Genomic DNA, 71,495 nt, shown 5'->3' with positions numbered 1-71,495 from the left:
GTCTATCTGCTGACCGCAGACTGGGGGGCACAGCATGTAGTGATTTTCATGTAGTGATGATTTACTACACACCGTGCCCCCCAATAGTGCCATGTGAGAGTTGGGTTGGCCACACCGAAGATTATGGATATACTGACAAGATGTCTCTCTGCCCAAACAAGGGGAGTCGTTGTCGACAAAGCGGCACTGAGGGTTCTCTAGCTCCCGCCTACCCTTTCTTTGGATTGGTGGATACTTCTTATTATTGTAATCTATTTTTTAAAAATATATTCTATGAGGGTTGTTGACGTCAACCGCCTGTATTCAATGGAGATAGATGCTAATTTACTAGCATGAATATGCATAGCGATCTGGAGACAACTCCTATAGTGTTTTATTAGAACACACTGTTCTATACAGTCCACCTGGTAGAGGTTCGTATCTGACAGAGATGAACACACCGTTCTATACAGTCCACATGGTAGAGGTGGCTAGAGAGAGCTACTAGCATTAATATCCATAGCAATCTGGAGACAACTCCTATAGTGTTTTTATCAAAGTTGTCGGTATGTCACGTGTCCACATAACAACTTAAGCACTACGAAACTTCTGTTGGATCAAGTAAACCTCACTCAGCAAATAAGCTGTTCATTTTGATGTTGACAAAATTCGACTCTTTGATTATTGTTTCCACTTGGATACAACCTACTGTTGGCATGACCTAGAGAGTTACAACCTACTGTAACCTACTGGCATTACCTAGAGAGATAAAACCACTTGGATACAACCTACTGGCTTGACCTACAGAGATCAAACCTACTGTATACTGCTGGCATGACCTAGAGAGTTACAACCTACTGTAGCCTACTGGCATGACCTAGAGAGATACAACCACTTGGATACAACCTACTGGCTTGACCTACAGAGATCAAACCTACTGCGGCCTACTGGCATGACCTTGAGAGATACAACGTACTGTAGCCTACTGGCATGACCTAGAGAGATAAAAACCTACTGTAGGCTACTGGCATGACCTAGAGAGTTACAACCTACTGTAACCTACTGGCATGACCTAGAGAGATAAAATCACTTGGATACAACCTACTGGCTTGACCTACAGAGATCAAACCTACTGTGGCCTACTGGCATGACCTAGAGAGTTACAACCTACTGTAGCCTACTGGCATGACCTAGAAAGATAAAAACCTACTGTAGGCTACTGGCATGACCTAGATAGATCCAACCTACTGTAGCCTACTGGCATGACCTTGAGAGTTACAACCTACTGTAGCCTAATAGCATGGCCTAGAGCGATACAACATACTATAACCTACTGGCATGACCTAGAGAGTTACAACCTACTGCAGCCTACTGGCATGACCTAGAGAGATATAACCACTTGGATACAACCTACTGGACCTACTGGCATGTCCTACAGAGATACAACCACTGGTATGCAAGCATTTCTAATCTTTTTTCTCACTTTTATGGGGGATTGTGATGTCATTATGGGGTATTGTAATGTCAGATTGAGCACTTTTTAAAATGTCATCTGTAAGGCTGTAAGGCTGTAACGTAAAAAAAATTGTAAAAAAGGGAAGGGGTCTGAATGCATATATGTTGTATGTTCTAGGGCTGTCCCAGCTGACAGTATGTTTCAGTGTTTCATCACAGTTGCTGCCGACAGTATTTTCAGTGTTTTAATCCAGTTGCAGCTGACAGTATGTTTTAGTGATTCGTCACAGTTGTAGCCGACAGTATTTTTCAGTGTTTTAATGCAGTTACAGCTGACAGTATGTTTCAGTGTTTTAATGCAGTTGCAGCTGACAGTATTTTTCAGTGTTTTAATGCAGTTGCAGCTGACAGTATGTTTCAGTGTTTTAAATCAGTTGCAGCTGACAGTATTTTTCTGTGTTTCATCACAGTTGCAGCTGACAGTATGTTTCAGTGTCTTAAAAAAGATGCAGCTGACAGTATGTTTCAGTGATTATCACAGTTGCAGCTGAGAGTATGTTTTAGTGTTTTTATACAGTTTCAGCAGACAGTATCTTTCAGTGTTTCATTACAGTTGCAACCTACAGTATTTTTCAGTGTTTTAATGCAGTTGCAGCTGACAGTATGATTCAGTGTTTCATCACAGTTGCCGCCGACAGTATTTTCAGTGTTTTAATCCAGTTGCAGCTGACAGTATGTTTTAGTGATTTAATACAGTTGCAGTTGACAGTATGTTTCAGTGATTCGTCACAGTTGTAGCCGACAGTATTTTTCAGTGTTTTAATGCAGTTGCAGCTGACAGTATGTTTCAGTAATTCATCACAGTTGCAGCCGACAGTATTTTTCAGTGTTTTAATGCAGTTGCAGCTGACAGTATGTTTCAGTGATTCATCATAGTTGCAGCCTACAGTATTTTTCAGTGTTTTAATGCAGTTGCAGCTGACAGTATGTTTCAGTGATTTATCACAGTTGCAGCCGACAGTTTGTTTTAGTGATTTAATACAGTTGCAGTTGACAGTATGTTTCAGTGATTCATCACAGTTGCAGCCGACAGTATTTTTCAGTGTTTTAATGCAGTTGCAGCTGACAGTATGTTTCAGTGTTTCATCACAGTTGCCACCGACAGTATTTTCAGTGTTTTAATGCAGTTGCAGCTGACCATATATTTCAGTGATTCATCACAGTTGCAGCCGACAGTATTTTTCAGTGTTTTAATGCAGTTGCAGCTGACAGTATGTTTCAGTAATTCATCACAGTTGCAGCCGACAGTATTTTTCAGTGTTTTAATGCAGTTGCAGCTGACAGTATGTTTCAGTGTTTTAATACAGTTCCAGCTGACAGTATGTTTCAGTGTCTTAATACAGATGCAGATGACAGTATGTTTCCGTGTTTCATCACAGTTGCAGCTGACAGTTTGTTTCAGTGATTATCACAGTTGCAGCTGACAGTATGTTTCAGTGTATTAATGCAGTTGCAGCTGACAGTATGATTCAGTGTTTCATCACAGTTGCCGCCGACAGTATTTTCAGTGTTTTAATCCAGTTGCAGCTGACAGTATGTTTTAGTGATTTAATACAATTGCAGTTGACAGTATGTTTCAGTGATTCATCACAGTTGCAGCCGCCAGTATTTTTCAGTGTTTTAATGCAGTTGCAGCTGACAGTATGATTCAGTGTTTCATCACAGTTGCCGCCAACAGTATTTTCAGTGTTTTAATCCAGTTGCAGCTGACAGTATGTTTTAGTGATTTAATACAGTTGCAGTTGACAGTATGTTTCAGTGATTCGTCACAGTTGTAGCCGACAGTATTTTTCAGTGTTTTAATGCAGTTGCAGCTGACAGTATGTTTCAGTGTTTTAAATCAGTTGCAGCTGACAGTATTTTTCTGTGTTTCATAACAGTTGCAGCTGACTGTGTGTTTCAGTGTCTTAAAACAGATGCAGCTGACAGTATGTTTCCGTGTTTCTTCACAGTTGCAGCTGACAGTATGTTTCAGTGATTATCACAGTTGCAGCTGAGAGTATGTTTTAGTGTTTTAATGCAGTTGCAGCTGACAGTATGTTTCAGTGTTTTAAATCAGTTGCAGCTGACAGTATTTTTCTGTGTTTCATAACAGTTGCAGCTGACTGTGTGTTTCAGTGTCTTAAAACAGATGCAGCTGACAATATGTTTCCGTGTTTCTTCACAGTTGCAGCTGACAGTATGTTTCAGTGTTTCATCACAGTTGCCGCCGACAGTATTCTTCAGTGTTTAATGCAGTTGCAGCTGACAGTATGTTTCAGTGTTTCATCACAGTTGCCGCCTACAGTATTTTTCAGTGTTTTAATGCAGTTGCAGCTGACAGTATGTTTCAGTAATTCATCACAGTTGCAGCCGACAGTATTTTTCAGTGTTTTAATCCAGTTGCAGCTGACAGTATGTTTCAGTGAGTTAATGCAGTTGCAGCTGACAGTATGTTTCAGTAATTCATCACAGTTGCAGCCGACAGTATTTTTCAGTGTTTTAATGCAGTTGCAGCTGACAGTATGTTTCAGTGTTTTAATACAGTTGCAGCTGACAGTATGTTTCAGTGTCTTAATACAGATGCAGCTGACACTATGTTTCCGTGTTTCATCACAGTTGCAGCTGACAGTCTGTTTCAGTGATTATCACAGTTGCAGCTTACAGTATGTTTCTGTGTATTAATGCAGTTGCAGCTGACAGTATGTTTCAGTGTTTCATTACAGTTGCAGTCTACAGTATTTTTCAGTGTTTTAATGCAGTTGCAGCTGACAGTATGTTTCAGTAATTCATCACAGTTGCAGCCGACAGTATTTTTCAGTGTTTTAATGCAGTTGCAGCTGACAGTATGATTCAGTGTTTCGTCACAGTTGCTGCCGACAGTATTTTCAGTGTTTTAATCCAGTTGCAGCTGACAGTATGTTTTAGTGATTTAATACAGTTGCAGTTGACAGTATGTTTCAGTGATTCGTCACAGTTGTAGCCGACAGTATTTTTCAGTGTTTTAATGCAGTTACAGCTGACAGTATGTTTCAGTGTTTTAATGCAGTTGCAGCTGACAGTATTTTTCAGTGTTTTAATGCAGTTGCAGCTGACAGTATGTTTCAGTGTTTTAAATCAGTTGCAGCTGACAGTATTTTTCTGTGTTTCATCACAGTTGCAGCTGACAGTATGTTTCAGTGTCTTAAAAAAGATGCAGCTGACAGTATGTTTCAGTGATTATCACAGTTGCAGCTGAGAGTATGTTTTAGTGTTTTTATACAGTTTCAGCAGACAGTATCTTTCAGTGTTTCATTACAGTTGCAACCTACAGTATTTTTCAGTGTTTTAATGCAGTTGCAGCTGACAGTATGATTCAGTGTTTCATCACAGTTGCCGCCGACAGTATTTTCAGTGTTTTAATCCAGTTGCAGCTGACAGTATGTTTTAGTGATTTAATACAGTTGCAGTTGACAGTATGTTTCAGTGATTCGTCACAGTTGTAGCCGACAGTATTTTTCAGTGTTTTAATGCAGTTGCAGCTGACAGTATGTTTCAGTGATTCATCACAGTTGCAGCTGACAATATGTTTCAGTGTTTCATCACATTTGCAGCCGACAGTATTTTTCAGTGTTTTAATGCAGTTGCAGCTGACAGTATGTTTCAGTGTTTTAATGCAGTTGCAGCTGACAGTATGTTTCAGTGATTCATCACAGTTGCAGCCGACAGTGTTTTTCAGTGTTTTAATGCAGTTGCAGCTGACAGTATGTTTCAGTGTTTTAATGCAGTTGCAGCTGACAGTATGTTTCAGTGATTCATCACAGTTGCAGCCGACAGTATTTTTCAGTGTTTTAATGCAGTTGCAGCTGACAGTATGTTTCAGTGTTTCTTCACAGTTGCAGCTGATAGTACGTTTCAGTGATTATCACAGTTGCAGCTGAGAGTATGTTTTAGTGTTTTAATGCAGTTGCAGCTGACAGTATTTTTCAGTGTTTCATCACAGTTGCAGCTGACAGTATGTTTCAGTTTTTCATCACATTTGCAGCCGACAGTATTTTTCAGTGTTTTAATGCAGTTGCAGCTGACAGTATGTTTCAGTGTTTTAAATCAGTTGCAGCTGACAGTATTTTTCTGTGTTTCATCACAGTTGCAGCTGACAGTATGTTTCAGTGTCTTAAAAAAGATGCAGCTGACAGTATGTTTCAGTGATTATCACAGTTGCAGCTGAGAGTATGTTTTAGTGTTTTTATACAGTTTCAGCAGACAGTATCTTTCAGTGTTTCATTACAGTTGCAACCTACAGTATTTTTCAGTGTTTTAATGCAGTTGCAGCTGACAGTATGATTCAGTGTTTCATCACAGTTGCCGCCGACAGTATTTTCAGTGTTTTAATCCAGTTGCAGCTGACAGTATGTTTTAGTGATTTAATACAGTTGCAGTTGACAGTATGTTTCAGTGATTCGTCACAGTTGTAGCCGACAGTATTTTTCAGTGTTTTAATGCAGTTGCAGCTGACAGTATGTTTCAGTGATTCATCACAGTTGCAGCTGACAATATGTTTTAGTGATTATCACAGTTGCAGCTGAGAGTATGTTTTAGTGTTTTAATACAGTTGCAGCAGACAGTATCTTTCAGTGATTCATCACAGTTGCAGCCGACAGTATTTTTCAGTGTTTTAATGCATTTGCAGCTGACAGTATTTGTCAGTGTTTCATCACAGTTGCAGCTGACAGTAGGTTTCAGTGTTTCATCACATTTGCAGCCGACAGTATTTTTCAGTGTTTTAATGCAGTTGCAGCTGACAGTATGTTTCAGTGTTTTAATGCAGTTGCAGCTGACAGTATGTTTCAGTGATTCATCACAGTTGCAGCCGACAGTGTTTTTCAGTGTTTTTATGCAGTTGCAGCTGACAGTATGTTTCAGTGATTCATCACAGTTGCAGCCGACAGTATTTTTCAGTGTTTTAATGCAGTTGCAGCTGACAGTATGTTTCAGTGTTTCTTCACAGTTGCAGCTGATAGTACGTTTCAGTGATTATCACAGTTGCAGCTGAGAGTATGTTTTAGTGTTTTAATGCAGTTGCAGCTGACAGTATTTTTCAGTGTTTCATCACAGTTGCAGCTGACAGTATGTTTCAGTGTTTCATCACATTTGCAGCCGACAGTATTTTTCAGTGTTTTAATGCAGTTGCAGCTGACAGTATGTTTCAGTGTTTTAAATCAGTTGCAGCTGACAGTATATTTCCATGTTTCATAACAGTTGCAGCTGACAGTGTGTTTCAGTGTCTTAAAACAGATGCAGCTGACAGTATGTTTCCGTGTTTCTTCACAGTTGCAGTTGACAGTATGTTTCAGTGATTCATCACAGTTGCAGCCGACAATATTTGTCAGTGTTTTAATGCAGTTGCAGCTAACAGTATGTTTCAGTGTTTCATTACAGTTGCAGCCTACAGTATTTTCAGTGTTTTAATCCAGTTGCAGCTGACAGTATGTTTTAGTGATTTAATACAGTTGCAGTTGACAGTATGTTTCAGTGATTTATCACAGTTGCAGCCGACAGTATTCTTCAGTGTTTTAATGCAGTTGCAGCTGACAGTATGTTTCAGTGATTCATCTCAGTTGCAGCCGACAGTATTTTTCAGTGTTTTAATGCAGTTGCAGCTGACAGTATGTTTCAGTGATTCATCACAGTTGCAGCTGACAGTATGTTTTAGTGTCTTAATACAGATGCAGCTGACAGTCTGTTTCCGTGTTTCTTCACAGTTGCAGCTGACAGTATTTTTCCGTGTTTCATAACAGTTGCAGCTGACAGTGTGTTTCAGTGTCTTAAAACAGATGCAGCTGACAGTATGTTTCCGTGTTTCTTCACAGTTGCAGCTGACAGTATGTTTCAGTGATTATCACAGTTGCAGCTGACAGTATGTTTCAGTGTTTCATCACATTTGCAGCCGACAGTATTTTTCAGTGTTTTAATGCAGTTGCAGCTGACAGTATGTTTCCGTGTTTCTTCACAGTTGCAGCTGACAGTATGTTTCAGTGATTATCTCAGTTGCAGCTGAGAGTATGTTTTAGTGTTTTAATACAATTGCAGCCGACAGTATTTTTCAGTGTTTTAATGCAGTTGCAGCTGACAGTATGTTTCAGTGTTTCATCACATTTGCAGCCGACAGTATTTTTCAGTGTTTTAATGCAGTTGCAGCTGACAGTATGATTCAGTGTTTTAAATCAGTTGCAGCTGACAGTATTTTTCCGTGTTTCATAATTTCATAACAGTTGCAGCTGACTGTGTGTTTCAGTGTCTTAAAACAGATGCAGCTGACAGTATGTTTCCGTGTTTCTTCACAGTTGCAGCTGACAGTATGTTTCAGTGATTATCACAGTTGCAGCTGAGAGTATGTTTTAGTGTTTTAATACAGTTTCAGCAGACAGTATGTTTCAGTGTTTCATTACAGTTGCAGCCTACAGTATTTTTCAGTGTTTTAATGCAGTTGCAGCTGACAGTATGATTCAGTGTTTCATCACAGTTGCCGCCGACAGTATTTTTCAGTGTTTTAATCCAGTTGCAGCTGACAGTATGTTTTACTGATTTAATACAGTTGCAGTTGACAGTATGTTTTAGTGATTCGTCACAGTTGCAGCTGACAGTATTTTTCAGTGTTTCATCACAGTTGCAGCTGACAGTATGTTTCAGTGTTTCATCACAGTTGCAGCCGATAGTATTTTTCAGTGTTTTAATGCAGTTGCAGCTGACAGTATGTTTCAGTGTCTTAATACAGATGCAGCTGACAGTATGTGTCCGTGTTTCATCACAGTTGCAGCTGACAGTATTTTTGAGTGTTTACATACAGTTGCAGCCGACAGTATGTTTCAGTGTCTTAATACAGATGCAGCTGACAGTATGTTTCAGTGATTATCACAGTTGCAGCTGACAGTATGTTTCAGTGTTTTAATACAGTTGCAGCCGACAGTATGTTTCAGTGATTCGTCACAGTTGCAGCCGACTGTATTTTTTATTTACGACACATTTCTGGAGGCCTTCTTCCATTCCATGCCGGTGTTCAGAGCATGTTAGAGACCTATTTAGCACAGTTGAACCCCACTGTGTTCCATGGAACATGGAGATATGCCTGAGTGGGAACACAACTTTAACCCTATAAAGGTGTGTATCATTTTAACCTTTAGTTTAAAAAAATTGTTTCTGGCTGATATGAAAGATTAGGTCCTTATGCTTCCAAAACCGTACCGCAAGCGCTGTGCGTAAATGTTCAGACAGAGCGTAGGGGCTCTAACCACCCCCCCCCCCCCGTACGCCTTTGTCTAATGACTCTTCTCTGTATTGTATTGGAACTGAGAGGCCTGATAGGGGTCTGCTCTGCCATACTGTGTGAGAGTGGCATTACATCATACTTCCAGCCAGGGTCCCCTGACCTTTTTGAATTGCTTGGCAATTAGTCTGTCATCAAATTAGTGAAAACTTGGTCATTTAAGATATACAATCAGGTCCAGTCTTTAAATACTATATTTTATAGTCAGGTCCAGTATTATTGGCACCCTTGATAAGTGTAAACACTATATAGTCTTTAAATACTATATTTTATATTCAGGTCCAGTATTATTGGCACCCTTGATAAATGTAAACACTATATAGCCTTTAAATATAACAACCAGCCGAGCCTCTGCCTGTTCAGCCTGCTACCATCCAGAAGGCAAGGTCAGTACAGGTGCATCAAAGCAGGGACCGAGAGACTGAAAAACAGCTTCTATCTGAAGGCCGTCAGACTGCTAAACAGCCATCACTAACTCAGAGAGGCTTCTGCCTACAGAGAGACTCACTAGTCACTTTAAACAATGCCAATTTAATAATAATGTTTACATATCTTACATTACTCATCTCATATGTATACACTGTATCTTTTACCATCTATTGCACCTTGCTTATGCCGCTCGACAATTGCTCATCCATATATTTATATGTACATATTCTTATTCCATCCATTTAGATTTGTGTGTATTAGGTAGTTGTGGAATTGTTAGATTACTTGTTAGATATTGCTGCACTGTCGGAACTAGAAGCACAAGCATTTCACTACAATAACATCTGCTAACCATGTGTATGTGACCAATAATATTTGATTTGATTTGATTACTACCTCTCAATACCTCACCTTGCGATGATGACAGCACTGAACTTTTTCCTAAAATGTTTTATGAGATTGGAGAACACCGTGGGAAGGATCTTAGACCATTCCTCGATACAGAATCTGTCCAGATGTTTGATGAGTTCTAGAAAACATAGTGATCTTATACCATTCTCCATACAGAATCCTACAAGGTCCTTATGGACTGCCCTCTTCAATTCAAACCACAGATTTCCAAATGGGGTTAAAGTGTGGGGCCTGAGATGGCCCTGCGTTCTCATTCTGACACCAAACCACAGGTTTCCAAATGGGCTTAAAGTCCGGGGCCTGAGATGGCCCTGCGTTCTCATTCTGACACCAAACCCACCACTGGTGGGCGTGGCTAAACACCTCTATTTCCCAGTAATCTGACTACAGCACGGCTTTCAATCCAATTACCAATGTTGTTTAGCCTTTTATTGTCTCCAGTCATTTACATGTGTTGGATGACATGAACATAGAGCTCCTTGGTAACACCAGTGGGTTTAGAGTCTAAATTAGAATGCAGAACAGAACCCTGCACCTACTGTCAAATATGGTGCTGGATCTTTGGGCTTCAACTGGTCCTGGAACACTTCAGGCCTCAGCCTATAAACATGATATATATTATAGAGCTCTGTTCAGTCAATAAACATGATATACACTGCTCAAAAAAATAAAGGGAACACTTAAACAACACAATGTAACTCCAAGTCAATCACACTTCTGTGAAATCAAACTGTCCACTTAGGAAGCAACACTGATTGACAATTCTTTACATAGTTGAATGTGCTGACAACAAAATCACACAAAAATGATCAATGGAAATCAAATGTATCAACCCATGGAGGTCTAGATTTGGAGTCACACTCAAAATTAAAGTGGAAAACCACAATACAGGCTGATCCAACTTTGATGTAATGTCCTTAAAACAAGTCAACATGAGGCTCAGTAGTGTGTGTGGCCTCCATGTGCCTGTATGACCTCCCTACAACGCCTGGGCATGCTCCTGATGAGGTGGCGGATGGTCTCCTGAGGGATCTCCTCCCAGACCTGGACTAAAGCATCTGCCAACTCCTGGACAGTCTGTGGTGCAACGTGGCCTTGGTGGATGGAGCGAGACATGATGTCCCAGATGTGCTCAATTGGATTCAGGTCTGGGGAATGGGCGGGCCGGTCCATAGCATCAATGCCTTCCTCTTGCAGGAACTGCTGACACACTCCAGCCACATGAGGTCTAGCATTGTCTTGCATTAGGAGGAACCCTGGGCCAACCGCACCAGCATATGGTCTCACAAGGGGTCTGAGGATCTCATCTCGGTACCTAATGGCAGTCAGGCTACCTCTGGCGAGCACATGGAGGGCTGTGCGGCCCCCCAAAGAAATGCCACCCCACACCATGACTGACCCACCGCCAAACCGGTCATGCTGGAGGATGTTGCAGGCAGCAGAACGTTCTCCACGGCGTCTCCAGACTGTTACGTCTGTCACATGTGCTCAATGTGAACCTGCTTTCATCTGTGAAGAGCACAGGGCGCCAGTGGCGAATTGGCCAATCTTGGTGTTCTCTGGCAAATGCCAAACGTCCTGCACAGTGTTGGGCTGTAAGCACAACTCCCACCTGTGGACGTCGGGCCCTCAGACCACCCTCATGGAGTCTGTTTCTGACCGTTTGAGCAGACACATGCACATTTGTGGCCTGCTGGAGGTCATTTTGCAGGGCTCTGGGAGTGCTCTTCCTGCTCCTCCTTGCACAAAGGCGGAGGTAGCGGTCCTGCTGCTGGGTTGTTGCCCTCCTACGGCCTCCTCCACATCTCCTGATGTACTGGCCTGTCTCCTGGTAGCGCCTCCATGCTCTGGACACTACGCTGACAGACACAGCAAACCTTCTTGCCTCAGCTCGCATTGATGTGCCATCCTGGATGAGCTGCACTACCAGAGCCACTTGTGTGGGTTGTAGACTTCGTCTCATGCTACCACTAGAGTGAAAGCACCGCCAGCATTCAAAAGTGACCAAAACATCAGCCAGGAAGCATAGGAACTGAGAAGTGGTCTGTGGTCACCCCCTATAGAACCACTCCTTTATTGGGGGTGTCTTGCTAATTGCCTATAATTTCCACCTGTTGTCTATTCCATATGCACAACAGCATGTGAAATGTATTGTCAATCAGTGTTGCTTCCTAAGTGGACAGTTTGATATCACAGAAGTGTGATTGACTTGGAGTTACATAGTGTTGTTTAAGTGTTCCCTTTATTTTTTTGAGCAGTGTATTATAGAGCTCTGATCAGCCTATAAACATTATGTATTATAGAGGTCTGTTCTACTTCAACTGGTCCTGGAACACTTCAGGCCTCAGCCTATAAACATTATATATATTTTAGAGCTCTGTTCAGCCTATAAACATTATATATTATAGAGCTCTGATCAGCCTATAAACATTATATATTATATAGCTCTGTTCTACTTCAACTGGTCCTAGGACACTTAAGACCTCAGCCTATACACATGACATTATCTAATATTATAGAGCTCTGTTTAGCCTATAAACATGACATTATCTATTATTATAGAGCTCTGCTCAGCCTATAAACATGACATTATCTATTATTATAGAACTCTGTTCAGCTAAATACATGACATTATATATTATTATAGAGCTCTGTTCAGCTAAATACATGACATTATCTATTATTCTAGAGCTCTGTTCAGCTAAATACATCACATTATTTATTATTATAGAGCTCTGTTCAGCTAAATACATGACATTATCTATTATTATAGAGCTCTGCTCAGCCTATAAACATGACATTATCTATTATTATAGAGCTCTGTTCAGTCTATAAACATGACATTACCTATTATTATAGAGCTCTGCTCAGCCTATAAACATGACATTATCTATTATTATAGAGCTCTGTTCAGCTAAATACATGACATTATCTATTATTGTAGAGCTCTGTTCAGCTAAATACAGTGCCTTGCGAAAGTGTTCGGCCCCCTTGAACTTTGCGACCTTTTGCCACATTTCAGGCTTCAAACATAAAGATATAAAACTGTATTTTTTTGTGAAGAATCAACAACAAGTGGGACACAATCATGAAGTGGAATGACATTTATTGGATATTTCAAACTTTTTTAACAAATCAAAAACTGAAAAATTTGGCGTGCAAAATTATTCAGCCCCCTTAAGTTAATACTTTGTAGCGCCACCTTTTGCAGCGATTACAGCTGTAAGTCGCTTGGGGTATGTCTCTATCAGTTTTGCACATCGAGAGGCTGAATTTTTTTCCCATTCCTCCTTGCAAAACAGCTCGAGCTCAGTGAGGTTGGATGGAGAGCATTTGTGAACAGCAGTTTTCAGTTCTTTCCACAGATTCTCGATTGGATTCAGGTCTGGACTTTGACTTGGCCATTCTAACACCTGGATATGTTTATTTTTGAACCATTCCATTGTAGATTTTGCTTTGTTTTGGATCATTGTCTTGTTGGAAGACAAATCTCCGTCCCAGTCTCAGGTCTTTCTTCCAGAATGGTCCTGTATTTGGCTCCATCCATCTTCCCATCAATTTTAACCATCTTCCCTGTCCCTGCTGAAGAAAAGCAGGCCCAAACCATGATGCTGCCACCACCATGTTTGACAGTGGGGATGGTGTGTTCAGCTGTGTTGCTTTTACGCCAAACATAACGTTTTGCATTGTTGCCAAAAAGTTCCATTTTGGTTTCATCTGACCAGAGCACCTTCTTCCACATGTTTGGTGTGTCTCCCAGGTGGCGTGTGGCAAACTTTAAACGACACTTTTTATGGATATCTTTAAGAAATGGCTTTCTTCTTGCCACTCTTCCATAACTGCCAGATTTGTGCAATATACGACTGATTGTTGTCCTATGGACAGAGTCTCCCACCTCAGCTGTAGATCTCTGCAGTTCATCCAGAGTGATCATGGGCCTCTTGGCTGCATCTCTGATCAGTCTTCTCCTTGTATGAGTTGAAAGTTTAGAGGGACGGCCAGGTCTTGGTAGATTTGCAGTGGTCTGATACTCCTTCCATTTCAATATTAGCGCTTGCACAGTGCTCTTTGGGATGTTTAAAGCTTGGGAAATCTTTTTGTATCCAAATCCGGCTTTAAACTTCTTCACAACAGTATCTCGGACCTGCCTTGTGTGTTCCTTGTTCTTCATGATGCTCTCTGCGCTTTTAACGGACCTCTGAGACTATCACAGGGCAGGTGCATTTATACGGAGACTTGATTACACACAGGTGGATTGTATTTATCATCATTAGTCATTTAGGTCAACATTGGATCATTCAGAGATCCTCACTGAACTTCTGGAGAGAGTTTGCTGCACTGAAAGTAAAGGGGCTGAGTAATTTTGCATGCCCAATTTTTCAGTTTTTGATTTGTTAAAAAAGTTTTAAATATCCAATAAATGTCGTTCCACTTCATGATTGTGTCCCACTTGTTGTTGATTCTTCACAAAAAAATACAGTTTTATATCTTTATGTTTGAAGCCTGAAATGTGGCAAAAGGTCGCAAAGTTCAAGGGGGCCGAATACTTTCGCAAGGCACTGTACATGACAGTATCTATTATTATAGAGCTCTGTTCAGCTAAATACATGACATTATCTATTATTATAGAGCTCTGCTCAGCCTATAAACATGACATTATCTATTATTATATAGCTCTGTTCAGCCTATAAACATGACATTACCTATTATTATAGAGCTCTATTCAGCCTATAAACATGACATTATCTATTATAGAGCTCTGCTCAGCCTATAAACATGACATGATCTATTATTATAGAGCTCTGTTCAGCCTATACATGACATTATCTAATATTACCCTCTTTCCCTATTATAGAGCTCTGATATAAACATGAGCGCAATATTAGAATTTATGTTCTACATTATTATTATGGTTTTTATTCAATTATGGAATGTTCTGAAAACTGACTTCTGTTTTTTGAGGAATCTAGCCTCACAGGAAGACAGTTTTATTTTATGGAGGTTTAATTCAGTTTTCTGTTTAGTATTTAACTAGATACTCTGTTTGTCTTTGGTAGGAGAGGGACCAGACTCTCACTCTGACAGTGGGGAGAGTCCTTCAAGGGAACCAGACCCAGAGACACCCAAACCAGCAAGACAACACCTCTGTTCCCAGTGTGGAAAGAGTTTTAAGGGGTTAAGGAACCTGAAAGTACATGAGAGACCGCATACAGGAGAAAACCCTTACGATTGCTCCCACTGTGGAAAGAGTTTTACCAAGTTAGGGAACCTAAAAGAGCATGAGAGGACACACACAAGAATGTTCCCAGTGTGGAAAGAGGTTTACCCAGTTACGGTACCTGAAACAACATGAAGAAATACACACAGAAGATAGGAAGACCTACCACTGCTCTCAGTGTGGAAAGATATTTACTGGGTTAGGGAACCTGAAAATACATATGAGAATACACTCTGGAGAGAAGCCTTACCACTGTTCCCACTGTGTAGAGAGTTTTACTCAGTTAGGGAGCCTGAAAACACATGCGAGGGGACACACGGGAGAGAAGCCTTATCACTCTTCCCACTGTGGAAGGAATTTTAGGTGGTATGTGAGCCTGAATGAGCATGAGAGAATACACACAGGAGAAAAGCCTTACCACTGTTCCAATTGTGAAAAGAGTTTTACCCATCAAGGGAGCCTGAAAGCGCATGAGAGAGTACACTCAGAAGAAAAACCTTACCAATGTTCCCTGTGTGAAAAGAGTTTTAGCCGGTTAGGGAGCTTGAAAAGGCCTGAGAGAATACACACGGGAGAAAAGCTTTTCCAACATACTAAGACACAGGAGGAGAAGACATACCACTGCTCTCATTGTGAAAATACATTTCCCCAGTCAGAGGACCTGAAATCACACGAGAGAATAGAGAGGCTATGTTCTGACTTATGTTTTTGATTGAGAAATTGTGTTTTTGTTCATGCTACATTAAATCATATTGTATGAATGAAAACATACTGAAAAATAGATCTACATTTTTTGGGGTTTCAGCTCAAGACATGATCATGTCGAAAATCAGATTCAAATAGTTTAAAAAATATATGATGTTTTGATTATGAATTTAAGATTGATTGAATGCAAGTGTAAACCCCTACATGTTGTTCACTATATAATTGTGATATTTCAAACATGTTCATTATTAAATAAATTGATATTAGTATTTCTCTATTCAGATTGTCATTGTAAATGTGAATTGGTTCTCAGTCGACATATCTGATTAAATAAAGGTGAAATAAAGTAAATGCCATATTATTTTTGGGAAGTCTATTTGATTCTAAATTGGGACTATAAGAATATTTTGAAAAATACACAAGGCAGAGTACGAGAGAGACAGAGGACGAGAGGTCAATACAGTACTAACAATCAATGGAAATAGTGTTTTTTCCTGTAATAGGGAATTATTGATCAATGGAAATAGTGTTTTTCCTGTAAAAAGGAATTATTGATCAATGGTTCAGCGACATGGGAGGATGTAGATGTACACTACCGTTCAACAGGTTGGGGTCACATAGAAATGACTTTGTTTTTAAAAGAATACAATTTTTTGTCCATTAAAATAACATCAAATTGATCAGAGATACAGTGTAGACATTGTTAATGTCTACTGTAAATGACTATTGTAGCTGGAAACGGCAGATTTTTTTATGGACTATCTACATAGGCGTACAGAGGCCCATTATCAGCAACCATCACTCCAATGGCACGTTGTGTTAGCTAATCCAAGTTTATCATTTTAAAAGGCTAGTTGATCATTAGAAAACCCTTTTGCAATTATGTTAGCACGTCTGAAAACTGTTATTCTGATTAAAGAAGCATTAAAACTGGTTTTCTTTAGACTAGTTGAGTATCTGGAGCAATGTAACCTCTCAAATTCATAGACAGGTGTTGTGTTTTTTTTGGCAAAGTAGTTTTTTAACCCGAGACTGTAGTGCCAATTTCTCAAAATTATAAAAAAAAATGCTGTAGGGGGAGGGGTCTGGTGTTTTACCAGGAGACCGGGGCCGATCTCAATGCTTTGCCTACGCACACTCTGCATGTGTTGCTACCTTGCTGAAAACCCTCACAATTGTTGGCCAACAGATTTTGTCATGGAGTTTTCATTCAGTATGGTTTAGAGTACATGTCATCTTAAGCCATTTAAATACGGTTGAATACCTTTTAATTAGAATGTTGTCAACATACTCTATAGAATACATGGAGAGAACAGAATCTAGTTCTAGAATCTAATCTATCAATTAAATGGAGAGAACAGAATCTAGTTCTAGAATCTAATCTATTGATTAAAGGAAGTCATCATTCGTCTCCAACTGGTAGATTTAAAAATACTCTGATCTTGTAGATTATTTAGGTACATTTTAGGGTTAGGAAAGTATGTATGAATCATAAAAAACAATTATCCTATAAGTCTACCCTAGTTCTTACTAATCATGGAAGTGTGATGACAACGGCCCAATCGTACATTTACATAAATGTTCAGACCCTTTACTCAGTACTTTGTTGAAACACCTTTGGCAGCGATTACAGCCTCAAGTCTTCTTGGGAATGACACTACAAGCTTGGCACACCTGTATTTGGGGAGTTTCTCCCATTCTTCTCTGGAGATCCTCTCAAGCTCTGTTAGTTTGGATGAGGAACGTCACTGCACAGCTAGTTTCATGTCTCTCCAGAGATGTTTGATCGGGTTCAAGTCTGGGCTCTGGCTGGGACACTCAAGGACAACAGTGCAGTAATATCGAACAACTTCACAACAATACACACATCTAAAGGAATGGAATTAAAAATATATACAAATTTAGGGGAGTAATGTCAGAGCGGCATAGACTAAGATACAGTAGAATAGGATAGAATACAGTATATACATATGAGATGAGTAATGCAAAATATGTAAACATTATTAAAGTGACTAGTGTTCCATTTTTAAAATGGCCAGTGATTCCAAGTCTATGTATATAGGCAGCAGCCTCTAATGTGCTACTGATGGCTATTAAACAGTATTTAACAGTCTGACGGCCTTGAGATAGAAGCTGTTTTTCAGTCTCTCTGTCCCAGCTTTGATGTACCGGCACTGACCTTGTCTTCTGGATGATAACGGGGTGAACAGGCAGTGGCTCGGGTGGTTGTTGTCCTTGATGATCTTTTTGGCCTTCCTGTGACATCGGCTGCTGAAGATGTCCTGGAGGGCAGGTAGTTTGCCCCCGGTGATGTGTTGGGCAGACCGCATCACCGGGGGGGGTGCAGTTGCCGGCGGTGCAGTTGCCGTACCAGGCGGTGGTACAGCCTGACAGGGTGCTCTCAATTGTGCACCTGTAAAAGTTTGTGAGGGTTTTAGGTGCCTAGCTAAATTTATTCAGCTTCCTGCGGTTGAAGAGTCGCTGTTGTGCATTCTACACCACACTGTCTTTTTGGTGGACCATTTCAGTTTGTCAGTGATGTGTACGCCGAGGAACCTGAAGTTTTCCACCTTCTCCACTGCGGTCCCATCGATGTGGATGGGGGGTACTCCCTCTGCTGTTTCCTGAAGTCCACAATCATCTCCTTAGTTTTGTTGATGTTTGGTGAGAGGTTATTTTTATGGCACCACACTCCCAGGGCCCTCACTTCCGCCCTGTAGACTGTCTCATAATTGCTGGTAATCAGGCCTACTACTGTTGTGTCATCTGCAAACTTGATGATTGAGGCTTGCGTGGCCACGCAGCCATAGGTGAACAGGAAGTACAGGAGGGGGCTGAGCACCCTTCCTTGTGGGTATCAGCGAAGTGGAGGTGTTTTGTTCCTACCTTCACCACCTGGGGGTGGCCCGTCAGGAAGTCCAGGATGAAGTTACACAGGGTTGGGTTCAGACCCAGGGCCTCCAGCTTAATAAAGAGCTTGGAGGGGACTATGGTGTTGAATTCTGAACTATAGTCAATGAACAGCATTCTTACATAAGTATTCCTCTTGTCCAGATGGGATAGGGCAGTGTGATGGCGCTTGCATCTTCTGTGGATCTAATGGGGCGGTAATCAAATTGAAATGGGTCTAGGGTGACAGGTAAGGTGGAGGTGATATGATCCTTGACTAGTCTCTCAAAGCACTTCATGATGACGGAAGTGAGTTCTACATGGCGATAGTCATTTAGTTCAGTTACCTTTGCTTTATGGGCTCCCGAGTGGCACAACGGTCTAAGGCACTGCATCTCAGTGCAAGAGGCATCACTACAGTCCCTGGTTCAAAAACTGAATCACATCTGGCTGTGATTGGGAGTGTGATTAGGGCGGCTAACAATTGGCTCAGCATCGTCCAGGTTTGGCCGGGGTAGGCCGTCATTGTAAATAAGAATTTGTTCTCAACTGACTTGCCTAGTTAAATGAAGGTTAAATAAAAATATATATTGGGTACAGGAACAATGGTGGACATATTGAAGCATGTGGGAACAGTAGACTGGGATAGGGAGAGATTGAATATGTCTGTATAATGCTTCATAGCAAAGGGTCTGAATATTTATGTAAATAAGGTATTTCTGTTTTTTATTTGTATTAATTTTCAGATCATTTCGAAAAACCTGCTTTCACTTTGTCATTATGTTTTGTGTAGATTGATAAGGAACATTTTCTATTTAATCCATTTTAGAACAAGGCTGTAATTAATCCAACAAAATGTGGAAAAAGTCAAGGGGTCTGAATACTTTCCGAATGCGCTGTAAACTAAAGTAAAAAAAAAAAAAGTAAATTAAAACCATTTAAAATAATCTTAGTGTGAAAATAAAATAGTTATCTCAACTGCGTTTCCCCTCCAGTCAGCAGACGGCGATGTGTGTCTTTCAGGCGACGCTACCGGCGTGACGTATAATCTAGTGGACGGTTCTTCAGAAACAGTTCGTCAACCACCTCGGTAGCTTGCTGGCCAAAATAGCCGAAAGATTCAAGCTAATTATACGCTTTCGGTGTATATTAGCTACTGTGTTTTAGACACACCTCTGTCGTATCTACTTGTTAACCTATTTATTTTCATATTACATTATTTTGTATTAGTCAGCTATAGTAGCTGGCTGATTAAGTTAGCACTAGCCTAGTTGCTACTGCTAGCTAGCTAACATCCCCGAACATGAGCTCCCTAAACTACTCCCCTCCTGTTAAAGAAGAGGGGGTCCGCTGGACGGAGAAAGAAGCTCTGGGACTGAACATTGTCGTGAAAGAGGAGAAGGAAGAGGAGGATGTCACAGTAAAACAAGAAGTCGAGGCTGAGGCTGTTACAGTGAAAGAAGAGAAATATGTTTCAGTGAAAGAAGAGGAAGACTCGTTCAGAGTGAAAGAGGAAGAGGATGTCACAGTAAAAGAAGAGGAGGAAGAGAAAGAGGATGCAGTTTTTGGAGTGAAGAAGGAAGGGGAGATTACTGTCACATTGAAAGACGAAGAGGTGGAGATAGGAGATCTGATTAACACCAGTAAGTACCGCATTCAATTTGTTGCCACCCCTTGTTTTCTCCTTTCGGTTTCCAAAAAATGACTTAACATATATATTTGAGAAGGGTCTATCTGCTGACCGCAGACTGGGGGGCACGGCATGTAGTGATTTTCGTGTAGTGAAGATTTACTACACACCGTGCCCCCCAATAGGTCCATGCGAGAGTTGGGTTGGCTACACCAAAGATGATGGATATACTGACAAGATGTGTCTCTGCCCTAACAAGGGGAGACGTTGTCCACAAAACGGCACTGCGGGTTGTCTATCTCCCGCTACCCTGTCTTTGGATTGGTGGATACTTCTTATTATTGTCATCTATTGTTTATATTCTATGAGGGTTGTTGACGTCAACCGCCTGTATTCAATGGAGAGAGATGCTAAGCTGCTTGCATGAATATGCATAGCAATCTGGAGACAACTCCTATAGTGTTTTTATCAAAGTTGTTGGTATGTCACGTGTCCACATAACAACTTAAGCATTACGAAACTTCTGTTGGATCAAGTAAACCTCACGTAGAAAATAAGCCATTAATTTTGTTGTTGACCAAATTCGACACTTTCCACATTGTGTTGATAATTGTTTCCACTTGAATACAACCTACTGAAGAATGTGCAAAGTAGAAATAAAAATAATGGGATGCAAAGGAGCAAAATAAATAAATACAGTAGTGAACGAGGTAGTTGTTTGGGCTAAATTATAGGTGGGCTATGTACAGGTGCAGTAATCTGTGAGCTGCAACATCTCCTCCCCGCTGATCCTCAACACTGGGGCCCCACAAGGGTGCGTTCTGAGCCCTCTCCTGTACTCCCTGTTCACCCACGACTGCGTGGCCACGCACACCTCCAACTCAATCATCAAGTTTGCGGACGACACAACAGTGGTAGGCTTGATTACCAACAACGACGAGACTGCCTACAGGGAGGAGGTGAGGGCCCTCGGAGTGTGGTGTCAGGAAAATAACCTCACACTCAACGTCAACAAAACTAAGGAGATGATTGTGGACTTCAGGAAACAGCAGAGGGAACACCCCCCTATCCACATCGATGGAACAGTAGTGGAGAGGGTAGCAAGTTTTAAGTTCCTCGGCATACACATCACAGACAAACTGAATTGGTCCACTCACACAGACAGCATCGTGAAGAAGGCGCAGCAGCGCCTCTTCAACCTCAGGAGGCTGAAGAAATTCGGCTTGTCACCAAAAGCACTCACAAACTTCTACAGATGCACAGTCGAGAGCATCCTGGCGGGCTGTATCACCGCCTGGTATGGCAACTGCACCGCCCTCAACCGTAAGGCTCTCCAGAGGGTAGTGAGGTCTGCACAACGCATCACCGGGGGCAAACTACCTGCCCTCCAGGACACCTACACCACCCGATGTCACAGGAAGGCCATAAAGATCATCAAGGACATCAACCACCCGAGCCACTGCCTGTTCACCCCGCTATCATCCAGAAGGCGAGGTCAGTACAGGTGCATCAAAGCTGGGACCGAGAGACTGAAAAACAGCTTCTATCTCAAGGCCATCAGACTGTTAAACAGCCACCACTAACACTGAGTGGCTGCTGCCAACACACTGACACTGACTCAACTCCAGCCACTTTAATAATGGGAATTGATGGGAAATGATGTAAATATATCACTAGCCACTTTAAACAATGCTACCTTATATAATGTTACTTACCCTACATTATTCATCTCATATGCATACGTATATACTGTACTCTATATCATCGACTGTATCCTTATGTAATACATGTATCACTAGCCACTTTAAACTATGCCACTTTGTTTACATACTCATCTCATTTGTACATACTGTACTCGATACCATCTACTGTATCTTGCCTATGCTGCTCTGTACCATCACTCATTCATATATCCTTATGTACATATTCTTTATCCCCTTACACTGTGTACAAGACAGTAGTTTTGGAATTGTTAGTTAGATTACTTGTTATTACTGCATTGTTGGAACTAGAAGCACAAGCATTTCGCTACACTCGCATTAACATCTGCTAACCATGTGTATGTGACAAATAAAATTTGATTTGATTTGATTTAGAGTTGTCTCTTAAAACTAGTGAGGGAGATAAGTGTTTCCAGTTTCAGAGATTTTTGTAGTTCGTTCCAGTCATTGGCAGCAGAGAACTGGAAGGAGAGGCGGCCAAAGAAATAATTGGTTTTGGGGTGACCAGAGAGATATACCTGCCTGAGCGCGTGCTACAGGTGGGTGATGCTATGGTGACCAGCGAGCTGAGATAAGGGGGGACTTTACCTAGCAGGGTCTTGTAGATGACATTGAGCCAGTGGGTTTGGCGACGAGTATGAAGCGAGGGCCAGCCAACGAGAGCGTACAGGTCGCAGTGGTGGGTAGTATATGGGGCTTTGGTGACAAAACGGTTTGCACTGTGATAGACTGCATCAAATTTGTTGAGTAGGGTATTGGAGGCAATTTTGTAAATGACATCGCCGAAGTCGAGGATTGGTAGGATGGTCAGTTTTACAAGGATGTGTTTGGCAGCATGAGTGAAGGATGCTTTGTTGCAAAATAGGAAGCCTGGAGGGTTGTTAATACAGTGTCCAAAGAAGGGCCAGAAGTATACACAATGGTATCGTCTGCGTAGAGGTGGATCAGAGACTCACCAGCAGCAAGAGCGACATCATTGATGTATACAGAGAAGAGAGTCGGTCCAAGAATTGAACCCTGTGGCACCCCTATAGAGACTGCCAGAGGTCTGGACAGCAGACCCTCCGATTTGACACACTGAACTCTATCAGAGAAGTAGTTGGCGAACTAGGCGAGGCAATCATTTGAGAAACCAAGGCTGTTGAGTCTGCCGATGAGGATGTGGTGATTGACAGAGTCGGAAGCCTTGGCCAGATCAATGAATACGGCTGCACAGTAATGTTTCTTATCGATGGCGTTTAAGATATCGTTTAGGACCTTGAGCGTGGCTGAGGTGCACCCATGACCAGCTCTGAAACCAGATTGCATAGCAGAGAAGGTATGGTGAGATTCGAAATGGTCGGTAATCTGTTTGTTGACTTGGCTTTCGAAGACCTTAGAAAGGCAGGGTAGGATATATATAGGTCTGTAGCAGTTTGGGTCAAGAGTGTCCCCCCCCCTTTGAAGAGGGGGATGACCGCAGCTGCTTTCCAATCTTTGGGAATCTCAGACGACACGAAAGAGAGGTTGAACAGGCTAGTAATTGGGGTGGCAACAATTTCGGCAGATAATTTTAGAAAGAAGGGGTCCAGATTGTCTAGCCCGGCTGATTTGTAGGGGTCCAGATTTTGCAGCTCTTTCAGAACATCAGCTGACTGGATTTGGGAGGAGAAATGGGGAAGGCTTGGGCGAGTTGCTGTGGGGGGTGCTGTTGACCGGGGTAGGAGTAGCCAGGTGGAAAGCATGGCCAGCCGTAGAAAAATGCTTATTGAAATTCTCAATTCTCAATTATAGTGGATTTATCAGTGGTGACAGTATTTCCTATCTTCAGTGCAGTGGGCAGCTGGGAGGAGGTGTTCTTATTCTCCATGGACTTTACAGTGTCCCAGAACTTTTTTGAGTTAGTGTTGCAGGAAGCAAATTTCTGCTTGAAAAAAAGATACAACCTACTGTAGCCGGCTGGCTTGACCTAGAGAGTTACAACCTACTGTAACCTACTGGCATGACCTGGAGAGTTACAACCTACTGTAACCTACTGGCATGGCCTAGAGAGTTACAACCTACTGTAACCTACTGGCATGACCTAGAGAGGCACAACCTACTATAGCCTACTGGCATGACCTAGAGAGATACAACCTACTGTAGCCTACTGTCATGACCTAGAGAGATACAACCTACTGTACCCTACTGTCATGACCTAGAGTGCTAAAGTTGTAAAATTCCTGGATTTTAAATGAATATTTTCCAGTAATAATAATGATTTATCTTCCTATCCACATGTGGGATCCCTCTCCTTTGTCGTCCACTCTACACCAATAACAGACAACTACTGTGAGACTCCCAATCCCGGCCGAATGTGATACAGCCTGGATTCGAACCAGGGACTGTAGTGACGCCTCTTGCACTGAGATGCAGTGGCTTAGACCGCTACGTCCGTGTGTGTGTTAACTATTAGAATGATGTACTAGAATGCTTAAAAGTCCTCTACATTTTTATATATCGGTATCATTTTTTGGGGCAAGGAAAATATTGGATATCAGTATTGGCCAAAAATGTGATATCGGTGCATCCCTTTATTTTAAAATGTATCGCAATACCCCATAATTACATCACAATGCCCCATAATGACATCACATTACCCCATGATGCCAAAGCAAAAACAGGTTTAGATTTTTTGCAAATGTATTGAAACTATTCCCCAGGATAACTAGTCTCAGAATAATGTAAGTCTCAGATAGTTTTAACCCATTACAGTCTAAGCCCTGTTTGGGGGGGGGTTCTTCTAAGTTATTTGGAATTGTTTTAAGAAGGTTTAAACAACATGAAGGGCTTCCCCTGTATTGTACTGTTTTAAGAAGGTTATACCAAGGACAATTTGACTATTTGATTTTGAACTGTAAGACCCATGGACGTATCAACAAAAAATATTTGGCCATACTGCTATAACCCATATACTAATGCATTGCATAACATTCACTACATGGTACAGCAGTAACCATAGTAACATTGTTTCCGCCAAAACATCTAAAGGAAGTTTGTTCTGAAGTGTCTGTCCTGAATCTAAGAGAGATAGAAAAATGATATCTATATATTTTTTAATGTCTTTAACCCCCTTTTTTTTGTCACTTAAGTCTTTCCACATTTTGTTACGTTTACAGCCTTATTCTACAATGGATTAAAAAAATACAAATCCTCATCAATCTACACACAATACCCCGTAATGAGATAGAGAAAATAGATTTGGAGAAAAAATATCACATTTATTAAAAATAAAAAACAGATACCTTATTTACATACAGTGGGGAGAACAAGTATTTGATACACTGCCGATTTTGCAGGTTTCCCTACTTACAAAGCATGTAGAGGTCTGTCATTTTTTATCATAGATACACTTCAACTGTGAGAGACGGAATCTAAAACAAAAATCCAGAAAATCACTTTGTATGATTTTTAAGTAATTAATTTGCATTTTATTGCATGACATAAGTATTTGATACATCAGAAAAACAGAACTTAATATTTGGTACAGAAACCTTGTTTGCAATTACAGAGATCATACATTTCCTGTAGTTCTTGACCAGGTTTGCACACACTGCAGCAGGGATTTTGGCCCATTACAGACCTTCTCCAGATCCTTCAGATTTCGGGGCTGTCGCTGGGCAATGCGGACTTTCAGCTCCGTCCAAAGATTTTCTATTGGGTTCAGGTCTGGAGACTGGCTAGGCCACTCCAGGACATTGAGATGCTTCTTACGGAGCCACTCCTTAGATTCCCTGGCTGTGTGTTTCGGGTCGTTGTCATGCTGGAAGACCCAGCCACGACCCATCTTCAATGCTCTTACTGAGGAAAGGAGGTTGTTGGCCAAGATCTCGCGATACATGGCCCCATCCATCCTCCCCTCAATACGGTGCAGTCGTCCTGTGCCCTTTGCAGAAAAGCATCCCCAAAGAATGATGTTTCCACCTCCATGCTTCACGGTTGGGATGGTGTTCTTGGGGTTGTACTCATCCTTCTTCTTCCTCCAAACATGGCGAGTGGAGTTTAGACCAAAAAGCTCTATTTTTGTCTCATCAGACCACATGGCCTTCTGCCATTCCGCCTCTGGATCATCCATATGGTCATTGGCAAACTTCAGACGGGCCTGGACATGCGCTGGCTTGAGCAGGGGGACCTTGCGTGCGCTGCAGGATTTTAATCCATGACGTTGTAGTGTGTTAATAATAGTTTTCTTTGAGACTGTGGTCCCAGCTCTCTTCAGGTCATTGACCAGGTCCTGCCGTGTAGTTCTGGGCTGATCCCTCACCTTCCTCATGACATGTATTTTTTTAAACAAGCAGCTTTTTCAACTTGTAGAAAACAGCTAGCTACATTTTGAAGTGTTGCATTTTGATTCAAGTAGGTCACCAACGCAGTAAGTGTAACACAGCTTTTTTTTTGTTAGTCACTTATTGTTCAAGGGTACCCTTTCAATTCAGAGCCTGGATTTTCCCCTGAGGCTAATATCCATATCATGCTGCAATCAATTGAACAGGGCAAACGATAAGGTAGAACATCATTAAAATACTCCTACTACAATGTTAAAACATTCTACATTGTGACATCATTCAAATACTCCTACTACAATGTTAAACATTCAACATTGTGATCACAGCTATAAGGTTTCTCTCATGTGTGTATTCTCTGGTGTGAAGTCAGCTGGCTAGATGAAGGAAAACTCTTCCCACATTGATCACAGCTATAAGGTTTCTCTCCAGTGTAAACTCTCATGTGTCTTTTTAGTGAATCTGATCTTAAGAAACTCTTCCTGCAGTCAGAGCAGCAGTATGGTTTCTCTACTGTGTGTCTTCTCTGGTGTATTTTAAGTTCTGATGAAGATTTGCAACCTTTCCCACAGTCAGGGCAGCAATGAGATTTCTTCCCTGTGAGTCTCTGCTGGTGTTTCTTGAGGTGTTTTGACGTGGAGAGACACTTCTCTGCCTCATCAGCATCATGAGGTTGTTGAGGCCCCCCAGAGGATCCACGATAGTCACGTCTCTCTCCTGTGTGAACAACAGTCAGACAGATGGTTAAAGGCCCAACAGCAAAAATCCACTGTAAAAAGGTGATGCCAACAGCGTAGTCATGATGTTGTACAAACAATGACGTCTGTAATGAATGTTAATTATTTGACATTTGTCTTAATATAGTCAAGTGAATAACAATAGTCATATTTTGTCTTGTTTTCCCATTAGTAGTAACATCGACGATTGTATGCTAGAAATACGTTTTTAAAGTTGTTGAAATCCTAAGCAGTGTGCCAGACAACTTTCGTTACACAAAGCACCTCGTAACCTAGCTGGAAATGGGACAAACAGACCCCTTCTGTGGTAACAGACTGTGACGATTTGTAATCAAATCTAATTCCCAGGAACGGGGTTCATATGACCCACAGACACTGTGTGGGATAATAACATGGCCGTGTCCAACCCTGCTTGTTCCCTCGACTCCGCTACCAATCACCAATCTCCAACAGGGCCCTTTACCTGTATCACTAGACACTTCATAGTGAGCTACAGGTAGGAATCAGCAATGAATCCCAATAATGAGCCAACTATGGGAGGGGTAACCCTTTGTTGACAAATCTCTCAACGTATTACTGCTACCCTGGGGAACATTGAACACCATGGAACACCGGCTCCGACCCTCGTCGGATGTGGCAGAGCTTGCCACATCAGACTACAAAGGGAAGCACAGCCGATAGCTGGCCAGTGACACGAGCCTACAAGACGAGCTAAATAACTTCTATGCTCGCTTCGAGAAAAGTAATACTGAAACATGCATGAGACCATCAGCTGTTCTGGATGACTTTGTGATCACACTCTCCGCAGCCGATGTGAGTAAGACCTTTAAACAGGTTAACATTCACAAGGCCACAGGGCCAGACGGATTACCAGGACATGTACTCCAAGCATGCACTGACCAACTGGCAAGGGTATTCACTGACATTTTCATCCCCTGTCTGAGTCTGAGCAGACCACCATAGTCCCTGTGCCCAAGAACACTAAGGTAACCTGCCTAAATGACTACCGACCCGTAGCATTCGCGTCTGTAGCCATGAAGTGCTTTGAAAGGCTGGACGTGGCTCACATCAACACTATTTTCCCAGAAACCCTAGACCCACTCCCATTTGCATAACCCCCCCCCCCCCCCCCCCCAACAGATGATGCAATCTCTATTGCACTCCACACTGCCCTTTCCGACCTGGACAAAAGGAACACCCATGTGAGAATGCTATTCATCGACTACAGCTCAGCGTTCAACACCATAGTGCCCTCAAAGCTCATGACTAAGCTAAGAAACCTGGGACTAAACTCTGAGCAAACCCCCATTCTCATCAAAGGGGTTGTAGTGGAGCACGTTGAGAGCTTCAAGTTCCTTGGTACCCACATCCTTGGTGTCCACATTATAGGCTTAGTTAACTGGTGAACTGTTGAAATCATGGAAACATAATGACGATTCTAATTCCAGATGTGGAATAGAATGTGCATCACCTTGAATATATTGTTGTTTGACTACCAATTAATAAACCAGGGAGGAATTACTGACAGAGTAGGAGCATGGTGGAGACATCCAAGAGAGTGAAATCAGGAAGGGAAATGACAGCAAGTAGTGCAGACGAAAGGGAGGAAATGTTCGTGAAGCAACAGATGTGCTGGAATGAGAACAATATAGGTGCTACTTTGAGAACACAAACTCTCACATCTTTCACAGCACAGAGCAAGGGAGTCCGGGGGATGACTGGAGGAGCAATGGAGGAAGCATTGAGGGATTATCTTGGCGTGAGTACAGTTGGTGACTGAGTGGACGATGGTGAAGAACAGTGGAGTGAAAAGGTCTAAAGTTGGTAGTTTAGGGTCGGAGTGGGAATCATCAGCAAGGATGTTTTTGTGGGTGACCTGTTAACGGTCTCAAAGATGGTGAAGGATGAATTGGGTAAAGTGGAATCGGTTCGAGTGACCAGGAGCGGTATGATTCTGATTGTGTGTCAACAGCGCAAAAGGAGAAAGCTTTGTGTGGTTTAGGTTAAACATTTCAGGTAGACGCACGTTGATTAAAATGAATGATAGATGGAAGGTTTTACTGTGGTTTGTTGAAGTGGTTCTCCCATCTTATGTAAAACCTGGGTAAGTGAGATATACAGAAGCCGCTGCAGTTTGGACATGTGGCAAGTGTTTGTCGAAGGAATAAATATGTCGTAGTCAGATGATGCATGTTGTAATGGGAATCACGTTCCTGGAGTGCCCAGTACGGATGAAGGCTGTCACAGTAGCTAGGATGATCGGGCCCATCCAGCAGGTGTCCTATATGGAGGCAGTGAAAATAGCTGAAGGAGTAGAGAGGAGATGGTAGTTCATGTCCCACAGTCTGCAGTGAAGCCATGCAGGAGAAGGATCCCAACAAACAAATGGTGAACAAGGTGGACTTTGTTGTGTTTATAGAGCGAATCTGCAGTTCAACCAATAACAAAGCTGTAATTCCACCACTGTTTTGGTAATAAGATGATGGATGGGGCTGGAGAAATTCATAGCCAGACCTATGGATGAAAGGACTGACCATCCATGATATCAACATTATAGTTTTAACCATGTTGAGGCTATACTTTGTTGGTTTACATTGTTTCTAAACATTGGAGTAGAAAAAAGCTTATTTGGGGTTCTGATGGGGTACAACAGTTGAACTAAGCTCATGAGGCATGTGTTATATTCTTCAAGAATCAATGGCTATAAATAAATTATTTAAAAGTCAAAATATGGATGTAGCAATTGCAAATTTCCCCTTTAACACCACATATCAGTTCAACAACCGCAGAGTTTGTGCTTCTGTTTTTAAGACAGTACTTACTAGTGTTAATCAGGGCCCGTGCATCGTTAGAACCATTGGATGCCTTAAGATGAGTTTGTGAAACCGGGCCCAGATATCCAGGTCCCTCCTCTTCTTCATTTTTCGACGTGACAGTCACCTCCCCCTCCTCTTCTTTCACTGAAACATCTTCCTCCTCCTCTTTAACTCTGAACGCATCTTCCTCTTCTTTAACTGAAACGTCTTTCTCTTCTTCTTTCACTGTAACAGCGTCACTCTCTACTTGTTTTTGTATTGTAACAGCCTCCTCTTCCTCCTCCACTTTCACGAGAGCTTCTTTATCCATCCAGCAGACCTCTTCTTCTTCAGCAGGAACGGGGTTCAGTTTGAGACTGGAGCTATGAGGCATGTACTGAAGTCGCTAAGCAGTATAATTGAAAGCAGTGTCACATTATCAGCAGCACGTAATCAATGACGTCTGAAGAATAATTTTGTCGAACACCTGATTGGTTTGGCAGCCGACAGTGCAGGTGGCTGCTGACTGATTAATTTACAAATCACCTTGCATAATATATAGCTACTCATTAGTAGTCATCAATAACAACATCATCAATAACTACATCATATCGAATAGGCTGGTCCTCCATATTACTTCACACCTGAATTTGGCATTCTACTGAATTCTGATTGGTTTTATGTAATAACTCCAAAAATAGAACTGTGAGGTGTTACTTTGCATTGGACATTTTTTTATATTTTATTTGAGATTTTATAAACAATACAAAACATACACATACAAACAACAACATCATACAAACTACATCACACCTGCCCAGACCCACTAGAACACACCTCCATCTCCATTAACTACATCACACCTGCCCAGACCCACTAGAACACAGCCCCATCTCCATTAACTACATCACACCTGCCCAGACCCACTAGAACACACCTCCATCTCCATTAACTATATCACACCTGCCCAGACCACCTAGAACACTGCCCCATCTCCATTAACTACATCACACCTGCCCAGACCCACTAGAACACACCTCCATCTCCATTAACTACATCACACCTGCCCAGACCCACTAGAACACAGCCCCATCTCCATTAACTACATCACACCTGCCCAGACCCACTAGAACACACCTCCATCTCCATTAACTACATCACACCTGCCCAGACCCACTAGAACACACCTCCATCTCCATTAACTACATCACACCTGCCCAGACCCACTAGAACACACCTCCATCTCCATTAACTATATCACACCTGCCCAGACCCACTAGAACACACCTCCATCTCCATTAACTATATCACACCTGTCCAGACCCACTAGAACACACCTCCATCTCCATTAACTATATCACACCTGTCCAGACCCACTAGAACACACCTCCATCTCCATTAACTACATAACACCTGTCCAGACCCACTAGAACACACCTCCATCTCCATTAACTATATCACACCTGTCCAGACCCACTAGAACACACCCCCATCTCCATTAACTACATCACACCTGCCCAGACCCACTAGAACACACCCCCATCTCCATTAACTACATCACACCTGCCCAGACCCACTAGAACACACCTCCATCTCCATTAACTACATCACACCTGCCCAGACCCACTAGAACACACCTCCATCTCCATTAACTACATCACACCTGCCCAGACCCACTAGAACACACCTCCATCTCCATTAACTACATCACACCTGCCCAGACCCACTAGAACACCGCCCCATCTCCATTAATAACTACATCACACCTGCGCAGACCCACTAGAACACCGCCCCATCTCCATTAATAACTACATCACACCTGCCCAGACCCACTAGAACACCGTCCCATCTCCATTAATAACTACATCACACCTGCCCAGACCCACTAGGACACCGCCCCATCTCCATTAATAACTACATCACACCTGCCCAGACCCACTAGGACACCGCCCCATCTCCATTAATAACTACATCACACCTGCCCAGACCCACTAGGACACCGCCCCATCTCCATTAATAACTACATCACACCTGCCCAGACCCACTAGAACACCGCCCCATCTCCATTAATAACTACATCACACCTGCCCAGACCCACTAGGACACCGCCCCATCTCCAGCGCCCGCAACAGCACCATTTTATTTCTCTCCGTCACTTTCAACTTTTAGATAATAAAGCATTTTATCTTTCTATTGAATTAGCAATAGAGGATTGGGTGATTTCCAGGTTTTAATTAAGTAAAATATTTAAGATGATATGCCATATGCCTCATATGCCATGTCTTGAAATATACAGACGGGCAAATTAAGTAATTTTACATTGTATAATTGTACTTCTGACAGCCAACTTTAATCCAGAAGCCATGGATTATTGAGTCATTGTTAGTTTTCCACTGAAGACACTCTGCTGTAGAATTTGTGAATTTGACATGTCAGTTGGAATAATAAAGTGAGCAGCTTCCCTTCCCCCACATCTCAGGCAGTTCTGTTACTCACAACACTTCCCCTGCTTTCCTTAACAATGGAAAAGCCCATTGAGCTAAAGCCTTGACATTTGTACAATTAGGAAATAATATTTCATGTTTTACTCGTACCTCAGCAAGCATTGTGAATGGTTAGGAAATAATTTGTAATGTTTTACTCGTACCTCAGCAAGCATTGTGAATGGTTAGGAAATAATATGTCATGTTTTACTCGTACCTCAGCCAGCATTGTGAATGGTGTCTGAGGCAGTGACAAACTAGACCATGGCAGTAAATCTAATACTTAGGTGTTTTTAGTCATGCATGAAAGGTCTGGGGTGGTTCTGTGGTTATAAGTTACTGACCTTGGAATACATTTCTGACCATTCTGGCAGGGTTTGAATCAAACCTAATGTCCACCTGGCACACTGACAGGGTCTGAATCAAACCCAATGTTAAGAGGGGAAGATTGGTCAAGAGGGTGATCATTATTGTTGTTCTACTGCCTGATTGTTATGCAAAAACACTGTTTACAAATGCTTTGTTAAAGAACAAGTTGTTGTTTCTGTCACACTGCTTTGCTTTATTTTGGCCAGGTCACAGTTGTAAATGAGAACCTGTTCTCAACTGGCCTACCTGGTTAAATAAAGGTTATTTTTTTACATTTATTTTGAATTTTTTTTACAACATTAACAATGTCTACACTGTATTTCTGAACCATTTGATGTTATTTTAGTGGACAAAAAAATGTGCTTTCTTTAAAAAACAAGGACATTTCTAAGTGACCCCAAACTTTTGAACGGTAGCATATGATGTATTGTTACAAAACATAGGAGCAGTATAGACCTAGTCTGTTCATTATATACATCTACATGATGTATTGTTACACCATGTAGGAGCAGTATAGACCTAGTCTGTTCATTATATACATCTACATGATGTATTGTTACAACACGTAGGAGCAGTATAGACCTAGTCTGTTCATTATATACATCTACATGATGTATTGTTACAACACGTAGGAGCAGTATAGACCTAGTCTGTTCATTATATACATCTACATGATGTATTGTTACAACACGTAGGAGCAGTATAGACCTAGTCTGTTCATTATATACATCTACATGATGTATTGTTACAACACGTAGGAGCAGTATAGACCTAGTCTGTTCATTATATACATATACATGATGTATTGTTACAAAACATAGGAGCAGTATAGACCTAGTCTGTTCATTATATACATATACATGATGTATTGTTACAACACGTAGGAGCAGTATAGACCTAGTCTGTTCATTATATACATCTACATGATGTATTGTTACACCACGTAGGAGCAGTATAGACCTAGTCTGTTCATTATATACATCTACATGATGTATTGTTACAACACGTAGGAGCAGTATAGACCTAGTCTGTTCATTATATACATCTACATGATGTATTGTTACAACACGTAGGAGCAGTATAGACCTAGTCTGTTCATTATATACATCTACATGATGTATTGTTACAACACGTAGGAGCAGTATAGACCTAGTCTGTTCATTATATACATCTACATGATGTATTGTTACAACACGTAGGAGCAGTATAGACCTAGTCTGTTCATTATATACATCTACATGATGTATTGTTACAACACGTAGGAGCAGTATAGACCTAGTCTGTTCATTATATACATCTACATGATGTATTGTTACAACACGTAGGAGCAGTATAGACCTAGTCTGTTCATTATATACATCTACATGATGTATTGTTACACCATGTTGGAGCAATATAGACCTAGTCTGTTCATTATATACATGATGTATTGTTACACCATGTAGGAGCAGTATAGACCTAGTCTGTTCATTATATACATCTACATGATGTATTGTTACAACACGTAGGAGCAGTATAGCCCTAGTCTGTTCATTATATACATCTACATGATGTATTGTTACACCATGTAGGAGTAGTATAGACCTAGTATAGACCTAGAGTGTTACAACCTACTGTAACCTACTGGCATGGCCTAGAGAGTTACACCCTACTGTAGCCTACTGGCATGACCTAGAGAGTTACAACCTACTGTATCCTACTGGCTTGACCTAGAGAGTTACAACCTACTGTAGCCTACTGGCTTGACCTAGAGAGTTACAACCTACTGTAGCCTACTGGCACGACCTAGAGTGTTACAACCTACTGTAACCTACTGGCATGACCTAGAGTGTTACAACCTACTGTAGCTTACTGGCATGGCCTAGAAAGTTACACCCTACTGTAGCCTACTGGCATGACCTAGAGAGATACAACCTACTGTAGCCTACTGGCATGACCTAGAGAGTGACAATTAGAGGTCGACCGATTATTCGGAATGGCCGATTTAATTAGGGCCGATTTCAAGTTTTCATATCAATCGGAAATGGGTATTTTTGGGCGCCGATTTGCTGTTTTTTATTTTTTATAAAAAAAAAATTATACCTTTATTTAACTAGGCAAGTCAGTTAAGAACACATTCTTATTTTCAATGACGACCTAGGAACGGTGGGTTAACTGCCTTGTTCAGTTTGCTTTATCTTAGCCAGGTCGCAGTTCTAAATGAGAACTTGTTCTCAACTTGTCTACCTGGTTAAATAAAGGTGAAATAAATAAAAAAGGGGCAGAATGACAGATGTTCACCTTGTCAGCTTGGGGGATTCAATCTTGCAACCTTACAGTTAACTAGTCCAACGATTTAACGACCTGCCTCTCTCTCTCGTTGCACTCCACAAGGAGACTGCCTGTTTCGCGAATGCAGTAAGCCAGGGTAAGTTGCTAGCTAATATTAAACTTATCTTATAAAAAAACAATCAATCATACACATGGTTGATGATATTACTAGATATTATCTAGCGTGTCCTGCGTTGCATATAATCTGACTAAGCATACAAGTATCTAAGTATCTGACAGAGCAGTGGTAGGCAGTATAGCTTCTGTCCATCTCCTCGCTCCTCCCTGGGCTCGAACCAGCAACAGAACGACAACAGCCACCACATCGAAGCTGCGTTACACATGCAGAGCAAGGGAAACAACCACCCCAAGGCTCAGAGCGAGTGAAGTTTGAAGTTTGAAACGCTATTAGCTCGTGCTAACTAGCCAGCCATTTCACTTCATCACCTTTCACACCTCATCTCGGGAGTTGATAGGTTTGAAGTCATAAACAGCACAATGCTTGACGCACAACGAAGAGCTGCTGGCAAAACGCATGAAAGTGCTGTTTGAATTAATGTTTACGCGCCTGCTTCTGCCTACCACCGCTCAGTCAGATACAGTGCCTTGCGAAAGTATTCGGCCCCCTTGAACTTTGCGACCTTTTGCCACATTTCAGGCTTCAAACATAAAGATATAAAACTGTATTTTTTTGTGAAGAATCAACAACAAGTGGGACACAATCAATAAGTGTAACGACATTTATTGGATATTTCAAACTTTTTTAACAAATCAAAAACTGAAAAATTGGGCGTGCAAAATTATTCAGCCCCCTTAAGTTAATACTTTGTAGCGCCACCTTTTGCTGCGATTACAGCTGTAAGTCGCTTGGGGTATGTCTCTATCAGTTTTGCACATCAAGAGACTGACATTTTTTTCCCATTCCTCCTTGCAAAACAGCTCGAGCTCAGTGAGGTTGGATGGAGAGCATTTGTGAACAGCAGTTTTCAGTTCTTTCCACAGATTCTCGATTGGATTCAGGTCTGGACTTTGACTTGGCCATTCTAACACCTGGATATGTTTATTTTTGAACCATTCCATTGTAGATTTTGCTTTATGTTTTGGATCATTGTCTTGTTGGAAGACAAATCTCCGTCCCAGTCTCAGGTCTTTTGCAGACTCCATCAGGTTTTCTACCAGAATGTTCCTGTATTTGGCTCCATCCATCTTCCCATCAATTTTAACCATCTTCCCTGTCCCTGCTGAAGAAAAGCAGGCCCAAACCATGATGCTGCCACCACCATGTTTGACAGTGGGGATGGTGTGTTCAGCTGTGTTGCTTTTACGCCAAACATAACGTTTTGCATTGTTGCCAAAAAGTTCAATTTTGGTTTCATCTGACCAGAGCACCTTCTTCCACATGTTTGGTGTGTCTCCCAGGTGGCTTGTGGCAAACTTTAAATGACACTTTATGGATATCTTTAAGAAATGGCTTTCTTCCTGCCACTCTTCCATAAAGGCCAGATTTGTGCAATATACGACTGATTGTTGTCCTATGGACAGAGTCTCCCACCTCAGCTGTAGATCTCTGCAGTTCATCCAGAGTGATCATGGGCCTCTTGGCTGCATCTCTGATCAGTCTTCTCCTTGTATGAGCTGAAAGTTTAGAGGGACGGCCAGGTCTTGGTAGATTTGCAGTGGTCTGATACTCCTTCCATTTCAATATTATCGCTTGCACAGTGCTCCTTGGGATGTTTAAAGCTTGGGAAATCTTTTTGTATCCAAATCCGGCTTTAAACTTCTTCACAACAGTATCTCGGCCTGGTGTGTTCCTTGTTCTTCATGATGCTCTCTGCGCTTTTAACGGACCTCTGAGACTATCACAGGGCAGGTGCATTTATACGGAGACTTGATTACACACAGGTGGATTGTATTTATCATCATTAGTAATTTAGGTCAACATTGGATCATTCAGAGATCCTCACTGAACTTCTGGAGAGAGTTTGCTGCACTGAAAGTAAAGGGGCTGAATAATTTTGCACGCCCAATTTTTCAGTTTTTGATTTGTTAAAAAAGTTTGAAATATCCAATAAATGTCGTTCCACTTCATGATTGTGTCCCACTTGTTGTTGATTCTTCACAAAAAAATACAGTTTTATATCTTTATGTTTGAAGCCTGAAATGTGGCAAAAGGTCGCAAAGTTCAAGGGGGCCGAATACTTTCGCAAGGCACTGTACTTAGATACTTGTATGCTCAGTCAGATTATATGCAACACAGGACAGGGTAGATAATGTCTTGTAATAACTACACATGGTTGATGATAACTCGTGATTATGATTGATTGTTTTTTATAAGATAAGTTTAATGCTAGCTAGCAACTTACCTTGGCTTACTGCATTTGCGTAACAGGCAGTCTCCTTGTGGAGTGCAACGAGAGAGAGGCAGGTCGTTATTGCGTTGGACTCGTTAACTGCAATGTTGCAAGATTGGATCCCCCGAGCTGACAATGTGAAAACAAGGTGAAATTTCTGCCCCTGAATGAGGCAGTTAACCCACCGTTCCTAGGCCGTCATTGAAAATACGAATGTGTTCTTAACTGACTTGCCTAGTTAAATAAAGGTGTAAAAAAAAAAAAACGTCGCCCAGAAATACCGATTTCCGATTATGAAAACTTGAAATCGGCCCTAATTAATCGGTCAACCTCTAGCTTAGACCGCTGCATCCGTGTGTGTGTTAGCTATTTAACTATACTAGAATACTTAAAAGGCAAAATATTGGATATCGGTATCGGCCAAAAATGTAATAACGGTCTCAGGATATTGCTGAGAGAGAGAGAATCCCTCTAAGCTCACACAGCTCTCCTGCACCTTTATCAGATCCTCAGCGATTCACGTCAGGTGTAATGTGCTGCAATCATCATGGTGTGGAACTGTTGTTTTGAGTGAGGCAATAACAGGCACAGTCTCGTTTCACAGATCTGTTCAATCTGCTTTGAAAGTATCAGAAACCTCTTGTTTTCGGGTCTGAATCGGGTCTACCTCAGTTGAAGTTAAAACTATCTCCGAGCATAGTAGCTTGATGGCCTCGAATGTTAATTTTAGCGCCCCCAGACAAAACCGCACACCCAGGCAAAGTGCTAGTCTCTGGGCTTTCAGCCTCGGGAGAGGGCGGTGATGAAACTGGGTCTTGTAGGCCAGGCTCATCAAACTAATATTTTAAAATATATTTTTACTGCTAAATTCACATACACTTTAAGAATACTGCTGGAGCAAACGGAAAACACATTGGGTTTTTACAGAAATGTTTGATGATTGACTAGGAATGCCTTGGTGACCACTGTTTTTCACACTGGCTATTATTTTAATGAACTCCCCCAAACAAGACCAAATCTGAACCAATCATAGACTTATATGTTTCACAAGTTTGGCCACACAGTACAGCACAGTAGACAACTAAGTAACTAGATACTCTGTTTGTCTTTGACAGGAGAGAGACCAGATTCTCCCTCTGACAGCGGGAAGAGTCCTTCAGGGGAACCAGACCCAGGGAAGAGTCCTTCAGGGGAACCAGACCCAGGGAATAGTCCGTCAGGGGAACCAGACCCAGGGAAGAGTCCTTCAGGGGAACCAGACCCAGGGAAGAGTCCTTCATGGGAATCAGACCCAGAGACGCCCAAAGCAACAGGAGGACATCACTGCTCCCGCTGTGGAAAGAGTTTTACCAAGTTAGGGAGCCTGAAGAAACATGAGAGGACACACACAGGAAAAAAGACTTTCCAATGTTCCCAGTGTGGAAAAGGTTTTCTCTGGTTATATCACCTGAATAGGCATGAGAGGACACACACAGGGGAAAAACCTTTCCAATGCTCCCAGTGTGGAAAGAGTTTTAACGAATTGGGGTACCTATTAATACACAAGAGAATACACTCTGGAGAGAAGCCTTACCAGTGCTCCAAATGTGGAATGACTTTTACCTGGTTAGGGAGCCTGAAAACACACGAGAGAATACACACTGGAGAAAATCCTTTCCAATGTTCCCACTGTGGAAAGAATTTTACTCAGTTAGGGAACCTAAATCGACACAAGAGGACACACACAGGAGAGAAGCCTTACCAATGCTCTCAGTGTGGAAAGAGTTTTAGGGGTTTAGTGAGCCTGAAACAGCATAAGAGAATACACACAGGAGAGAAGCCGTATCACTGTTCCCAGTGTGGAAAGAGTTTTAGATGGTTAGGGACCTTGAAAATGCATGAGAGGACACACACCGGAGAAAAACCGTACCAATGCACCGTGTGTGGAAAGAGATTTACCCAGTTAAAGTCCATGAAATTACATGGGAGAATACATACAGGAGAGAAGCCTTACCACTGCTCCCACTGTGGAATGGCTTTTACCTGGTTGGTAAACATGAAAACTCACGAGAGAATACACACAGGAGAGAAGCCTTATCAATGTTCCCAGTGTGGAAAGAATTTTAGGGGTTTAGTGAACCTGAAACAGCATGAGAGGACACACCCACAAGAAAAGCCTTACCAATGCTCCCTGTGTGGAAAGTGTTTTACCAAGTTAGGGGGTCTGACAAGGCATGAGAGGACACACACAGGAGGGGATAAGACGTACCACTGCTCCCTGTGCGGAAAGACATTTAACAGGTTAAGGCATCTGAATAAGCATGAAAGAATACATACACAGGAGGAGAAGACATACCACTGCTCTCAATGTGAAAAGACATTTTCCCAGTCAGAGGACCTGAAATCACATGAGAGAATAGAGAGGCTGTGTTCTGACTTATGTTTTTGACTTGAGAATTTGTGTTTTTGTTTATGCCGCATTAAATCATATTGTTTATATGAAGTCTTAAACAAAAAAGGTTTACTTTAAAAAAAAAAGTTTTGTATACAAGTGTACAGGTTTCAGAACATCTCATAGTAAAAGGAGTCTATCTCCTGTTTCTGGACAGGACTCTAGTCTATAGAGTACCACAGTATAGTAACAGGAGTCTATCTCCTGTTTCTGTAGTGAGGCAGCTTGATGTACTTCTCCTGGACAAGATGGCTGTCTTAATATTTTACTGCTCCTCTTTAATTATTTGTTACTTTTATTTCTTATTCATATTCATTTTTTGTTGTTGATTAGGGCTTGTAAGTAAGCATTTCACTGTAAGGTGCATGTGTGTGTTCGGTGCATGTGACATAATATTAAGTTGTTATATAGATTAATGGAATTTTGCATTTCTTGATTCCAGCCTTGAAACCTCTTGAATTGGATTTGTTATATGATTTGGATATTGCTAAATTAATTTGATTGGATTCAGTTGCAGATAAACATATTAGTACCATTGTACTTTTTCTTAAACAATTACCTATTTCTTCTAAAATAAGTTGAAATTGATGGTCTCCACACCTTATAGTATTTTCAACATTGCAGAACCAATACATTTTTTGTTAACTTAAGTTTACATTCGGCTAATTCAGCCACACCCATTGCTGACAGGTGTATAAAATCGAGCACACAGCAATGCAATCTCCATAGACAAACATTGGCAGTAGAATGGCCTTACTGAATTTCAACATGGCACCGTCATAGGATGCCACCTTTCCAACAAGTCAGTTTGTCAAATTTCTGCCATGCTTGAGCTGCCCCGGTCAACTGTAAGTGCTGTTATTGTGAAGTGGAAACATCTAGGAGCAACAATGGCTCTGCCAAAAAGTGGTAGGCCACACAAGCTTACAGAACGGGACCGCTGAGTGCTGAAGCGCGTAGCACTTAAAAATCGTCTGTCCTCGGTTGAAACACTCACTACTACCGAGTTCCAAACTGCCTCTGGAAGCAACGTCAGCACAATAACTGTTCGTCAGGAGCTACTTGACTATCCACACATTACGCACACACACACACACACCGCAGCCTAGCCTGAAAATATTTTTGATATCTAGGAATGTTCTGACAAATATTTCCAGGCTCCGCTGGCATGGAATCTCCCAGGACAAACATCCATGCTCTCCTCCCGGAGGTTATAACAACACAACATCAAACACCGTAAATACACAACTTGATGGAACCACATGAAAAGGTTGGGAACATGTTTTCATTGGCCAGTGAGGTTAAGCCCTCGTCACAGCTACAACTTATTTATCAGAATTCCTGCTGTAAAAATAGCTACATTATTTCTGACACCCACAACTAAACTGCACCACGCAAGTTTGATAAGATTTATGTTTAGTTTGTTAAAATAGAATAGAATCTTTAGTCTTGGGTCCCTGCATTTTTAAAACATTTCTTTACTTTTGATATTGAATACTGCATTTTTTTTTAGGAAGAGCTTGCAGGTAACAGGGTGTTTATACTATTGGTAAAACATGTGGATAACCACGCTAGCTTCGCTCTCGTGTGATGCTAGCAAGTATAATAGGTAGTGCTAGGTATCAACAGCCTCCCGAGTGGCACAGCACTGCATCGCACTACAGATCCGGGTTCGATCCCGGGCTGTGTCGCAGCCGGCCACAACCGGGAGACCCATGAGGCGGCACACAATTGACCCAGCGTCGTCTGGGATAGGGGAGGGTTTCGCCGGCTTGGATGTCCTTGTCCCACCGATCATCAGATATAAATGATAGTTTTACAGTCTAAGCCCTGTCGGAGGGGGAGGTTCTTCTAAACTATATGGAATTGTTTTAAGAAGGTTCAAACAACAAGTAGGGCTTCCCCAGTATTGTGCTGTTTTAAGAAGGTTATACCAAGGATCATTTTGAACTGTAAGACTCATTGAAGTATCAACAAAAAATATTAAAAAGTAATTTTATGTAAAAAATTATTTGGCCATACTGTTATAACCATAGTAACACATTGGATAACATTCACAACATGGAACAACAGTACCCATAGTAACACATTGGATAACAGTCACAACATGGAACAACAGTAACCATAGTAACACATTGGATAACATTCACAACATGGAACAACCGTAACCATAATAACATTGTTTCCCCCAGAACATCTAAAGGAAGTTTGTTCTGAAGTGTCTGTCCTGAATCTGAGAGATACATGTCTTTAACCCCTTATTTATGTCACTAAAGTCTTTCCACATTTTGTTACGTTACAGCCTTATTCTACAATGGATTAAAAAAATACAAATCCTCATCAATCTACACACAATACCCCATAATGACATCACAATACCCCATAATGACAAAGAGTAAACAAGTTTGGAGAAATGGTGGTATGGGATGAATTGGACCACAGAGTGAAGGAAAAGCAGCCAACAACTGTTCAGCATATGTGGGAACTCCTTCAAGACTGTTGGAAAAGCATTCCAGGTGAAGCTGGTTGAGAAAATCAAAAATATATTTGTAATTGTTTAACACTTTTTTCGTTACTACATGATTCCATATGTGTTATTTCGTGGTTTTGATGTCTTCACTATTATTCTACAATGTAGAAAATTGTAAAAATAAAGAAAAACCCTTCAATGACTAGATGTGTCCAAAATGTTGACTGATACTGTATATCTCTTGAATGTTTTTGCATTCAGTTACTCTGTGATGACCAGTTCTGCTCTTTTATTGAGGGATCTAGTCTAGTTTTTGGGATAGGGGGCAGCATTTTCACTTTTAGATGAATAGCGTGCCCAGAGTGAACTGCCTCCTACTCTGTCCCAGATGCTAATACACTGCTCAAAAAAATCAAGGGAACACTTAAAAAACAATATGTAACTCCAAGTCAATCACACTTCTGTGAAATCAAACTGTCCACTTAGGAAGCAACACTGATTGACAATAAATTTCACATGCTGTTGTGCAAATGGAATAGACAACAGGTGGAAATTATAGGCAATTAGCAAGACACCCCCAATAAAGGAGTGGTTCTGCAGGTGGTGTCCACAGACCACTTCTCAGTTTCTATGCTTCCTGGCTGGTGTTTTGGTCACTTTTGAATGCTGGCGGTGCTTTCACTCTAGTGGTAGCATGAGACGGAGTCTACAACCCACGCAAGTGACTCAGGTAGTGCAGCTCATCCAGGATGGCATATCAATGCGAGCTGTGGCAAGAAGGTTTGCTGTGTCTGTCAGCTTAGGGTCCAGAGCATGGAGGCGCTACCAGGAGACAGGCCAGTACATCAGGAGACGTGGAGGAGGCCGTAGGAGGGCAACAACCCAGCAGCAGGACCTCTACCTCCGCCTTTGTGCAAGGAGGAGCAGGAGGAGCACTGACATAGCCCTGCAAAATGACCTCCAGCAGGCCACAAATGTGCATGTGTCTGCTCAAACGGTCAGAAACAGACTCCATGAGGGTGGTATGAGGGCCCGACCTCCACAGGTGGGGGTTGTGCTTACAGCCCAACACCATGCAGGACGTTTGGCATTTGCCAGAGAACACCAAGATTGGCCAATTCGCCACTGGTGCCCTGTGCTCTTCACAGATGAAAGCAGGTTCACACTGAGCACATGTGACAGACGTGACAGAGTCTGGAGACGCCGTGGAGAACATTCTGCTACCTGCAACATCCTCCAGCATGACCGGTTTGGCGTTGGGTCAGTCATGGTGTGGGGTGGCATTTCTTTGGGGGGCCGCACAGCCCTTCATGTGCTCGTCAGAGGTAGCCTGACTGCCATTATGTACCGAGATGAGATCCTCAGACCCCTTGTGAGACCATATGCTGGTGCGGTTGGCCCTGGGTTCCTCCTAATTCAAGACAATGCTAGACCTCATGTGGCTGGAGTGTGTCAGCAGTTCCTGCAAGAGGAAAGCATTGATGCTATGGACTGGCCCACCCGTTCCCCAGACCTGAATCCAATTGAGCACATCTGGGACATCATGTCTCGCTCCATCCACCAACACCACGTTGCACCACAGACTGTCCAGGAGTTGGTGGATGCTTTAGTCCAGGTCTGGGAGGAGATCCCTCAGGAGACCATCCGCCACCTAATCAGGAGCATGCCCAGGCGTTGTAGGGTACACAGGCACAGGCACGTGGAGGCCACACACACTACTGAGCCTCATTTTGACTTGTTTTAAGGACATTACATCAAAGTTGGATCAGCCTGTAGTGTGGTTTTCCACTTTAGTTTTGAGTGTGACTCCAAATCCAGTCCTCCATGGGTTGATCAATTTGATTTCCATTGATCATTTTTGTGTGATATTGTTGTCAGCACATTCAACTATGTAAAGAAAAAAGTATTTAATAAGAATATTTCATTCATTCAGATCTAGGATGTGTTATTTTAGTGTTCCCTTTATTTTTTTGAGCAGTGTATGTGCATATTATTATTAGTATTGGATAGAAAACACTCTAAAGTAGAGGTCAACCGATTATGATTTTTAAACGCCGATACCGATTATTGGAGGACCGAAAAAGCCCTATACCGATTAATCGGACGATTTATTTTATTTGCAATAATGACAATTACAACAATACTGAATGAACACTTATTTTAACTTAATATAATACATCAATAAAATCAATTTAGCCTCAAGTAAATAATGAAACATCTTCAATTTGGTTTAAATAATGCAAAAACAAAGTGTTGGAGAAGAAAGTAAATGTGCAATATGTGCTATGTAAGAAAGCTAACGTTTCAGTTCCTTGCTCAGAACATGAGAACATATGAAAGCTGGTGGTTCTTTTTAACATGAATCTTCAATATTCCCAGGTAAGAAGTTTTAGGTTGTAGTTATTATATGAATTATAGGACTATGTCCCTCTATACCATTTGTATTCCATTAACCTTTGACTATTGGATGATCTTATGTACTTTAGTATTGCCAGTGTAACAGTATAGCTTCCGTCCCTCTAGTTAGCGCGCGCTAACTAGCCAGCCATTTTACTTCGGTTACACCAGCCTCATCTCGGGAGTTGATAGGCTTGAAGTCATAAACAGCGCAATGCTTGACGCACAACGAAGAGCTGCTGGCAAAACGCACAAAAGTGCTGTTTGAATGAATGTTTACGCGCCTGCTTCTGCCTACCACCGCTCAGTCAGATGCTTGTATGCTCAGTCCGATTATATGCAATGCTGGACACGCTAGATAATATCTAGTAATATCATCAACCATGTGTAGTTAACTAGTAATTCTGATTGATTGTTTTTCATAAGATAAGTTTAATGCTAGCTAGCAACTTACCTTGGCTTACTGCATTCGCGTAACAGGCAGTCTCCTTGTGGAGTGCAACGAGAGAGAGGCAGGTCGTTATTGCGTTAGACTAGTTAACTGTACGGTTGCAAGATTGGATCCCCCGAGCTGACAAGGTGAAAATCTGTTGTTCTGCCCCTGAACAAGGCAGTTATAACCCACCGTTCCTAGGCCGTCATTGAAAATAATAACGTGTTCTTAACTGACTTGTCTAGTTAAATAAAGGTATAATATATATATATATTATTTTTTTTTTATCTGCAAATCGGCGCCCAAAAATACCGATTTCGGATTGTTATGAAAACTTGAAGTCGGCTCTAATTAATCGGCCATTCCGATTAATCTGTCGACCTCGACTCTGAAGTTTCAAAAACTGTTTGTGTTACGGTGAGTGAATGAGGACCCAAAAGCGAACTAACTTAAACAGAGCTTCTTTAATAACCAAACATAGGTAGGCTCAGATAGACCGGCAGATTCCGACAGGACAGGACAAGGTTACAGCAAACATGACGATAGTCTGGCTCAGGCATGAAACACAACAAACAAGAATCCGACAAGGACAGGAACAAAAACAGAGAGAGATATAGGGGACTAATCAGAGGGAAAAAGGGAACAGGTGGGAAACGGGGTGACGAGGTAGTCAGGAGGAGACAAGGAACAGCTGGGGGAAAGCGGGGGAGAAAAGGTAACCCAATACGACCAGCAGAGGGAGACAGGGTGAAAGGAAAGGACAGAAAGACACAACATGACAATACATGACAGTACCCCCCCACTCACCGAGCGCCTCCTGGCGCACTCGAGGAGGAAACCTGGCGGCAACGGAGGAAATCCTCGATCAGCGCACGGTCCAGCACGTCCCGAGCGGGAACCCAACTCCTCTCCTCAGGACCGTACCCCTCCCAATCAACGAGGTACTGGTGACCACGGCCCCGAGGACGCATGTCCAAAATCCTGCGGACCCTGTAGATGGGTGCGCCCTCGACAAGGATGGGGGGGGGGGGGGGAGACGAGCGGGGGCGCGAAGAACGGGCTTAATACAGGAGACATGGAAGACCGGGTGGACGCGACGAAGGTATCGCGGAAGAAGAAGTCGAACTGCGACAGGATTAATGACCCGAGAAATACGGAACGGACCAATGAACCGCGGGGTCAACTTGCGAGAAGCCGTCTTAAGGGGAAGGTTCTGAGTGGAGAGCCAAACTCTCTGACCGCGACAATATCTAGGACTCTTAGTTCTACGCTTATTAGCAGCCCTCACAGTCTGCGTCCTATAACGGCAAAGTGCAGACCTGACCCTCTTCCAGGTGCGCTCGCAACGTTGGACAAAAGCCTGAGCGGAGGGGACGCTGGACTCGGCGAACTGAGATGAGAACAGCGGAGGCTGGTACCCGAGGCTACTCTGAAAAGGAGATAGCCCGGTCGCAGACGAAGGAAGCGAGTTGTGGGCGTATTCTGCCCAGGGGAGCTGCTCTGACCAAGACGCAGGGTTGCGAAAAGAAAGACTGCGTAAGATGCGACCAATAGTCTGATTGGCCCGTTCTGCTTGACCGTTAGACTGGGGGTGAAAGCCGGAAGAGAGACTGACGGAAGCCCCAATCAAACGGCAAAACTCCCTCCAAAATTGAGACGTGAATTGCGGACCTCTGTCCGAAACGACGTCTGACGGAAGGCCATGAATTCTGAAAACATTCTCGATGATGATTTGTGCCGTCTCTTTAGCAGAAGGAAGCTTAGCAAGGGGAATGAAATGAGCCGCCTTAGAGAACCTATCGACAACCGTAAGAATAACAGTCTTCCCCGCTGACGAAGGCAGTCCGGTGACAAAATCTAAGGCGATGTGAGACCACGGTCGAGAGGGAATGGGAAGCGGCCTGAGACGGCCGGCAGGAGGGGAGTTACCGGACTTAGTCTGCGCGCAGACCGAACAAGCAGCCACGAAACGACGCGTGTCATGCTCCCGGGTGGGCCACCAAAAACGCTGGTGAATGGAAGCAAGCGTACCCCGAACGCCAGGGTGGCCGGCTAACTTGGCAGAGTGAGCCCACTGAAGAACGGCCAGACGAGTAGGAACGGGAACGAAAAGAAGGTTCCTAGGACAAGCGCGCGGCGACGGAGTGTGAGTGAGCGCTTGCTTTACCTGCCTCTCAATTCCCCAGACAGTCAACCCGACAACACGCCCCTCAGGGAGAATCCCCTCGGGGTCAGTGGAGGCTACTGAAGAACTGAAGAGACGAGATAAAGCATCAGGCTTGGTGTTCTTAGAGCCCGGACGATAAGAAATCACGAACTCGGAACGAGCGAAAAACAGCGCCCAACGCGCCTGACGCGCATTAAGTCGTTTGGCAGAACGGATGTACTCAAGGTTCCTATGGTCAGTCCAAACGACAAAAGGAACGGTCGCCCCCTCCAACCACTGTCGCCATTCGCCTAGGGCTAACCGGATGGCGAGCAGTTCGCGGTTTCCCACATCATAGTTACGTTCCGACGGGGACAGGCGATGAGAAAAATACGCGCATGGGTGGACCTTGTCGTCAGAGAGGGAGCGCTGAGAAAGAATGGCTCCCACGCCCACCTCTGACGCGTCAACCTCGACAACGAACTGTCTAGAGACGTCAGGTGTAACAAGGATAGGAGCGGATGTAAAACGATTCTTGAGGAGATCAAAAGCTCCCTGGGCGGAAACGGACCACTTAAAGCACGTCTTGACAGAAGTAAGGGCTGTGAGAGGAGCTGCCACCTGACCGAAATTACGGATGAAACGACGATAGAAGTTCGCGAAGCCGAGAAAGCGCTGCAGCTCGACGCGTGACTTAGGGGCGGGCCAATCAATGACAGCTTGGACCTTAGCGGGATCCATCTTAATGCCTTCAGCGGAAATAACAGAACCGAGAAATGTGACGGAGGAGGCATGAAAAGTGCACTTCTCAGCCTTCACAAAAAGACAATTCTCTAAAAGGCGCTGGAGGACACGTCGAACGTGCTGAAGATGAATCTGGAGTGACGGTGAAAAAATCAGGATATCGTCAAGGTAAACGAAAACAAAGATGTTCAGCATGTCTCTCAGGACATCATTGACTAATGCCTGAAAGACAGCTGGAGCGTTAGCGAGGCCGAAAGGAAGAACCCGGTATTCAAAGTGCCCTAACGGAGTGTTAAACGCCGTCTTCCACTCGTCCCCCTCCCTGATGCGCACGAGATGGTAAGCGTTACGAAGGTCCAACTTAGTGAAAAACCTGGCTCCCTGCAGGATCTCGAAGGCTGAAGACATAAGAGGAAGCGGATAACGATTCTTAACTGTTATGTCATTCAGCCCTCGATAATCTATGCAGGGGCGCAGAGACCCGTCCTTCTTCTTGACAAAAAAAACCCCCGCTCCGGCGGGAGAGGAGGAGGGGACTATGGTACCGGCGTCAAGAGCTACAGACAAATAATCCTCGAGAGCCTTACGTTCGGGAGCCGACAGAGAGTATAGTCTACCCCGGGGGGGAGTGGTTCCCGGAAGGAGATCAATACTACAATCATACGACCGGTGTGGAGGAAGAGAGGTGGCCCTGGACCGACTGAACACCGTGCGCAGATCGTGATATTCCTCCGGCACCCCTGTCAAATCACCAGGCTCCTCCTGTGAAGAAGAGACAGAGGAAACAGGAGGGATAGCAGACATTAAACATTTCACATGACAAGAGACGTTCCAGGAGAGGATAGAATTACTAGACCAATTAATGGAAGGATTATGACAAACTAGCCAGGGATGGCCCAAAACAACAGGTGTAAAAGGTGAACGAAAAATCAAAAAAGAAATGGTTTCGCTATGATTACCAGAAACAGTGAGGGTTAAAGGTAGCGTCTCACGCTAAATCCTGGGGAGAGGACTACCATCCAGGGCGAACAAGGCCGTGGACTCCCTTAACTGTCTGAGAGGAATGTCATGTTCCCGAGCCCAGGTCTCGTCCATAAAACAGCCCTCCGCCCCAGAGTCTATTAAGGCACTGCAGGAAGCTGACGAACCGGTCCAGCGTAGATGGACCGACAAGGTAGTGCAGGATCTTGAAGGAGAGACAGGAGTAGTAGCGCTCACCAGTAGCCCTCCGCTTACTGATGAGCTCTGGCTTTTACTGGACATGAAGTGACAAAATGACCAGCAGAACCGCAATAGAGACAGAGGCGGTTGGTGATTCTCCGTTCCCTCTCCTTAGTCGAGATGCGGATACCTCCCAGCTGCATAGGCTCAGCTCCCGAGCCGGCAGAGGAAGATGGTAGTGATGCGGAGAGGGGGGCAACGGAGAACGCGAGCTCCTTTCCACGAGCTCGGTGACGAAGATCAACCCGTCGCTCAATGCGAATAGCGAGTTCAATCAAGGAATCCACGCTGGAAGGAACCTCCCGGGAGAGAATCTCATCCTTTACCTCTGCGCGGAGACCCTCCAGAAGACGAGCGAGCAAAGCCGGCTCGTTCCAGCCACTGGAGGCAGCAAGAGTGCGAAACTCAATAGAGTAGTCTGTTATGGATCGATTGCCTTGACATAGGGAAGCCAGGGCCCTGGAAGCCTCCTCCCCAAAAACAGATCGATCAAAAACCCGTATCATCTCCTCCTTAAAGTCCTGATACTGGTTAGTACACTCAGCCCTTGCCTCCCAGATTGCCGTGCCCCACTCACGAGCCCGTCCAGTAAGGAGAGATATGACGTAGGCGACACGAGCAGTGCTCCTGGCGTAAGTGTTGGGCTGGAGAGAAAACACAATATCACACTGGGTGAGGAACGAGCGGCATTCAGTGGGCTCCCCAGAGTAACACGGCGGGTTATTGATTCTGGGCTCCGGAGATTCGAAAGCCCTGGAAGTGGCCGGTGGATCGAGGCGGAGATGGTGAACCTGTTCTGTGAGGTTGGAGACTTGGGTGGCCAGGGTCTCAACGGCATGTCGAGCAGCAGACAATTCCTGCTCGTGTCTGCCTAGCATCGCTCCCTGGATCTCGACGGCTGAGTGGAGAGGATCCGAAGTCGCTGGGTCCATTCTTGGTCGGATTCTTCTGTTACGGTGAGTGAATGAGGACCCAAAAGCGAACTAACTTAAACAGAGCTTCTTTAATAACCAAACATAGGTAGGCTCAGATAGACCGGCAGATTCCGACAGGACAGGACAAGGTTACAGCAAACATGACGATAGTCTGGCTCAGGCATGAAACACAACAAACAAGAATCCGACAAGGACAGGAACAAAAACAGAGAGAGATATAGGGGACTAATCAGAGGGAAAAAGGGAACAGGTGGGAAACGGGGTGACGAGGTAGTCAGGAGGAGACAAGGAACAGCTGGGGGAAAGCGGGGGAGAAAAGGTAACCCAATACGACCAGCAGAGGGAGACAGGGTGAAAGGAAAGGACAGAAAGACACAACATGACAATACATGACAGTTTGATGGATTTCTGTAAGTATAACAGAACTCATATGGCAGGCGAAAACCTGAGAAAAATCCAACCAGGAAGTGGGACATCTGAGGTTTGTAGTTTTTCAAAGCTTTGCCTACCGAGTACACATTGAGATATGGATGAGGTTACACTTCCTAGGGCTTCCACTAGATGTCAACTGTCTTTTGAAATTTGAATGAGGATTCTACTATAAAGGAGGGGCTCATGAGTCCTGTTTGAGTCAGTGGTCTGGCATCGTGACTCATGACGCGCGCTCTGAACACAGTTACCTCGCGTTCCAGTGCTTTTTCTGAAGACAAAGGAATTCTCCGGTTGGAAAATTATTGATGTTTTATGTTAAAAACATCCTAACGATTGATTCCATACATCGTTTGACATGATTCTAAAGGACTGTAATGGAACTTTTTTTTGTCTGGATGAAATGCTCGCGCTTCATGAAGATGGATTACTGGGCTTAACACGCTAACAACAAGTGGCTATTTGGACATAAATGATGGAACTTTATGGAGCAAATCAGTCATTTATTGTCGAACTGGGATTCCTGGGTGTGCCTTCTGATAAAGATCATCAAAGGTAAGTGAATATTTATGGTGTTGTTTCTAACATTGTTGATTCCAAAATGGCGGCTATACCTCTGGCTGTTTTGGGTTCTGAGCGCCTTTCTCAGATTATGCTTTTTAGAAATATGACACAGCGGTTGCATTCAGGAAAAGTCTATCTTTAATTCTGTGAATAACACTAGTATGCTTTGTCAATGTTTATTATGAGTATTTCTGCTAAAATCACCGGATGTTTTGGAATCAAAACATTACCGCACGTAAGGCGCCAATGTAAACTGAGATTTTTGGATATAAATATGCACATTATCGAACAAAACATATATTTATTGTGTAACACGGTATCCTATGAATGTCATCTGATGAAGATCATCTGAAGATCATCAAAGGTTAGTGATTAATTTTCTCTATATTTCTGCTTTTTGTGAATCCTATATTTGGCTGGAAAAATGGCTGTGTTTTTTCGACTTGGCGGTGATCTAACATAATCATATGTTGTGCTTTAGCTGTAAAGCATTTTTTAAAGCGGACATGATGGGTAGATTAACAAGATGTGTATCTTTCATTTGCTGTATTGGACTTAATAATGTGTGAAAGTTACATATTTCGGAAAAAAAAATTGAATTTCGCGTGCTGCCTTTTCAGCGGAATGTTGTTGAGGTGTTCCGCTAGCGGAACCCCTGCGCTAGATAGGTTAAACCTCATAGGAAGACAGTTTTATCATGTGGAGGTTTCATTCAGGTCTCTGTTTAACTAGAAACTCGGTTTGTCTTTGACAGGAGAGAAACCAGACTCTCACTCTGACAGCGGGAAGAGTCCTTCAGGGGAACCAGACCCAGAGACGCCCAAACCAGCGAGACAACACCACTGCTCCCACTGTGAAAATAGTTTTTGCTGGTCAGGGAACCTACAACTGCATGAGAGGACACACACAGGAGAAAAGCCTTTCCAATATTCCCAGTGTGGAAAGAGTTTTGCCGTGTTAGCTTACCTGAAAAGGCATGAGATAATACACACAGGAGAAAAGCCTTATCACTGTTCCCACTGTGGAATGAGTTTTATTCAGTTATGGGACCTACAAGCTCATGAGAGGATATACACAGGAGAAAAGCCTTTCCAATGTTCCCAGTGTGGAAAGAGTTTTACTCAGATAGGGCACCTGAAAGCTCATGAGAGGATATACACAGGAGAAAAGCCTTTCCAATGTTCCCAGTGTGAAAAGAGTTTTACCATGTTAACTAACCTGAAACGGCATTAGAGAATACACACAGGAGAAAAGCATTTTCTGCTCCCAGTGTAAAAATAGATTTTCATGAATGGGGGACCTAAAAGCTCATGAGAGGACACACGGGGGAAAGCATTTTCTATTTTCTCAGTGTGGAAAGGGTTTTATCTGGTTAAGGAGCTTGAAGGAACATAAGAGGACACACACTAAAAAAGCCCTACCACTCTCTCTGTGTAGGACATTTTCCCAGTCAGAGAACCTGAAATCACATGAGAGAATAGAAAGGCTGTATTCCTACTTATATTTTTGACTGAAAAAAGGTCCCACAGTTGACAATGCACGTCAGAGCAAACACCAAGCAATGAGGTCGAAGAAATTGTCCGTAGAGCTTAGAGACAGGATTGCGATGAGGCACAAATCTTTTGGAGTTTGCCAAAAGGCACCTAAAGACTCTCAGACCATCAGAAACAAGATTCTCTGGTCTGATGAAACCAACTTTGAACTCTTTGGCTTGAATGCCTGGCGTAATACTGGCACCCTCCCTCCGGTGAAGCATGGTGGTGGCAGCATCGTGCTGTGAGGATGTTTTTCAGCGTCAGGGACTGGGATACTAGTCAGGATCGAGGGAAAGATGGACGGAGCAAAGTACAGAGATATCCTTGATGAAAACCTGCTCCAGAACGCTCAGGATCTCAGACTGGGGCGACGGTTCACCTTCCAACAGGACAATGACCCTAAGCATGCAAAACATCCAGGAGTTGCTTCGGGACAAGTCTCTGAATGTCCTTGAGTGGCCCAGCCAGAGCCCGGACTTGAACACATTGGAACATCTCTGGAGAGACCTGAAAATAGCTGTGTAGCAAAGCTCATAACTTGAGAGGATCTGTAGAGAAGAATGGTAGAAACTCCCCCAAAGCAGGTGTGCCAGGCTTGTAACGTCATACTAGCCATGCCTATGCTAGGCCCATGTCCCGGATAGCTGAAGAGGTCCATCAGCCACTCCTTGGGCTATAAAAATTATTTTGCCAATTGGCCTGGACCCCTTTTTATTGCCGATAAGAAGCCCCGTCGATCCATCATGACTTGACTACCGACGTAATCCGCGAGTTTTTTTTTCAACAGGCCCCTACATTGCGACGTCCCCTGAATGCCCATCTGCTAGCCGCGGCCGGCTAGCTGTCTAGAGCATACCGGACTGTTAGCTGAAAGAGGTCTATCAGCCAATTTCTTTGGCTACTATACCTATTCTGCCAATTGGACCCTTTTACTACACGGAGCCCTGCTGATCCATCATGACTGATCTGCAGACGTAACCATAGGAAGGGGCTACAACAGACTTGCCTGCTATCCCCGGCCCGCTAGCTGTCTGAATCGCCGTGTCTCCAGCTTGCCCAGCTTCTCACTGGACCCTATTTTCACTCGGCTACATATGCCTCTCCCTAATGTCAATATGCCTTGTCCATTGCTGTTTTGGTTAGTAATTATTGCCTTATTTCACTGTAGAGCCTTTAGCCCTGCTCAATATGCCTTAACCAAACATTTAGTTCCACCTCCCACACATGTGGTGACCTCACCTGGTTTAAATGATGTGTCTAGAGACAATATCTCTCTCATCGTCACTCAATGCATAGGTTCACCTCCACTGTATTCACATCCTACCATACCTTTGTCTGTACATTATGCTTTGAATCTATTCTACCGTGCCCAGAAACTTGCTCCTCCTACTCTTTGTTCCGAATGTACTAGACGATCTGTACTTGTAGCCATTAGCCATACCCTTATCCTACTCCTCCTATGTTCCTCTGGTGATGTGGAGGTTAATCAAAGCCTTGCAGTGCCTAGCTCCACTCCCATGTCTGCAGAGTTCTGTCTTACTATCCAGGTCTGTGCTCAAACAATTTGAGCTTCTACTTTTAAAAACCCACCTTTCCAGAAACAAGAAAATAGAAAATTTGTAAAGAGCAGCTCACAGATCACTGCACCTGTACATAGCCCATCTGTAAACAGCCCATCTATCTACCTCATCCCCAAACTGTATTTATTTATTTTGCTCCTTTGCACTCCAGTATCTCTACTTGCACATTCATCTTCTGCACATCCACCATTCCAGCGTTTAATTGCTAAATTGTAATTACTTTGCCACCATGGCCTATTTATTGCCTTAACTCCCTTATCTTACCTCATTTGCACTCACTGTATATAGACTTTTTCTTTTCTTTTTTCTACTGTATTATTAACTGTATGTTTAGCTTATTCCATGTCTAACTCTGTGTTGTTGTATGTGTCGAATTGCTTTATATTGGCCAGGTCGCAGTTGCAAATGAGAACTTGTTCTCAACTAGCCTATCTGGTTAAATAAAGGTGAAATAAAAAAGAAATAAATAAAGTGTGTGTGTGTGAGCAAGAAGGCCTATGAACCTGACACAGTTACACCAGCTCTGTCAGGAGGAATGGGCCAAAACTTATTGTGGGAAGCTTGTGGAAGGCTACCCGAAACGTTTGACGCAAGTTAAACAATTTAAAGGCAACGCTACCAAATACTAATTGAGTGTATGTAAACTTCTGACCCACTGGGAATGTGACAAAATAAAAAAAAGCCGAACTAAATAATTCTCTCTACTATTATTCTGACATTTCAAATTAAACAAAGTGGTGATCCTAACTGACCTAAAACAGGGAATTTGTACTAGGATTAAATGTCAGGAATGGTGAAAAACTGAATTTAGATTAATTTGGCTAAGGTGTATGTAAACATCCGACTTCAACTGTTTATAAGTCTGGTGTTGGATAATCAAAAGACTACGTCTATACTGCTCCTACATGGTGTAACAATAAATCATGTAGATGTATATAATGAACAGACTAGGTCTATACTGCTCCTACATGGTGTAACAATACATCATGTAGATGTATATAATGAACAGATTAGGTCTATACTGCTCCTACATGGTGTAACAATAAATCATGTAGATGTATATAATGAACAGACTAGGTCTATACTGCTCCTACATGGTGTAACAATACATCATGTAGATGTATATAATGAACAGACTAGGTCTATACTGCTCCTACATGGTGTAACAATAAATCATGTAGATGTATATAATGAACAGATTAGGTCTATACTGCTCCTACATGGTGTAACAATACATCATGTAGATGTATATAATGAACAGACTAGGTCTATACTGCTCCTACATGGTGTAACAATAAATCATGTAGATGTATATAATGAACAGACTAGGTCTATACTGCTCCTACATGATGTAACAATACATCATGTAGATGTATATAATGAACAGACTAGGTCTATACTGCTCCTACATGGTGTAACAATAAATCATGTAGATGTATATAATGAACAGACTAGGTCTATACTGCTCCTACATGATGTAACAATACATCATGTAGATGTATATAATGAACAGACTAGGTCTATACTGCTCCTACATGATGTAACAATGCATCATGTAGATGTATATAATGAACAGACTAGGTCTATACTGCTCCTACATGATGTAACAATACATCATGTAGATGTATATAATGAACAGACTAGGTCTATACTGCTCCTACATGATGTAACAATACATCATGTAGATGTATATAATGAACAGACTAGGTCTATACTGCTCCTGCATGATGTAACAATACATCATGTAGATGTATATAATGAACAGATTAGGTCTATACTGCTCCTACATGGTGTAACAATAAATCATGTAGATGTATATAATGAACAGACTAGGTCTATACTGCTCCTACATGATGTAACAATACATCATGTAGATGTATATAATGAACAGACTAGGTCTATACTGCTCCTACATGATGTAACAATACATCATGTAGATGTATATAATGAACAGACTAGGTCTATACTGCTCCTGCATGATGTAACAATACATCATGTAGATGTATATAATGAACAGACTAGGTCTATACTGCTCCTACATGGTGTAACAATAAATCATGTAGATGTATATAATGAACAGACTAGGTCTATACTGCTCCTACATGATGTAACAATACATCATGTAGATGTATATAATGAACAGACTAGGTCTATACTGCTCCTACATGATGTAACAATACATCATGTAGATGTATATAATGAACAGACTAGGTCTATACTGCTCCTACATGATGTAACAATACATCATGTAGATGTATATAATGAACAGACTAGGTCTATACTGCTCCTACATGATGTAACAATACATCATGTAGATGTATATAATGAACAGACTAGGTCTATACTGCTCCTACATGATGTAACAATACATCATGTGGGACTCGAAGGCAATGCTGTTGTTACACTGGTGAGTAAAAACTCATGTCTCAGACTGTGAAGAAGTTAATGGGGAAATTGGAGGAGAGAGATATGAGGGATTTGCTGGTTTGGTGCATGAGGCACGACATTCGCCCGACGGAGCGTGTCAGGGATTTAATGGCACCGGGGTCAGCTATCCATACTCATCCTGAGGTGCGTGCGAGGGGTCTGGTGAAGACTGTGCCAGCCTCACGCACCAGGCCTCCTGTGCATCTCCCTAGCCTTGCACGTCCTGTGCCATCTCAGCACTACGGTGCTCCTAGCAGTGCTAACTGTGGCGGGCGTGGTGCTGGTCAGGCACCGTGTTATGCAGTTGTGCGCACGGTGTCCCCAGTACGCGTGCTTAGCCCGGTGCGCTACATCCCAGCTCCCCACGTCTGCCGGGCTAGGGTGAAGATCCAGCCAGGGCGGTTGGTGCCAGCCCTGCTCTCAAGATCTCCAGTACGCCTTCACGGCCCGGTCTATCCGTCACCACCTCCACGCACCAGCCCTCCGGTGGCAGCCCCCCGTACCAGGCTGTCTCTCCGGCCCATCCTTACAGGGGCTTCCTCCTCTCCAGCGCTGCCGGAGCCTCCCACCTGTCCGGCGCCTCTGCCGGAGCCTCTCGCCTGTCCGGCGCCGCTGCCGGAGCCTCCCGCCTGTCCGGCGCCTCTGCCGGAGCCTCCCGCCTGTCCGGCGCCGCTGCCGGAGCCTCCCGCCTGTCCGGCGCCTCTGCCGGAGCCTCCCGCCTGTCCGGAGCTGCTATCGCCCCTCTGTCCCAAGCAGCCCCTCTGTCCAGTGGGGTCATTGAGAAGGGTGGCCATGGTGAGAAAGCCACGGAGGCGGACAATAAGGCGGACTAAGACAATGGTGAAGTGGGGTCCGCGTCCCGCGCCAGAGCCGCCACCGCGGACAGACGCCCACCCAGACCCTCCCCTATAGGTCAAGGTTTTGCGGCCGGAGTCCGCACCTTTGGGGGGGGGGGGTACTGTCACGTTCTGACCTCTATTTCCGTTGTTTTGTATTTATTTAGTATGGTCAGGGCGTGAGTTGGGTGGGCAGTCTATGTTTGTTTTTCTATGTTTTGGGGCATTTCTATGTTTTCGGCCTAGTATGGTTCTCAATCAGAGGCAGGTGTCAATAGTTGTCTCTGATTGAGAATCATACTTAGGTAGCCTGGGTTTCACTGTGTGTTTGTGGGTGATTGTTCCTGTCACTGTGTTTGTTGTCACAGGATAGGCTGTATAGGTTTTCACGTTCCGTTTGTTGTTTTGTAGATTTGAGTTATTTCATGTATCGTTCAGTTTTCCATTAAAGAACATGAATAACCACCACGCTGCTTTTTGGTCCGCTTCTCCTCCTACAGACGAACGTCGTTACAATATCTGCATTTTTATCAGGATTACAAGAAGAAACAACAACTAGAGGTGAGATATCTGCATTATTATCAGGATTACAATATGAAACAACAACTAGATGTGAGATTTCTGCATTATTATCAGGATTACTAGAAGACAGAGCAACTTCAGGTGAGATATCTGCATTATTATCAGGATTACAAGAAGAAACAACAACTAGAGGTGAGATATCTGATTTACTTTCAGGATTACAAGAAGAAACAACAAGTAGATGTGAGATTTCTGCATTATTATCAGGATTACAAGAAGAAACAACGCCTTCAGGTGAGATATTTGCATTATTATCAGGATTACAAGAATAAACAGCAACTTCAGGTGAGATATCTGCGTTGATATCAAGATTACATGAAGAAACTACAACTAGAGGTGAGATTTCTGCATTTTTATCAGGATTACAAGAAGAAACAACAACTAGAGTTGAGATATCTGCATTATTATCAGTATTACAAGAAGAAACAACAACTAGAGGTGAGATTTCTGCATTATTATCAGGATTACAAGAAGAAACAACAACTAGAGTTGAGATATCTGCATTATTATCAGTATTTCAAGAAGAAACAACAACTAGAGGTGAGATTGCTGCATTATTATCAGGATTACAAGAAGAAACAACAAAAAGAGGTGAGAAATCTACATTATTATCAAGATTACAAGAATAAACAACAAATTCATGTGAGATATCTGCATTATTATCAGGATTACAAGAATAAACAACAACTTCAGATGAGATATCTACATTATTATCAGGATTACAAGAAGAAAAAACAACTAGAGGTGAGATATCTGCGTTGATATCAGGATTACAAGAAGAAACTACAACTGGAGGTGAGATATCTTCATTTTTATCAGGATTACAAGAAGAAACAACAACTAGAGGTGAGATATCTGCATTTTTATCAGGATTACAAGAAGAAACAGCAACTAGAGGTGAGATATCTGCATTATTATCAGGATTACAAGAAGAAACAACAACTAGAGGTGAGATACAGTGCCTTCCGAAAGTATTCGGCCCCCTTGAACTTTGCGACCTTTTGCCACATTTCAGGCTTCAAACATAAAGATATAAAACTGTATTTTTTTGTGAAGAATCAACAACAAGTGGGACACAATCATGAAGTGGAACAACATTTATTGGATATTTCAAACTTTTTTAACAAATCAAAAACTGAAAAATTGGGCGTGCAAAATTATTCAGCCCCCTTAAGTGAATACTTTGTAGCGCCACCTTTTGCTGCGATTACAGCTGTAAGTCGCTTGGGGTATGTCTCTATCAGTTTTGCACATCGAGAGACTGAAATTTTTTCCCATTCCTCCTTGCAAAACAGCTCGAGCTCAGTGAGGTTGGATGGAGAGCATTTGTGAACAGCAGTTTTCAGTTCTTTCCACAGATTCTCGATTGGATTCAGGTCTGGACTTTGACTTGGCCATTCTAACACCTGGATATGTTTATTTTTGAACCATTCCATTGTAGATTTTGCTTTATGTTTTGGATCATTGTCTTGTTGGAAGACAAATCTCCGTCCCAGTCTCAGGTCTTTTGCAGACTCCATCAGGTTTTCTTCCAGAATGGTCCTGTATTTGGCTCCATCCATCTTCCCATCAATTTGAACCATCTTCCCTGTCCCTGCTGAAGAAAAGCAGGCCCAAACCATGATGCTGCCACCACCATGTTTGACAGTGGGGATGGTGTGTTCAGCTGTGTTGCTTTTACGCCAAACATAACGTTTTGCATTGTTGCCAAAAAGTTCAATTTTGGTTTCATCTGACCAGAGCACCTTCTTCCACATGTTTGGTGTGTTTAAACAACACTTTTTATGGATATCTTTAAGAAATGGCTTTCTTCTTGCCACTCTTCCATAAAGGCCAGATTTGTGCAATATACGACTGATTGTTGTCCTATGGACAGAGTCTCCCACCTCAGCTGTAGATCTCTGCAGTTCATCCAGAGTGATCATGGGCCTCTTTGCTGCATCTCTGATCAGTCTTCTCCTTGTATGAGCTGAAAGTTTAGAGGGACGGCCAGGTCTTGGTAGATTTGCAGTGGTCTGATACTCCTTCCATTTCAATATTATCGCTTGCACAGTGCTCCTTGGGATGTTTAAAGCTTGGGAAATCTTTTTGTATCCAAATCCGGCTTTAAACTTCATCACAACATTATCTCGGACCTGCATGTTGTGTTCCTTGTTCTTCATGATGCTCTCTGCGCTTTTAACGGACCTCTGAGACTATCACAGTGCAGGTGCATTTATACAGAGACTTGATTACACACAGGTGGATTGTATTTATCATCATTAGTCATTTAGGTCAACATTGGATCATTCAGAGATCCTCACTGAACTTCTGGAGAGAGTTTGCTGCACTGAAAGTAAAGGGGCTGAATAATTTTGCACACCCAATTTTTCAGTTTTTGATTTGTTAAAAAAGTTTGAAATATCCAATAAATGTCGTTCCACTTCATGATTGTGTCCCACTTGTTGTTGATTCTTCACAAAAAAATACAGTTTTATATCTTTATGTTTGAAGCCTGAAATGTGGCAAAAGGTCGCAAAGTTCAAGGGGGCCGAATACTTTCGCAAGGCACTGTATCTGCATTATTATCAGGATTACAAGAAGAAACAACAACTAGATGTGAGATTTCTGCATTATTATCAGGATTACAAGAAGAAACAACAACTTCAGGTGAAATATCTGCATTATTATCAGGATTACAAGAATAAACAACAACTTCAGGTGAGATATCTGCATTATTATCAGGATTACAAGAAGACAGAGCAACTTCAGGTGAAATATCTACATTATCAGAAGTACTAGAAGAAACAACAACTAGAGATGAGATATCTGCATTATTATCAGGATAACAAGAAGAAACAACAACTTCAGGTGAGATATCTGCATTATTATCAGGATAACAAGAATAAACAACAACTTCAAGTGAGATATCCCCATTATTATCAGATTTACAAGAAGAAACAAAAACTTCAGGTGAGAAAGCTGCATTATTATGAGGATTACAAGAAAAACCAAACACTTCAGGTGAGATATCTGCATTAATATCAGGATTACAAGAAGACACAGAAACTTCAGGTGAAATATCTACATTATTATCAGAATTACAAGAAAAAACAACAACTTCAGGTGAGATATCTGCATTATTATCAGGATTACAAGAAAAACCAAACACTTCAGGTGAGATATCTGCATTACTATCAGGATTACAAGAAGAAACAACAACTTCAAGTGAGATATCTGCAGTGATGTCAGGATTACAAGACGAAACTACAACTGGAGGTGAGATATCTGCATCATTATCAGGATTACAAGAATAAACAACAACTTCAGGTGAGATATCTGCATTATTATCAGGATTACAAGAAGACAGAGCAACTTCAGGTGAGATATCTGCATTATTATCATGATTACAAGAAGAAACAACAACTAGTGGTGAGATATCTTCATTACTATCAGGATTACAAGAAGAAACAACAACAGATGTGAGATTTCTGCATTATTATCTGGATTACAAGAAGAAACAACATCTTCAGGTGAGATAGCTGCATTATTATCAGGATTACAAGAATAAACAGCAACTTCAGGTGAAATATCTCCGTTGATATCAGGATTACAAGAAGAAACTACAACTGGAGGTGACATATCTGCATTTTCATCAGGATTACAAGAAGAAACAACAACTAGAGGTGAGATATCTGCATTATTATCAGGATTACAAGAAGACACAGAAACTTCAGGTGAAATATCTACATTATTATCAGGAGTACTAGAAGAAACAACAACTACAGATGAGATATCTGCATTATTATCAGGATTACAAGAAGAAACAACAACTAGATGTGAGATTTCTGCATTATTATCAAGATTACAAGAATAAACAACAAATTCATGTGAGATATCTGCATTTATATCAGGATTACAAGAATAAACAACAACTTCAGATGAGATATCTACATTATTATCAGGATTACAAGAAGAAGAAACAACTAGAGGTGAGATATCTGCGTTGATATCAGGATTACAAGAAGAAACAGCAACTAGAGGTGAGATATCTGCATTATTATCAGGATTACAAGAAGAAACAACAACTAGAGGTGAGATATCTGCATTATTATCAGGATTACAAGAAGAAACAGCAACTAGAGGTGAGATATCTGCATTATTATCAGGATTACAAGAAGAAACAACAACTAGAGGTGAGATATCTGCATTATTATCAGGATAACAAGAAGAAACAACAACTAGATGTGAGATTTCTGCATTATTATCAGGATTACAAGAAGAAACAACAACTTCAGGTGAAATATCTGCATTATTATCAGGATTACAAGAATAAACAACAACTTCATGTGAGATATCTGCATTATTACCATTATTACAAGAAGACAGAGCAACTTCAGGTGAAATATCTACATTATCAGAAGTACTAGAAGAAACAACAACTAGAGATGAGATATCTGCATTATTATCAGGATAACAAGAAGAAACAACACCTTCAGGTGAGATATCTGCATTATTATCAGGATAACAAGAATAAACAACAACTTCAGGTGAGATATCCCCATTATTATCAGATTTACAAGAAGAAACAAAAACTTCAGGTGAGAAAGCTGCATTATTATGAGGATTACAAGAAAAACCAAACACTTCAGGTGAGATATCTGCATTATTATCAGGATTACAAGAAGACACAGAAACTTCAGGTGAAATATCTACATTATTATCAGAATTACAAGAAAAAACAACAACTTCAGGTGAGATATCTGCATTATTATCAGGATTACAAGAAAAACCAAACACTTCAGGTGAGATATCTGCATTATTATCAGGATTACAAGAAGAAACAACAACTTCAAGTGAGATATCTGCAGTGATGTCAGGATTACAAGACGAAACTACAACTGGAGGTGAGATATCTGCATCATTATTGGATTACAAGAATAAACAACAACTTCAGGTGAGATATCTGCATTATTAACAGGATTACAAGAAGACAGAGCAACTTCAGGTGAGATATCTGCATTATTATCATGATTACAAGAAGAAACAACAACTAGTGGTGAGATATCTGCATTACTATCTGGATTACAAGAAGACACAGAAACTTCAGGTGAAATATCTACATTATTATCAGGAGTACTAGAAGAAACAACAACTACAGATGAGATATCTGCATTATTATCAGGATTACAAGAAGAAACAACAACTAGATGTGAGATTTCTGCATTATTATCAAGATTACAAGAATAAACAACAAATTCATGTGAGATATCTGCATTATTATCAGGATTACAAGAATAAACAACAACTTCAGATGAGATATCTACATTATTATCAGGATTACAAGAAGAAAAAACAACTAGAGGTGAGATATCTGCGTTGATATCAGGATTACAAGAAGAAACTACAACTGGAGGTGAGATATCTTCATTTTTATCAGGATTACAAGAAGAAACTACAACTAGATGTGAGATTGCTGCATTATTATCAGGATTACAAGAAGAAACAACAACTTCAGGTGAAATATCTGCATTATTATCAGGATTACAAGAATAAACAACAACTTCAGGTGAGATATCTGCATTATTATCAGGATTACAAGAAGACAGAGCAACTTCAGGTGAAATATCTACGTTATTATCAGGAGTACTAGAAGAAACAACAACTAGAGATGAGATCCCTGCATTATTATCAGGATAACAAGAAGAAACAACAACTTGAGGTGAGATATCTCCATTATTATAAGGATAACAAGAAGAAACAACAACTTCAGGTGAGAAAGCTGCATTATTATCAGGATTACAAGAAAAACCAAACATTTCAGGTGAGATATCTGCATTATTATCAGGATTACAAGAAGACACAGAAACTTCAGGTGAAATATCTACATTATTATCAGGAGTACTAGAAGAAACAACAACTTCAGGTGAGATATCTGCATTATTATCAGGATAACAAGAATAAACAACAACTTCAGGTGAGATATCTCCATTATTATCAGAATTGCAAGAAGAAACAACAACTTCAGGTGAGATATCCCCATTATTATCAGATTTACAAGAAGAAACAAAAACTTCAGGTGAGAAAGCTGCATTATTATGAGGATTACAAGAAAAACCAAACACTTCAGGTGAGATTTCTGCATTATTATCAGGATTACAAGAAGACACAGAAACTTCAGGTGAAATATCTACATTATTATCAGAATTACAAGAAAAAACAACAACTTCAGGTGAGATATCTGCATTATTATCAGGATTACAAGAAAAACCAAACACTTCAGGTGAGATATCTGCATTATTATCAGGATTACAAGAAGACACAGAAACTTCAGGTGAAATATCTACATTATTATCAGGATTACAAGACGAAACTACAACTGGAGGTGAGATATCTGCATCATTATCAGGATTACAAGAATAAACAACAACTTCAGGTGAGATATCTGCATTATTATCAGGATTACAAGAAGACAGAGCAACTTCAGGTGAGATATCTGCATTATTATCATGATTACAAGAAGAAACAACAACTAGTGGTGCGATATCTGCATTACTATCAGGATAACAAGAAGAAACAACAACTTCAGGTGAGATATCTGCATTATTATCAGGATAACAAGAATAAACAACAACTTCAGGTGAGATATCCCCATTATTATCAGATTTACAAGAAGAAACAAAAACTTCAGGTGAGAAAGCTGCATTATTATGAGGATTACAAGAAAAACCAAACACTTCAGGTGAGATATCTGCATTAATATCAGGATTACAAGAAGACACAGAAACTTCAGGTGAAATATCTACATTATTATCAGAATTACAAGAAAAAAACAACAACTTCAGGTGAGATATCTGCATTATTATCAGGATTACAAGAAAAACCAAACACTTCAGGTGAGATATCTGCATTATTATCAGGATTACAAGAAGAAACAACAACTTCAAGTGAGATATCTGCAGTGATGTCAGGATTACAAGACGAAACTACAACTGGAGGTGAGATATCTGCATCATTATCAGGATTACAAGAATAAACAACAACTTCAGGTGAGATATCTGCATTATTATCAGGATTACAAGAAGACAGAGCAACTTCAGGTGAGATATCTGCATTATTATCATGATTACAAGAAGAAACAACAACTAGTGGTGCGATATCTGCATTACTATCAGGATTACAAGAAGAAACAACAACAGATGTGAGATTTCTGCATTATTATCAGGATTACAAGAAGAAACAACAACTTCAGGTGAAATATCTGCATTATTATCAGGATTACAAGAATAAACAACAACTTCAGGTGAGATATCTGCATTATTATCAGGATTACAAGAAGACAGAGCAACTTCAGGTGAAATATCTGCATTATTATCATGATTACAAGAAGAAACAACAACTAGTGGTGCGATATCTGCATTACTATCAGGATTACAAGAAGAAACAACAACTAGATGTGAGATTTCTGCATTATTATCTGGATTACAAGAAGAAACAACACCTTCGGGTGAGATAGCTGCATTATTATCAGGATTACAAGAATAAACAGCAACTTCAGGTGAAATATCTCCGTTGATATCAGGATTACAAGAAGAAACTACAACTGGAGGTGAGATATCTGCATTTTTATCAGGATTACAAGAAGAAACAACAACTAGAGGTGAGATATCTGCATTATTATCAGGATTACAAGAAGACACAGAAACTTCAGGTGAAATATCTACATTATTATCAGGAGTACTAGAAGAAACAACAACTAGAGATGAGATATCTGCATTATTATCAGGATTACAAGAAGAAACAACAACTAGATGTGAGATTTCTGCATTATTATCAGGATTACAAGAATAAACAACAACTTCAGGTGAGATATCTGCATTATTATCAGGATTACAAGAAGACAGAGCAACTTCAGGTGAAATATCTACGTTATTATCAGGAGTACTAGAAGAAACAACAACTAGAGATGAGATCCCTGCATTATTATCAGGATAACAAGAAGAAACAACAACTTCAGGTGAGATATCTCCATTATTATAAGGATAACAAGAAGAAACAACAACTTCAGGTGAGAAAGCTGCATTATTATCAGGATTACAAGAAAAACCAAACATTTCAGGTGAGATATCTGCATTATTATCAGGATTACAAGAAGACACAGAAACTTCAGGTGAAATATCTACATTATTATCAGGAGTACTAGAAGAAACAACAACTTCAGGTGAGATATCTGCATTATTATCAGGATAACAAGAATAAACAACAACTTCAGGTGAGATATCTCCATTATTATCAGAATTGCAAGAAGAAACAACAACTTCAGGTGAGATATCCCCATTATTATCAGATTTACAAGAAGAAACAAAAACTTCAGGTGAGAAAGCTGCATTATTATGAGGATTACAAGAAAAACCAAACACTTCAGGTGAGATTTCTGCATTATTATCAGGATTACAAGAAGACACAGAAACTTCAGGTGAAATATCTACATTATTATCAGAATTACAAGAAAAAACAACAACTTCAGGTGAGATATCTGCATTATTATCAGGATTACAAGAAAAACCAAACACTTCAGGTGAGATATCTGCATTATTATCAGGATTACAAGAAGACACAGAAACTTCAGGTGAAATATCTACATTATTATCAGGAGTACTAGAAGAAACAACAACTTCAGGTGAGATATCTGCATTATTATCAGGATAACAAGAATAAACAACAACTTCAGGTGAGATATCTCCATTATTATCAGAATTGCAAGAAGAAACAACAACTTCAGGTGAGATATCCCCATTATTATCAGATTTACAAGAAGAAACAAAAACTTCAGGTGAGAAAGCTGCATTATTATGAGGATTACAAGAAAAACCAAACACTTCAGGTGAGATATCTGCATTAATATCAGGATTACAAGAAGACAAAGAAACTTCAGGTGAAATATCTACATTATTATCAGAATTACAAGAAAAAACAACAACTTCAGGTGAGATATCTGCATTATTATCAGGATTACAAGAAAAACCAAACACTTCAGGTGAGATATCTGCATTATTATCAGGATTACAAGAAGACACAGAAACTTCAGGTGAAATATCTACATTATTATCAGGATTACAAGAAGAAACAACAACTTCAAGTGAGATATCTGCAGTGATGTCAGGATTACAAGACGAAACTACAACTGGAGGTGAGATATCTGCATCATTATCAGGATTACAAGAAGAAACAACAACTTCAGGTGAGATATCTGCATTATTATCAGGATTACGAGAAGACAGAGCAACTTCAGGTGAGATATCTGCATTATTATCATGATTACAAGAAGAAACAACAACTAGTGGTGTGATATCTGCATTACTATCAGGATTACAAGAAGAAACAACAACTAGATGTGAGATTTCTGCATTATTATCTGGATTACAAGAAGAAACAACACCTTCAGGTGAGATAGCTGCATTATTATCAGGATTACAAGAAGAAACAGCAACTTCAGGTGAAATATCTCCGTTGATATCAGGATTACAAGAAGAAACTACAACTGGAGGTGAGATATCTGCATTTTTATCAGGATTACAAGAAGAAACAACAACTAGAGGTGAGATATCTGCATTATTATCAGGATTACAAGAAGACACAGAAACTTCAGGTGAAATATCTACATTATTATCAGGAGTACTAGAAGAAACAACAACTAGAGATGAGATATCTGCATTATTATCAGGATTACAAGAAGAAACAACAACTAGATGTGAGATTTCTGCATTATTATCAGGATTACAAGAATAAACAACAACTTCAGGTGAGATATCTGCATTATTATCAGGATTACAAGAAGAAAGAGCAACTTCAGGTGAAATATCTACGTTATTATCAGGAGTACTAGAAGAAACAACAACTAGAGATGAGATCCCTGCATTATTATCAGGATAACAAGAAGAAACAACAACTTGAGGTGAGATATCTCCATTATTATAAGGATAACAAGAAGAAACAACAACTTCAGGTGAGAAAGCTGCATTATTATCAGGATTACAAGAAAAACCAAACATTTCAGGTGAGATATCTGCATTATTATCAGGATTACAAGAAGACACAGAAACTTCAGGTGAAATATCTACATTATTATCAGGAGTACTAGAAGAAACAACAACTTCAGGTGAGATATCTGCATTATTATCAGGATAACAAGAATAAACAACAACTTCAGGTGAGATATCTCCATTATTATCAGAATTGCAAGAAGAAACAACAACTTCAGGTGAGATATCCCCATTATTATCAGATTTACAAGAAGAAACAAAAACTTCAGGTGAGAAAGCTGCATTATTATGAGGATTACAAGAAAAACCAAACACTTCAGGTGAGATTTCTGCATTATTATCAGGATTACAAGAAGACACAGAAACTTCAGGTGAAATATCTACATTATTATCAGAATTACAAGAAAAAACAACAACTTCAGGTGAGATATCTGCATTATTATCAGGATTACAAGAAAAACCAAACACTTCAGGTGAGATATCTGCATTATTATCAGGATTACAAGAAGACACAGAAACTTCAGGTGAAATATCTACATTATTATCAGGATTACAAGACGAAACTACAACTGGAGGTGAGATATCTGCATCATTATCAGGATTACAAGAATAAACAACAACTTCAGGTGAGATATCTGCATTATTATCAGGATTACAAGAAGACAGAGCAACTTCAGGTGAGATATCTGCATTATTATCATGATTACAAGAAGAAACAACAACTAGTGGTGCGATATCTGCATTACTATCAGGATAACAAGAAGAAACAACAACTTCAGGTGAGATATCTGCATTATTATCAGGATAACAAGAATAAACAACAACTTCAGGTGAGATATCTCCATTATTATCAGAATTGCAAGAAGAAACAACAACTTCAGGTGAGATATCCCCATTATTATCAGATTTACAAGAAGAAACAAAAACTTCAGGTGAGAAAGCTGCATTATTATGAGGATTACAAGAAAAACCAAACACTTCAGGTGAGATATCTGCATTAATATCAGGATTACAAGAAGACAAAGAAACTTCAGGTGAAATATCTACATTATTATCAGAATTACAAGAAAAAACAACAACTTCAGGTGAGATATCTGCATTATTATCAGGATTACAAGAAAAACCAAACACTTCAGGTGAGATATCTGCATTATTATCAGGATTACAAGAAGACACAGAAACTTCAGGTGAAATATCTACATTATTATCAGGATTACAAGAAGAAACAACAACTTCAAGTGAGATATCTGCAGTGATGTCAGGATTACAAGACGAAACTACAACTGGAGGTGAGATATCTGCATCATTATCAGGATTACAAGAAGAAACAACAACTTCAGGTGAGATATCTGCATTATTATCAGGATTACGAGAAGACAGAGCAACTTCAGGTGAGATATCTGCATTATTATCATGATTACAAGAAGAAACAACAACTAGTGGTGTGATATCTGCATTACTATCAGGATTACAAGAAGAAACAACAACTAGATGTGAGATTTCTGCATTATTATCTGGATTACAAGAAGAAACAACACCTTCAGGTGAGATAGCTGCATTATTATCAGGATTACAAGAAGAAACAGCAACTTCAGGTGAAATATCTCCGTTGATATCAGGATTACAAGAAGAAACTACAACTGGAGGTGAGATATCTGCATTTTTATCAGGATTACAAGAAGAAACAACAACTAGAGGTGAGATATCTGCATTATTATCAGGATTACAAGAAGACACAGAAACTTCAGGTGAAATATCTACATTATTATCAGGAGTACTAGAAGAAACAACAACTAGAGATGAGATATCTGCATTATTATCAGGATTACAAGAAGAAACAACAACTAGATGTGAGATTTCTGCATTATTATCAGGATTACAAGAATAAACAACAACTTCAGGTGAGATATCTGCATTATTATCAGGATTACAAGAAGAAAGAGCAACTTCAGGTGAAATATCTACGTTATTATCAGGAGTACTAGAAGAAACAACAACTAGAGATGAGATCCCTGCATTATTATCAGGATAACAAGAAGAAACAACAACTTGAGGTGAGATATCTCCATTATTATAAGGATAACAAGAAGAAACAACAACTTCAGGTGAGAAAGCTGCATTATTATCAGGATTACAAGAAAAACCAAACATTTCAGGTGAGATATCTGCATTATTATCAGGATTACAAGAAGACACAGAAACTTCAGGTGAAATATCTACATTATTATCAGGAGTACTAGAAGAAACAACAACTTCAGGTGAGATATCTGCATTATTATCAGGATAACAAGAATAAACAACAACTTCAGGTGAGATATCTCCATTATTATCAGAATTGCAAGAAGAAACAACAACTTCAGGTGAGATATCCCCATTATTATCAGATTTACAAGAAGAAACAAAAACTTCAGGTGAGAAAGCTGCATTATTATGAGGATTACAAGAAAAACCAAACACTTCAGGTGAGATTTCTGCATTATTATCAGGATTACAAGAAGACACAGAAACTTCAGGTGAAATATCTACATTATTATCAGAATTACAAGAAAAAACAACAACTTCATGTGAGATATCTGCATTATTACCATTATTACAAGAAGACAGAGCAACTTCAGGTGAAATATCTACATTATCAGAAGTACTAGAAGAAACAACAACTAGAGATGAGATATCTGCATTATTATCAGGATAACAAGAAGAAACAACACCTTCAGGTGAGATATCTGCATTATTATCAGGATAACAAGAATAAACAACAACTTCAGGTGAGATATCCCCATTATTATCAGATTTACAAGAAGAAACAAAAACTTCAGGTGAGAAAGCTGCATTATTATGAGGATTACAAGAAAAACCAAACACTTCAGGTGAGATATCTGCATTATTATCAGGATTACAAGAAGACACATAAACTTCAGGTGAAATATCTACATTATTATCAGAATTACAAGAAAAAACAACAACTTCAGGTGAGATATCTGCATTATTATCAGGATTACAAGAAAAACCAAACACTTCAGGTGAGATATCTGCATTATTATCAGGATTACAAGAAGAAACAACAACTTCAAGTGAGATATCTGCAGTGATGTCAGGATTACAAGACGAAACTACAACTGGAGGTGAGATATCTGCATCATTATTGGATTACAAGAATAAACAACAACTTCAGGTGAGATATCTGCATTATTAACAGGATTACAAGAAGACAGAGCAACTTCAGGTGAGATATCTGCATTATTATCATGATTACAAGAAGAAACAACAACTAGTGGTGAGATATCTGCATTACTATCTGGATTACAAGAAGACACAGAAACTTCAGGTGAAATATCTACATTATTATCAGGAGTACTAGAAGAAACAACAACTACAGATGAGATATCTGCATTATTATCAGGATTACAAGAAGAAACAACAACTAGATGTGAGATTTCTGCATTATTATCAAGATTACAAGAATAAACAACAAATTCATGTGAGATATCTGCATTATTATCAGGATTACAAGAATAAACAACAACTTCAGATGAGATATCTACATTATTATCAGGATTACAAGAAGAAAAAACAACTAGAGGTGAGATATCTAAGTTGATATCAGGATTACAAGAAGAA

At 41.2% G+C, this 71,495-nt stretch overlaps 1 protein-coding gene across 1 annotated transcript; it reads left to right on the top strand.

Moving 5' to 3' along the window:
- The first annotated feature begins 19,476 nt into the window (after positions 1-19,476).
- LOC110487363 (uncharacterized) lies at positions 19,477-42,227 on the top strand. The gene is made up of 2 exons (XM_021559289.3): positions 19,477-20,071; positions 38,241-42,227. Exons 1-2 carry the CDS (start codon positions 19,732-19,734, stop codon positions 39,551-39,553), a joined length of 1,653 nt encoding a protein of 550 aa, XP_021414964.2. The 5' UTR covers positions 19,477-19,731; the 3' UTR covers positions 39,554-42,227.
- The last annotated feature ends 29,268 nt before the right edge of the window (positions 42,228-71,495 follow it).

Source organism: Oncorhynchus mykiss, chromosome 13 (genome assembly GCF_057628025.1).
Source record: "Oncorhynchus mykiss isolate SJ-2025 chromosome 13, ASM5762802v1, whole genome shotgun sequence".
NCBI lineage: Eukaryota > Metazoa > Chordata > Actinopteri > Salmoniformes > Salmonidae > Oncorhynchus > Oncorhynchus mykiss.
This window is presented reverse-complemented; position numbering and strand designations above follow the sequence as displayed.

What these genes read in the sequence shown, in the direction of transcription:
- LOC110487363 (XM_021559289.3), top strand. Translation starts at nt 19,732, where the DNA reads ATGAGCTCCCTAAACTACTCCCCTCCTGTTAAAGAAGAGGGGGTCCGC. An exon ending in AGGAGATCTGATTAACACCA is followed by an intron (nt 20,072 to 38,240) that starts GTAAGTACCGCA and finishes TGTCTTTGACAG; the next exon opens with GAGAGAGACCAGATTCTCCC.